This window comes from Cyanistes caeruleus, chromosome 4 (assembly GCF_971803275.1).
Source record: "Cyanistes caeruleus chromosome 4, bCyaCae1.hap1.1, whole genome shotgun sequence".
NCBI classification, from domain to species: Eukaryota; Metazoa; Chordata; class Aves; order Passeriformes; family Paridae; genus Cyanistes; species Cyanistes caeruleus.
The window spans coordinates 48057944-48130032 of NC_141704.1; the positions used below are offsets into that span (position 1 = coordinate 48057944).

General features: G+C 41.9%; 1 protein-coding gene and 2 long non-coding RNA genes across 5 annotated transcripts in view; all 3 read right to left on the bottom strand.

Annotated features, from left to right (window-relative positions):
- Positions 1–1230: 1230 nt before the first annotated feature.
- LOC147653624 (uncharacterized) lies at positions 1231–7471 on the bottom strand. Its single transcript, XR_015285539.1, has 3 exons — positions 7334–7471; positions 6179–6410; positions 1231–4930 (listed from the first exon to the last, which is right to left on the bottom strand). It is a non-coding gene; the product is annotated as an uncharacterized LOC147653624 (long non-coding RNA).
- Positions 7472–19566: 12095 nt separating this feature from the next.
- Positions 19567–31271, bottom strand: DYRK2 (dual specificity tyrosine phosphorylation regulated kinase 2). Of its 3 annotated transcripts, XM_086884469.1 has the most exons (4): positions 31165–31247; positions 30669–30728; positions 29763–29899; positions 19567–21466 (listed from the first exon to the last, which is right to left on the bottom strand). In XM_086884469.1, the coding sequence occupies exons 2-4, from the start codon at positions 30721–30723 to the stop codon at positions 19865–19867; spliced, it is 1794 nt and encodes a 597-aa protein (XP_086740595.1). In that variant the 5' UTR covers positions 30724–30728; positions 31165–31247; the 3' UTR covers positions 19567–19864. The 3 variants fall into 3 exon arrangements, with proteins under 3 accessions (XP_086740595.1, XP_086740594.1, XP_086740596.1); XM_086884468.1 differs by lacking the exon at positions 29763–29899 and having other exon boundaries at positions 31165–31271; XM_086884470.1 differs by lacking the exons at positions 29763–29899; positions 30669–30728 and having other exon boundaries at positions 31165–31242.
- Positions 31272–71397: 40126 nt separating this feature from the next.
- LOC147653625 (uncharacterized) overlaps positions 71398–72089 on the bottom strand; it is a 2338-nt gene continuing 1646 nt past the window's right edge. The window contains exon 2 of the long non-coding RNA XR_015285540.1: positions 71398–72089. This exon is cut by the window's right edge and continues 482 nt beyond it. This is a non-coding gene — a long non-coding RNA (uncharacterized LOC147653625).

Below are 72089 nucleotides of genomic sequence, written 5' to 3' on the forward strand. Positions count from 1 at the left end.
CTCATTGGGCATGAAGGGGATGGTTTTATCTGTCCTTTCAGCCCTTATCTTATTCATTCAGTCTGCTAGAAAAGTTGACAAGCAGTTCAAATGACCTTGGCAGCTCTGTGACATTATTGGACTGAGACTGACAGCTGATTTCAAGTGGTCCAAGTAGCTCTACAGTTAAAGAACTTCCAACTCCACCAGTACAAACCCAGCAGATGGAGCCTGGTGTCCCATTGCATGTAAAGTCTTACATCCAGCATGTTTGTCCAAACAGTGGACTGTGGACTTGATTTTCTCTGAGCCTGAGAGAATTACAGCCCGTCAGTGGCTGATCTGTTCCCAAGGGAAAGTTTCTTGGGGGATCTCTCACTCAAGGACAATATTTGTAAACCATTTTTCTTTCTCAAAACAGTTCTGTATAACTGCAGATAGTGTGTTTTTCTCTTGTGCCACCAATGGGACAAGAAGTGGTGTTCCCTTGACCAATCATGTTAAACCTGTAGTGTAAGAGCCTATAAAAGCTGAGAAGTTCAGAGAATAAAGGCCCCATAATCTAGCAACTCATTCTGGTGCATGCTGTGAATCCACACTTCTACATCGTGTCCAACAGCAACAGTGGACAGGAGTGGCAAAAAAAGAAATCCCAACTAGACATTAGGGGAGAAAAATCACCACAGGGTGAACATACACTACACTGGTATCCAGAGGGGCTGTAGAGCCTCCATCCTTGAAGATATTCAAAACCCAACCAAACAAATGAGCAATGTGTTCTAAGTTGGACGAGGTCTGAACAGGGGATCAGCACAGATAGCCTCCCAAGGTCCATCCAACATAAATTATTGTCATTCTTCCATAATTTCTTGAAGACTCATGATAAAATTACCTAGGCCTACAGTAGACAGCTTGGGGATATTGGGACTTTCCTACAGGAAAGCATCACTTGAGAGTCACAGCATTGGAGAGCACTTATCCAGTCCAAAGGCATGCCAAGAAGGTCCTAGAAAGCTATTTTCTCCTAGAAGGTTGAAAGATTATGTCAGATAGAGTGAAGTTTAGCACTTTTACATGGATCTTTTGCACAGACATGGCTGTTGTCAGAATCTATCCAGACAGGTTGCCCCCTTCTTGGTCTGTACAATGCAAGGGCAAATCACAGCCTGCAAGATGCACCACAAGTGATGCCAAACCAGCATGGCAAGTATTGTAACAACGCATATAAAATTATACACAGGGCTCACAGAATCACAGCTACTAAATGCTTTAATTACAAAACACAGCATGAACAGCCCCTAGATGACGAAATCCATTCCAGCAGATCTGTGCCAGAAGGCTGACTGGGACCTTGATCAGAGTTGTTAAAAGCAAATCACAACAGTGATTTATTGCTCACACCACCCTCAAAAGATCCAGATCAGTTGCTGAAATGATTGCAGTGCTCACAGGGTGAGAGAATTTTCTTTTCTTCTGCAATTAAGGAGTATAAAAATCAAAAGATACTGTGTGCAATTGTCTCATTACTACTGACATTGTGTTCATGTTGTATTGGTCTACAGTGTATCCACCTATAAGAAGGCCTAAGTTTGGTTAAAAAAACTTTGTCAGATATATTCTGGCATAAATTTCTATACTTCTATACATTTCAATAAATCAGAGAGGATTATTGTTTTGTTAGTGCTTGTTGTCTAGTATTTTAAAACATTTATTAAAAAATGTAAAGGCAGGTTGCAAAAGTGTAGTTATATAGACAGCACAAGTCATGGAAATAATTGTGCTGCATTTTACATGTGATAGCAATGAGCAACTAGATATCAGAATGATAGAAAGTTCCTCCAAATTGCTTCTTGCCATTAGAGAATTATGTTCCAAATGATCTTTTTGTACTAGCCTTACCATCACAGTATCTTCAAAAAGTGGTTAATATCTTCCACAATGTTGCTTTCCCTTTTCTTATCCTTGCCTAAGAGAGGATTGTATTCACTGCCTACTGCTATGTCCTAATGATCATTACTTCTGCTGTTGTTTTACACCTTACATTTACATTAGAGAAGCCAAAGTCACTTGAGTGACCTGCAACCAGGTCACCAGCTGGGTTTGGAAGGACTCAGGGAAGCTGAAGGGAAATGCTTGGGCTTGGAGGGGTGCAAGTGGAGCAAGTGGAGCCTGTCCAAGTTCCCGTGCTGTCTGTCACCCCGGGGCAGTGAACACTGTGACTCCAGTGCTGGTGGCAGTACTACAGAGATGAAGAAGCAGGTAAGACTAGTTGGATGTTATCTATTTAAAGCTTCATATGAAGCACTTTTGTTTCACATTGAAAACAAGCACATGCTGAGCATGATATCTGTGGAGGAGTCTGACTTAACAGATAAATGCTTACAAACTGTTCAGTATAAGACACAAGAGTAATGCTTTTATTACTCTGAAACACAGTCCAAACCCTAAACCCTAGGCATTGAATCCTTTGCAGAATGACATGCATAGTCTCTCAAGTACATATCAATGCAGCCTTGAAGGGAAGAAAAATGTAATGAAATGATGTTAGTGGGGGTGTGTGTATGCATGCCACACCAGCCAGTGTGCTAGCACTCTGCATGGCACTTGGAGAACCCAAATTCTTCAAAGCACTGTTGCAACACATTGCAATCTGGATTTTTATTTTAGCAGCCTTCAGGAACAGCAGAAGGTACTGAGAGAATCAGCAGTACAGTTAAAACTACTCAATATCTATTAGAGTACTTTATTAGGGCCTTCCTTAAGGGAATCTTCTGTTAAGCATTTGAAATATAATGCATTGTCTTAGATAAATATGTAATATGAATTGGGAGTTATTAATGCATCATCAAAAAATCTATTCCAGCAAGAGTTGTTACCTTATTAATTAGAAATAGCAATCCTGAAGATTCTGTTATTTATATGATTTTAATTTAGTTCCAATTCTAAACGAAAGTTTAATTATAGTTGCACCTAATTTGCCCAGAAAATGAAAGGGCCCATTTAACAAAGGACATTCTGCCTTCATTAAATGATTACAAAGGGAACTATGAATTGATGATATTTTACTATATTGTTCCAAATCACAGGGGACTTGCATCAGATATACTCCGTAACATTTAAGGAAATCCATTCTGGAACCCCAGTAAATGAATCCATAAATTACACTTTAATATCTCAAAGTGCTGCCCTCCTCAGATGGAATTTGTCACTCCCAGGATCAATATGGAGAGGACAAGGTTAGACAAGCTTTATGGAGAGCAATTAATGAGATTGCATCGTTGCACATATCAGCGTGTCACGTTGCCAATGTATTCATATCTAAGCGAGCAGAAATCCCATTCTTGGAGCAAAGTCTAGGTATAAAAATTTTCTACAGGTTAACCTTGTTTTACAGAGGAAATTAGGGAATTTTTTTTTAAAAAAAAAACTTGACAAGTGTGTGGAGAAAAGCCACACCCATAAAAATGATTGAAGCACTTAACACTGTAGATTGGGTGTTGTGGTCTCAGTGCAGAAAAATCAAAATGAGCACCCCTATTTAGCACCAACTTAGTGAACAAATATCTCTCTCTGGAGAATTAGACTAGCAAAATTACCCTCCAGTAATGTCCTGATAACATCAGCAAGTGAACAGCTTATTTAAACCACACAGAGGGAAAGGATTTGTGGCATCCCTTTGTTTTACTGCCCCAGCAGTGAGAGCAGAGCGCTGTGATGGATTTATTCGTCGGGAGTATCAGGTTTGTGATAGGAGCTCTCGTACTGGGACTCGGACTGAGGTGCCTCACTTCAAAGGTATTCTGTGTGGGTAATGCTAGAGCAGCTTTGATGAGGACACTGGGACCTGCTGCACTGACACCAAAAGTCAGAGAGCTGAGAGCAAGGGAGACCTGTATAGAAACATAAGAGTAATCCTATGCTGCAACTGGGACATGCCAGTACATATCCATGTGTCTGGCCCTGAAAAGGAAGACCAGCATTTTATTTTCCACCTACAAGTAAAGGAGAGAGTATGCAGGTATGGAGAGGAAAAAAGATAAAAATCCTTGTTTCCTCTATTGTAATTTTGTAGTGGAGTTCTCTCTGTTAGTGAGACCCATGGTACAGCAGTAACCTGTGGCTGCTGGGAATCCTTTGCTTGCACTACAAGCATCTGTGGATTTTTACTGTGGACTGGACATAGTCTGTGCCCTCCAGGATTCCCTGCACATGGGTTGGGGGGTCCTGGTTGGAGGACACCTGCCCCACACTGACCCTGTGGAGCATCTTTCTGCCTGCCATTTCTCACTCTAGAGGGTCTCACACCGAGGCCAGCCCATTTCCTCCTACAACTCACGCTCCTGGATTATTTCTGCTTGTTTTGGTTTGAGTTATTTGCAAGCAATGGTTCAGTGCCTGCTTGCCTGAGGGCTCCCTGGCCAAGCTGAGGAGCAGGACAGCAGTGTACAATGTGGTCAGTCCTACAGAATGACCCCTGCCCCCTCCAACACAGGATCCTGCCACCACCCTATGTTCCACCAGGATTGCACTAACCCTCATCCCTTGCTCTTCAAAGGGAGTGAGGTAATGGGACAGACAGCAACAGACACCACTGGGAATCACAGGAGATGGGCAAAAGCTGGCAATGTGCTCCCTCGTGGTATAAGGGCTGAAAGTTTCTATTCTTTGTCTGCATATACATCTGCAAAATTGTCAATCAATGCTGGGTTAATTGCACAAAAAGCCTTGAGAAAATCTCACTGGTAGGTTCCCAGCAAGCGACTTCGTGTACACACTCTGCTTCTCACACTCTGCTACTTGCTGGGTCAAGAAAACCTGCTCCTGTTCATCAGCAGCTGACATCCCTTGCACAGGCCTCAGCTGCTCCTTGCTTCCTGAAAAATGGTGCAGCAGCTTTTCCTCCTTCTTCCTTTTCTAGGCTATATTGCCAGGGAAGTGATGCTCACTTTACCTAGGGGATTAAATGGAATGATCTTGAAGAATTCAGAGTAACAAATGGTGGCTTGGTTGCTTTTGCTGTAGAAACAGCCTGGACACCAGCTTTTAGCCACAGGCTGGTCCTATTATGTACCACAGGCATTTATTTGTCATGTCATTGTTTCTCATCTGGCTCTGGCAATTGCATATAACTGACAGGAGAGGCAGGCTTTTTGTCTTAAAGAGGAAAAAATCCCTACAGAGTCCCTTGTGGTTTTCCAGCCTCTTTTAATGCTACCTGCACCCAGCACGAATCCAGTAATGAGACAGAGCGTTAATCCTGCCATCAGCACAATTCACCATAGTATTCTTCTGTTTATTTTTGGAAACTGGTACATTACCACATGCACATCCTTTTTCCCTAAATCTCTGCACATAAGACAGAGAACCACATTTTAATTTATCAGATCAGAAAAGAGAAATGTCTCCCTGTGAAAAGGTGCAAGCACACAAGAGGAAGAGACAGCAGCAAACTCCCTGCCTTTGACAAAGTTAGCATACAAAAAATGTAACATTTTAAGTGGTTTACTTTCTGATTCTCCTCCTCCACTTTGCTGAAAGGAGATTTTCTCAGAGTTACTCAGCTAAATAACTGAAGTAGTTAAAGTATCTCTCCTTTTACTCTCATAGTTGCAGTCAACATGTGATTATAAAGGAAAATAGAAGTATTTTGGGTTTTTTATTTTTTGGGTCTGGATAGGAGAGAAACCTTTCATGTAAGACAATATTAAAGTTTCCAGAAAAGAAAATTTCACAGATTTAGGGGACAAAAGAATTATAGTATGGAAAACATTTTATATGTTGCAGACAGCAGTTCTCAGACAACGAAAAAATATAAATCCAAAATAGCACAAAACATGGGCTGCAACGAAGCAGATTGGCCTGGAGAAGTTATTCTGGCTACTGTGAAGTATGCATGCTCAAACTTGGGGGCAGGCAAGAGCTCTGAAAGTCAGCCTCTGGGAGACTAAATTTGGATGCACAAAATTAGAGACCATTTTTGAAAATATAAGACTGGGTGGAAAATTTGGTACTGTACATAAGCAACATGCCATTTTCACAGTCTTATAACAACTCATTCCTAAGCCCATGTTTATTCAAATACCAAGTTTGGCCTGGATGAAATTATTTGACTAGTCAGAATTCACAAAGTAAAGCAAATATAAAACCCGAACACAAACAGTTGCAGAATTGTAGTCTGGTATGTGGAAAAAATAGTCACCTTGTGCTTCACCAAGAAACGCTTTTAAAAGCAGACCCAGAGAAACAGACATTAAATTTGGGGCACCACAGTTTTTCCTTCGGGAACTCTGGGCTGCATGGGGCATGATGGCTTTCCTCCTCCTGGAAAATCAGCCTCCAGGATGCAGCTGCAGAGTGGCACTGGGTGATGCAGGGTGAGGCTCATCCAGCAGGGAATGGTTTTAGTCATCTCGTGGTTTAGTTCCTGGCACCTGTGGGAGCCAGAATGATATCCCATATCAGCACTTCTGTCCTTCCTGCACAGACAGACATGTGTCCTCCACTCGGGCACATGAAATATTCTGGGGAGATGAATGGGCACTGTGGGCAAGTGACTGAGCTGATTACTAAGAAGACATTCTTCTGCTATGATTATATGATACATACATTGTACAACAGTATGGACCCGTGAGCACTCACTCTCCTTTACTGTTACCCAGTGTCTCTCTGGCACTGTTATCCAGCACCAGTTTCAGTCATTTTTTTAATTTCCTGTGTCTCTCTTAATTTGCTTCCAGGTATTGGGAACAATGTTGTATTCTCCATTTACATTTAATTTGCCTGTATTTCCCCCCTGCATAGTTTGTACAAAAACAATCTGTCAATTTCTCCCTCGGAGAGTTAACACCCAGGCTGTCTTCAATTTCTTTTGACCCCTACTATAAAATTCATTTTGATGAATTATTTATCTCTGGAACTCCCCAAAGAATTATCATTTGTGTCTTCTATAGTTTCTGCCTGCCACTGGCTATTACTGAATTACATCAGCTGGACAGCAGCTGTCAGTAACCAAACCATGTTCCTCCTCCACCCTGGCTTTTTGCGTCACCCAGTGCACACAAACCAGCCGGGCTCCTAGAGCAGCTTGCTTTACAAGCCTGGCCCTGGCCCATTTTGAAGGCTAAAGTCAAGTTGATTTTTTTTTTTTCCTAATAACCTTGGTATGAAAGGCAGCAAAAAAGAAAAAAAAAATAAATAAAAAAAATTTAAGTGGACAAATAATGCAAAAACCAAAATCTGTTTTAGCCTTGGACCAGAATTCAGTTGCACCTGGCTATGTTCATTGTCAAGTAGAAACACCTTTGTTCTCCTAAACTCATTTAATCTAAACAGTATCTTTGGGAAGCAAATGCACCTGCAAGCTCCCTAAGCCCTCCTTGAAAAATAAAGCAAACCCTTGGGTGTGAATATTGACTTATTCAGCAGTGGGCCTGGTTGTCATCTCCTGTGTCATTCATGAAGCCAGACCATAATATTGTCATGTTCTCCTGTCACCACACAAAGGGAATTCTTTTGGGCTTAAGGTCCTTATTGTGACATCTCAGAGCAATTAGAAGCTTTACAGAAGCCCTTTGAACATGATTTCTAATCCACCCTGGCAATAAGAAATGTTTATGTGCATTAAGCTAAACAAACAATAAAATCTTAGTAGGATTTGAGTTTTAGTCAGATAAAACCTCTCTGTACAGAAAATCCAAATGTAGATATGCTTCATTTGTTTAACTGATTTTTTTCCAGCAAATTTTCTCTGTGTCTGGAAATGAAAGCTCTATGCAAAAATTTTGCAGTGTTTTTAGTTTCATGTTTAAACTGACTTCCTCTGACTTCTTTCACTTTTAATCTGTTTTCGTCTTTCACTTTTAATCTGTTTTCTTCATCTTCCAGGCTCCTGTGGCAAAAAAAAAAAAAAACACCAAAAAACAAGTGCTGAAGAGGAATGAAAAAATTCTAAAGTGCAGGAATAAAATCAAAAGAAAACCTAAGATTCAAAAAATCCTGCTTTTGATAATGTTTCAAAATAAATATTCAAAATGTGCTTAATTTTTTTCCCCCAACTTTAGTTCCATCATCCATAATACTGTCTTGTGTTTCCATTCACTGCATTCTCTTAGTTTGTCCAGGAAACTTTGTATTGAAGGAAAGAACAGGAAAAAAATCCCAAGCAGAAGTCTTTCTTTGCAGGAAAACTCCATTCTTATTTTACTGTTAAACAGTGTAAAAAGGACAGGCAGTGAACACCTACACTGAAGCTTCTTCCTGGTCATCAAGGTGTCTTTGCTTGTTTTAGAGAAATCCCTACCTTTGGGATGAACACAGAACAGCACAGACAGCACTAAGGGTCCATACCATCTAAACATAACACCTGTGGAGACAAGCCTTCAAATCTTTTCTCAAACTGATTTGTGAATCCTTCTCAAGCCTGTAACTTGGCATATCCGGCCCTTCTCACCAGCTGCAACCCTTTCATGAGTGACACAGGAGTGGGAATTGGCAGAGGCAGGGCCAGCCCATGTGTGGTTTTCTCATGACCCATGATAGGAGCATGCATTGCAAAGTTCAGCCTCATTATCAGTTCCTCACAGGCACTAAACTCACCCCAGCAATTTTAAATATTTCCTGCTTTCCATGGCTGCTTTATTCTTACCATCTTTCTTCTTTGTCTCTTTTTAGAGTGGAAGAGTGTACTTGAGCCCTCAGCATAAGACATTTCAAGGCAAGATAACCAGGTATGGCTCAGCAAGCCCCACCGCTCTTGACTTGATGTCTCTCCATGAAGCAACTCTAAATTAAGTGTCTAGAAAACCAGAATTTTTGTATCAAATAATACTATTTCATATCCTCTGGTAGCACTGAAGACTCTAAATGCTCTGAAAACCTTAGCACTATTGCTACATGACCTGTAAATTCAGTAGTGTATGACTTATATCTGCTTTCTTTTTGTAACACCTCTTAAGTTGATTGGAATTGTTCTCTGGATTTGGGTTTTACAACATACTTCTTTCTGAAACTAGAAACTTATTTCAGTAAAAGTAAAAATAATTTAACTTGCAATAACAATTCTAGGAGAGAGGATTTGAGGAAAAACACCAGTTGAAGTCATGAGACTTGGCAACATAAGTTGTTTTTTGCTGGTGTAATGGCAACACCTTGATGCACCAATGTTGATTAGAGCCAACTGCATCACATCTGAAACGTAACTGAAAAATGAATGCTGAATATGATTATTTTTTCCTTACAGTCACATAATTTCTAATGTTTTAGTTCTGGCTGCTCCAATTACATGTACTCATGAGAATCACGAAGTTTCATTTCTCACAATAAGGCAATGGAATTCTAATTGAACAAAGCCAAGTGGGTGCATACCAGCCAAGAGAAATTTTACTGTAATGTGCATCTCATCATCTGTGCACAGCACAAAGAAGGAGAGGCAGGGGAGCAGCCAAATAACTGAAGAATGGCCTGAATGGAGCTTCTGGCATGACACAGAGAATCAAAATCCTGGGATGCTCTGGGTGAAGTATGGCAGTGGGCAGGGAGGGGTGTTTTTCATACTGCACATAGCCCTGGTGGGACTACTAGCAAGATGCCAACCAGCTCCAAGAAAGATGAACTGAAGCTAGAACAGGTGCAGACATCTAGTAGGACAAGCACGGGGAGTCAGTTTTACTGATGAGACAAATATAGCTTAATAGCACTGGCAAAGGAAAGGTTGAGGGGGGTATGATAGCACTTTATAAATATATGTCCAAATACCAGCATGGCAGAAGAATTATTCAAGCCATAAGACAATACTTGCACAAGAACAAATAGCATGAAAAAAAATCATCAACTATTTTAAGCTAAAAGCACATTTCTAACCATTGGAGAAGCAGTGTTTCATAGCAGTCTTTCAACAGAAGCAGTAGGTACTAGCAAGCTAACTACTTCTGTAGTAAACAGGACATTTAGATAAGTGATTTTATTAAATGATATATGCAGTGATAGTGAATGCCCTTGAGTGAATGCCCTATGCTCCCAGAAAAATTCTGCTTGTCTTGGCTAGAAGATAGAAAAGGAATTTACAAATATAAAACTCTGAAAGCTGAGATCCATGAGGGAAATGAAATAGTACTCCACAGGTAACTTCTATTTTTAATCTCCTGAGCTTATATGGCTTGTATCTGGGGGTTTTTTTTATACATAGGGCACTCATGGCTCAAGCAGGTGATTACGTTTTGATACTAAAGTCCAATGCAAGAGAGAGCTGGATAAAACCACCAAGAGGAAGAAGTGATCCCTTTTTTATTACTTATTGCACATTTTTACAACCACCACACTCCCTGTCTCTCCAACCTGCCCATCTACAGACAGGGTGGCTCACAAGGATTTCCTCAGCTTTGTCCAAAAGGGGAATTTTTCTGCCCAGCAGACACCTCCCAGATCCACCTCAGCCAAGGCCCACCTCAGCAGACACAGATCCACCTCAACCAAGGGAAAAGCCAAACACTGGGAACAGGAGTCCTACTCTGATCCTCTGCTGCAGCTGAGATGGATTGTGTGCCCAACACCTTCCTGGCCAGAATATTCCAGATGCCTGTTAATGCCATAATTTCACCAGAGGAGAAAAAAAACACCCCTATTTGTATCTCCTCGAAGGCACATAGCAGCCATTTTTTTCTGTTTCTAATCTTGCCCAAGTGAGCCCACTCCAGAACCACCTTTTTGGCAATCAGATCAAGTGTCTTCTACCAGGTGAAGAAAGGCTTCTGCTTTGCATCCTTCAAAGGGAGAGGCACGCTTGCCTTCAGCTTCTTTTCACACAGAGTTCATTCAGGGGCTCGAACAAGGCTGCCAGTACCAAACTCCCACGTAATAGACCATCAATAACTGCATGGGTAAGTATTCTGCTAATGGGCTTTGGAGCAAAAACCTGTGACTCCTGTAGTCATTGGCCATAATTTGTCTGAGTCACTATGAGGAAGAAGGAAATTTGGGATTGCAAGGTATTTGCTTCAAGAAGACACCAGTGTGCTTTTCTGTCAGCTCTGCTGGCATTGATTTGCTGCAGGCAATTCTCAATCAACATATGAAGAGCGCTGGCAGGAGCTACCTCCTAATTATAAATAGTTTAGTCAATCAAAACATAGCTCCTATGCTACGTAAAGATCTTATTTCTTCTCAAGAGCCTTATATGGGCAAAACATGGAAATGCTGTAGCAGGAGGAGGGAAAAAGCTTTATTTAAAAGTGACAAAAATGAAAGCTTCAGGATCCTGTTTGTGGTGTAACTTAAAGTAACTTAGGTACTTGTCAAAGCTAATTAAGACAGGCCATCTGCAAACGCTTGTGATTTGAAACATTCCCCCCTGTGCCAATGGAACAGTGTGTTACAGCTTCCTCACATCCCACCCTGACAGGTGCTAAGCTGCTCTGCCTGATGCTACCAGTCCCAGGGTAAGGACAACTTTCTTCCTCCTCCTGCAGCATGGGAACACTCACCTAAGCACCACACTTCGGCTGTGCTGTACACCAAAGGACAGGGAAAATGTCCCTGCCTCCACACACAGCTGGGGACAGGAGCAGCCCGGGGGGAGCAGGGCCAGTGCCACCCCTCCACAGGTGCACAGCTGGACACACCCTGCCGGGTGCCCTATGGCAGCAACTTCACCTGGGAAGCACCAGACCAGCTGTTCACTGCCCTTGGCAAGAAATTTGCAGACAGAGCTGTAGGCAGTGATGGGCTAGCTCAGGAGGAATGAGACCTGCTGCTCCACCCCAACAGGGCAGAGATGGGCGCTGGCAGGATGGGGAGGTGTCTGTGGAGGAGCAGGTCCAGTGGGAAAGAACAGCTGACAGGACTGACATCCAGGCAAGGAGCAGGGCAGTCTCCTGTGCAGTGTGCACAGCCCTTGAGACACAAATGTTTGCTTTGTCTTTAGCAATGCTTCTCAGTGGTTTTGTCCATGAAGTGTTCTTTGTACCTGAAGGAAGCCAGAAGTGCTGGAGGAGTGCCAGTCTCCCAGGGCAGCCAGAAGCAATGCCATCTGTGAGCAGCATACACAGGACCATCAGTCAAGGGTTGTCTTGGGCAAAGCACTCTCCCATGGTGACCTTTGGAAAAGCCTTTCAAATCTTAAAGGCCATTTTATGTGTCACAGTTGGATAAGACAAGTACTAGGATGCTTAGAAACCCATTTTTAATTCCAGCTGTGGACCTTACAAACTCTGACTCAGGATTTCTTTCTCAGCTGAAGTTTACCAACCCAAGTCTAAGCACATTTGACTCAGGCTTTAAAAACAAAGGAATTATTTCAGTTGCCAAGCAGGATAAGCTATAAAACAGCTCTCTCAATGATGAAGGTCCACTTAGGAAAAGGTGACAGGACCACCTGTCATGGGGGTGACACCTGACTGCTGCTCACTGAGCAGCCTCTGCCTCCAGCAGGAAAGCTGAGGTTCACCAAGGGCACCCCTTGGTGAAATGACAACAACAGTGAGAAATGGCTTTAATGTGTGTCTAATGCAAAAATGTTGGACTTACACTGAAACTTCAAAGAGGCAAAGGGAAAACAAAGCTACATCTCTTTTTTTTTTTTTTTTTTTTTTTTTTTGTAAAGCACTACAAAGAATTCCTGCAGAATTTTTGGGTTTGTTTTCAAAGAGTCATATATGTGTACACACATGCATATCTATACATATATATTGTGTACACACACATTCCTTAATTCTGGGTCCTGCTTGTCCATCAGGAGCTGATATTAGAGCAGATGCCTATACCTAGATGGTTTGAGGAAAGTGTATTTTGTAGCATCTGCAAGAACCCACAGTTGGTGGGAAAAATAATTAAATGAGGAACTTTTACTGCCACATGGAAGTTGAAATAAAAATATTATTATTATTATGTCTTTATTCAGACTACTTCTATTCAATTAAAGAGGTAGTCCTAAATTAATCAGTACAATATTTGAAACCTGCTCAAAAGTCTTTATAAAACAACTGTCAATTGCTTTTCTGCTTCAGGGACATTTCTCTCCCATACTATGTTCAATCACAGTTTAACAGTTCAAAGCAAGGCTTTGCATTTAGACAGTCTTAAATGGATTTTGGGTGCTATGACGTTGGGTCAGACGGTCTTGTCTCTGAATGAGAACCTTTGGATTTCCCAGTGCCCAAGTTAGTGATAAAATAATATTTCAACTGTTTGCAGCTGCTCCAGACAATATCTTTAGGTAACTAAGGTATGCATAGCTACGTGCAGCTTGCAGACAACTAAACCACAGGGAAGAAATGAAAACAGTCTGCAAAACAGAGGAACCAGTTCCCACTCTGTTAGCAGGGACACTGTATTTGCCACTTCCCAAGGTGTTATGCAGAGCCTTCCAGTACAAGAATTTCTCAACAAAACCTTCCCTAGCTCCATCTCTATCCCAGATTTTCTCAAAAAAGATGTAATGACCTTCAACAGTAGTATCATTTTCCCCCTCAAAGTGATGGACACAAGCCATTTCATCCTGCAGCACCTGGCATTTCCACCAAACTTCAAGCAGAAGTTAAACAACAAGGTTAACAGCTGGTGTGGACCCAGCAGCTGGAGGTAAATGTGCTTTTCCTGTCTTAGGAGTTTGGTACTGAGCTAGACTTTCTGTTTATTGTTGGGAAAAAGCTAAAGAAACATTTTTGCAGTATTCCCTACCCCAATGTGTTCGATAGCTGGCAGAGATCCAAGAGTCACCACAGCCAGAGGCTGGAAAGCACTTCTTAAAAACAAATGAACAAGCAAACAAACTGCAGACAAAATCAAAGAGGGAAAATGACAGAGAAACCCCAGTTCCAAGAGCGGCAGAGGATTTCTGCAAAGGAACAGAAACCAGTTCTACCAATGACACTTTTACTCTGATACAGCGTATCTGATGGCTGGGAGATGTCTAGTACCACGCACTAGAGAAAAAGACAAGGAATGCTCTTCCTCTCAGGAACTATAAAATATGAAACACAAGATTATGCTAGCAGCATAACAGCACTGTAAATCACATTTCGAATAGAAATGTATAATAATGCTTATAAAGCTCTGGCTACAGAAAAGATTCTTTAATGCTATCCTTTAATTATTAGCATAAAGTTTAAATGACAGTCTTCCAAAATACTGTTTTTCCACTGAATTAATAGTTTATCAATTGTTTAAGACACTGAGAAGCATTTAAGACTTTCACATTCTCAACCTGATACTGCTGAAATTCTTAAACATGCACTGAACCCTGAAAGATCATGCTCACCCAAAACTTGGCCCCATTTGTCTTACCGGTGCATTTTTTCCCTCTCTATACCAACTCCTGACCACAGACAGCCCTACACAGACACATTCCATGGTACCTTTTTTATCTCTTTTGAGCAAGATTCCTGCTGGATGTTTCAATAAGCAGATCTTAAAAAAGTGGGACAAAACAGCATTGTGAAGAGAAGCAACAGCACCTCTAAGTGAACAACACAGCTCCTGATGATCATTACACTTGTTGCCATTCTTTACTGGGTTTCTGTAAAAAACAAGAGATGCACAACCAATATCCAAAGGGAGACAGATATTTCACAAAAGGAAGCACTGTGGAGATAACAGCAATACAGATTGCCATTCAGGGTGGGATTCCAAGGGTCCCATTTTAGGGAGGGATCTGAGCTCCTGAAGACTAGGAAGGAAGTGCTGGCAGAGGGCAAAACAATTTCCCCACCAGCTACTGGTAGTCTCAGCAAATGGCACAGGCCAAAAGCCAACTTCCAGACAACTGAACTGAGATGGCCCTGACCCTTTTTCAGATGAAAAAGCAAAGGTGACAAAAGACTCCACAAGTTGGCAAGAGAATTAGCTGGAGTTAGTTAAACTTTTTTCCATAAAGAAGTTTAAAAGACCTTTGTCCTCAGAACACCATCACAAGTAGGCCTCAAAGATGTAATTTCTGACTCATTGCTTTTTGGGGCTGTAAACTGTATTTAGCTATATTTAATATTGATGGGGTTTGTGGTCTAAAATCTCCCAACTATGCTGAATAGGAAACACTAAGAAACTCCAATTAAACCCCTTGATTTCAGCCTGGGCTCACCCAAACCAGAAGCTTTTCAGAGAAACTGCTCCATGTGCACACGGACATTACCAAGTAGAGAATGTGGCAAATCACTTATAAGACAGTTTCTGGTGAAATTACTCTGGATGTATTTGTGAACAGAACGTAGCTCAGTCTAGCCTGTTCAGTATATTCTCATTATCCTGGGACTTTACAAAGTCTGACAAGCTCTGGAAACTCAGTCTGACACAAATATTCATGCAGAAATCTGGGTCTTTTAAAAGCAGATTTAATAAAGAGAACATATACTGTACCTGTCTCAATTGAGTCTCTTATAAAATCAGACCTACTGTTATTTAAAAAAATCTTTCAAAAGCAGCTAAAAAAAGTTAGAACAGCCATGTCCAAAAAATTCCTGCCAAAGATACTCTCTCTTGAATATGGGGCAAATAAAAATAAAAAACATATTACGTTCTATGTCCTGAGAAGAACTTTAGAAACTTCAGGGCAAAAGCAGCCTTTGGGCAATATTCAAGGCTGTCAAGACACATAAAGTAGTAGAAGAGTCATCCTCCAGCAATGGGTGATTGCTCTATACAGATACCAGCAAGAAGCTTGGGGACAAAGGCACTGCTGCCACTGACTGAGTAGGAGAAGGCCTTCCCCCATTTAAGAAGTGTCAGCTTTCCAAGGGCTCTCTTTATGACTACAAAAAAACCCAAAGTACAGTGGAGAGAATTAAAGTAGGACATAAAATTTTATTCTGAAATGATCTCTGGCCACAACAATAAAATGTAACAAATATTCACTAGAACAGTCTTAACTCCTGTCATCAGCTGTACAATACATACAGTATCATAAAACTGGCCACTAGGATTAAAACCCACTTCAACATCTTTAATGTTAAGTGGCAACAGCAGCATCTCACAGAAAATTATACATAAATATATACACAGTCCACATTCAATCATTTTTCACATGTTTTCAGTACACACAGTTGCAGCATATTACAGTCACGTGTCTAAGTCATTGCCCAATAAAAACCCAAGCTACTGCTTAGACGAAAATTGTAGCAGTTGAACTGAGTAATTACAATTTGTAGCAGAGATGTACAAGCCCCTAGAAACAATAATTCACAAATGTTATTTTATTTAAATGCTACCATAGTATTACACTGGGCAATATTCTAATCTTTGTTGACTGTAAAAAGAGTTTTTTTCGTATTTATCACAAATATTACTGATGGAAAAAAAAAATTAACAAATGGAGAGCATTAAATAATGCACACCCTTTCTTAAAGATTTTAATATTGCCCGATGCTACTTATGTCTTTTAAGTGTTTTCAACATTCCCATGAAGTCATTTATAACTCCAAACCACCCACCAAGTTAAAAGTGGCTTAAGTGCCTTGCACCCAAATTGTAAAAATCCCTGGTCACTTTTATAAGAGCCAGGCACATATAAAAGGAATGCACTTTGGTTCATACCAAATGCCCTGGGATTAAATCACACTATAAAACTGAAGAGTTTGAGGTAAATTTTTACAAATACAGTTGATTTCTGTCTAGTGTCACTACAAGAAAAAATTATTTAAAAAAAAAAATCAATTTGATGTTAAGGTACAACCAATGAGGAAGGGCCATCTTTAACCCCTTAATGAGACGGTACTACAAGAACAGAGTGTCCTCACCACCCTAACAGTGTGATTGCCTTATTGTTTCTATTAAGGCCTCGATCATCTACAGGATGTTTTAAGACAGGTATAGCACTTAAAAATAGATTTCATCCCTACTAAGCAGTATTCCAAGGGTTAAAGAGGCCAAGATGCATTTATAACAAAAGGCACATTGTTAACACCAAGGGCACAATCCATCCTCTATCCTTAATCTACACATCTTGCATCTCTCTCTTGTTCCAACACTTAAGTGGTAATGAACACACCAGTGGTGCAAGAAACTGAGCCAAGTGAGACTGCAACCAAAGACAACACTGTGCTGTTACTAAATCTGAAAATAGCTCAGACATCTCCAGACAATGGTAACATGTGAGACTAAGCACTGTTTCCAAGCCAACTTCTATCAGCCTAACTATCAGAGCCCTTAGAATAAAATCACATCAAAGCAAGAGGCAACGTCCTTCCCCCCTCCCCCCGTTTTTTTTCTACAGGGATAAATAAACTACAATAAAATGCAGCTACATCACTTAAAAACCTTGATGTAGCTGCTCCTTTAGTATAGAGGAAGTTCCACTGTATCTGGGTTAAAAAAATAGCTCTTCACACTATATTTTGGCCTTTAAGTTTCCGGTAGCATTTATGAAGAAGGTGGGTCATAAATGCGTTATTGGCATTAAGAACTGGTTACATGAAAAAGAAAATTTAGTGGTTGTAGCCCGTTAATGACCCATGAACATCATGAATGTTTTCACCTTAAGTTGCTGCAAAAGGCAGGAACATGTATCAATGTCCACTTTTAAAAATATCAAGGGAGATGATTCTTCTTTCACCGTTAACATCAGCATCCCTATTTCCTGACTTTTGCAGGAAGAGTTAGGTAGAAAGGAGTGGTAAAGCCAAGTAGGTGGTGGCGGAAGTAAAGATTCCGTTACTGCAGAAAAACACATAGTAATGTATTCCTACAGTCATGAAAGTTAGTTAATTTTACATTAAAGTTAATATATCTCTTTTCCAGACTTAGAATTACTGACCATAATTTACTGGATATTCATATTCTAAACTCCACTTTTCTTAGAAGTATTATTATATTTCATTTTTCACATGATTTCATACATGTTTACATATTGCACTTACACATATTGTATAAAGTTGTGAACAGTTAACACTAAATAATTTAATTTGACTAGAGGCAGGAAATTATTTTTTTATTTTAAAACGTAAGAAAAATGGTTGATTGACAGTCTAACTTTTACATTTATCAATCAACAAATAACATCTTCTACTCAGAAATAATTTTGGAGCTTCTTCAGGTGTTGACTTTTTGGCAAGAAGTTCAGCGATATGTTTCCTGAGAATTCTGTCATTTTTTTCTTTATATCCCTCCCCCAGTCATACATTAATTAAAACAAACCAACAAACAAAAATTAAGCTGTAAGTGGTAAATTAACGAATATGAAGGAGAACTTAACCGGAAACTTTCTTGGCCTCTCAGGGGACCATGCTTTAAGTAAATTTCATAATTCGAACAAGAAACTCAGTAAAATCTGTGCATATAAATGTTGTTTATAAGTAAAATTACTGAGGTTTAATGCAATCTATTCTAGTGTGTCTTGTTCTAACCCTTCTGGATTATTCTACTTTGTTTAAAATTCCCTTTATGTTTTATACATCCAATGTAGACCACAGCCACTGTACACATTACAGTAGTGATCTCAGATTTCAAACTGTTCCTGTTGAAAACATGCTACAACATGTGAATACCTCTCTCATAGGTCTAGATACTATTTTTTAGTAGACCATTTTTCTTCCATGAATGCAGTTATAAGTAAAAAAACCCCAAGCATTAGCACACACACATGAACAAATCTACACATCTCTAACTCTTCTTTCAAAGTTAATTTTCATCTACAAATGCCAAAGATTAAATCAAATTCCAAGCACCTAGCTTTCCTTTGATGATTTTCCCTTATTAGAAACTATCTAGGATGGTGTCTTCCAACTGAAAAGCTCTCCACTGAGGATCTTTCCTTTTACAGTTAAGCTGTCTAAGGTGAAGTACTCCTCTACAGGAAGCAATGTTGTAACGTCGTGTTTGCCCCTACATGCAGATTTGATCTGAAGTGTAAATGTACCACAGAAGTCACAGTCGCTCAAACACTGTCAGAGGAAATAAAAGCAACCTTGAAATCCATGTAGTTTAACAGTCTGGAAGTTACAGTATAAAAGTGACAGAATGAGCACTTCTGCCTAGGTGATTTTGGGAGATCAAGCTGCACGTTAGAAAAAACACAAGAGAAGAGATGGGGGGGAAAAAACAAAAAAGGAGAACCTGTGTGAATGCTCAATGTTACAGACCTTAAACAAAGTTCAGAACATTTTGCTTTACCAACCAATCAGCCACTTTCAAATTCAGAGAAACAGATATATTGCCATTTTCATGCTTTCCAAGACTACCTGTTCCTCTCACTCTACCACATGGCATGCAAGGCAAGAGTCATTTTAGCCCCGGTGTTATTTTTTGCATTATGTTTAAATGATCATTTTAATCAAAGCCCATTATTTTTAAATAGAGAAAGTATTCCATAGGAGGTGACAGTATTCTTAGTGATTCCATGACTTTCTCTGGGCTACCACATAAAAAATGACAATAGAACACGCTATGGCTCCACTTTAAATTACAGGTTTACAAGTGCTTAACTGAATTCTTTGAGTATTCTTTCTGGAGTCCAGTCAGTCATAGATGTGAGTGTGCACAGAAGACAGACGAAACCCAATAAATCCAAAAGGTAGTCTTTCAAATTTACCCCAGGTTAAAACTAATATGAACCATGGAAGAGAAAGGTTAATACCTTTGATACCACGCTGCAATGAATGACAGTCATGTTGTAACCAGTGGCCTGCCACTGATGTTTATTACTGTGTCACACTAGTTACAGTAAGGCTAATTGTACTGTAGAAGACAAACATTTTAAAAAATAAGTAGAAAAACTTAAAGCATTGTCCCCGTATTTTTATAAAAACAAAATTAACATTTTAAATTACATTTAAAATGAGTGCTGAAAGATACAAATGAATAGATTTATTGAGCAAATAAAAATGCATATCTGAGCTAATTTTTCATACAAATAAGGCTCAGCCACATTGTATCTCTCATATTAACAGCATTGGGTTTTTCAAACTCAGCTAACAAGTTTTGGCAACACTGTTCTTTGCTGAATATTCCCATTGGCATCCGTCATCTGTGCCAAATTAGTCCTCAGTTTTGAAGCTGAGCTTGAAGTTGGAGGTAACTTGGAAATTGAAGTTATAGCACCAGTACTCTCTGTAATTCTCTTTGCTGAGGCCTTTTCCCCAGAAGGGGGTTTTGGCAATCGTCTCCTTAGCCAGGGATGCCGCAAAGCCTGGCTGGGTGTCATACGGACAGCAGGATCCCATTCTAAACACTGTTTTAAGAAGTCAAGGAAGAGGGGATCATCACATCCCTTCAATGCGTTACCCCACTCTCTGCTCTCTGGCGGGCCACGCAGTTTTCCCCTCCGAGAGCGTCCACCATTAAGTATTACAGAGCCATCAGACAAGGTTGTGATGCTGCAATAGCGGGGATAACCCTTAGAGCTCACAAAGTTTTTTGCTCGCTTGGATGCATCTAAGAGTTTTGGAGAAGGCATGCCCAATAGCTCAATCATACAAGCCAGCTGGTCTCCTTCATCTTCTCCAGGTAAAAGTGGATAACCAGTCAGAAGCTCTGCTAGGATACAGCCCAAGCTCCACATATCTATGGGCATCCCATAACGAGCACCAAGGATGACTTCGGGTGCACGATAAAACCGTGACTGAATGTAAGTGTAGACACGCTGATGCTCGTAACAACTTGAGCCAAAATCAATCACTTTAATACCACTTCTACCCTGTTGTTTCAACAGAATGTTCTCAGGTTTAAGGTCACAGTGAATGATTCTGTTTTTGTGCAAAGCATCCAAGCACTGCAAAATTGAGTGGGCAAACTTCCGAACCAAAGGTAGGCTAAAGCCCTGAAACTTGTTTTTCTTTATTAATTCATAGAGGTTCATGCTCAGCAACTCAAATGTCATGCAGATATGGCTCCGGAATGTGAAGTTTTCCAACATGTGAATAACATTCATGTTGTTATCCTTATCTTGTTTCCGGAGATGTTCCAGGATCTTAATTTCTTCCGCAGCTTGGCGGTGGAAACGTTTTTCATTTCTCACCATTTTTAGTGCCACATGCTGATGCATCTTGTGATCGTAGGCCTTCACCACCTGCCCAAAGCTTCCTTTCCCTATAACTTTCAGCACTTCATACCTGTATGCAATGTGATCGTGGGGTACTTGTATGTAAGACCCCTGATCATCATCATACCCACAGTTGTTTGAACCACCAATCACGCCTTGCCGCTTCTTTGCATTTGGACCCAAGAAGTATATTTCAGGGTAGCTAAAAATCTCATGATGCTCAAAAGCTGTTAATTTTTGCATGTATTGCTTCATTGCTTGCTCTGGTGTGGAAACAGAGGATTTCGCCTTCCCTGTTCCATCTGTAGATTTTAAAGAGCTGGAGCTCCCTTGTCGCCTGTGGGCACTCTCTGACTGTCTGTCCTGAACCACTGGCAATCCAGATTTGCCTAGCGTTGTAAGTCCATTTGGCTGAGTTGTCAGAACCGTCCTCTTGTTACTATTATCTTCAAAGAGTTGCTGAACCTGGTTTTGTCCATGGCTACCAACATGTAGGTGCTCATTCATTGTGTGCTTACTGCCTCCAACCTAAAATTGAAAATAAATACATACCCAGTTAACAAGAAAGACATGAACTCCATGCTTCTACATTCACTCTCCAACCCTCCATTCTCCCTAATAACCTCAAAACAAAGTGTCTTCTTAGATGTCAATTGTTTACAGAGAAGCTAAAAAATACAGCACGTATACTGTGATAGTGCTGGATGCTATTAAATTTCCTGATTCTCGTTTCTCAAGTGCTATTTTCACGACTCTCCAAAATGTCTGCAACAAGGCAACCACAAATGTGCTACCATGAGAAGTTAACAATATCTCCAAGGAACCTTTAAGGCAGCAGACCTGTAACATCAAGATGCATGCTAGAGGGACAGCAGACTTTATAAAAAATAGTAGCTGTTTTATAGATGCTGATGATAACATACAATGCCTGCCAGAACTTACATGGCTTATGCTCTCATCACCTGTTCTCAGAAATCAAGTTTTTAACTTGTTCCTAAATTTGCTGTATACTGAAAGTTCCAGATACGTTTTAAAGCAATAATTAATGTGCTTTGACATGCACAAAGAGGAAAAGAACCCACACATTTCTCAAGTTCAAGAATGAAACTTACTACTTGCAATTGAGACAGACACAATTCAGCAAAACATTCTGATCAATGAAGAATAAGCACACCTTTAGCACTTTCCCAAACCAGTCTAACAGTAACTTTTAACACATACGATATTTGGGGCCTTATGCAGACTTGAGTAGAGAGCAAATCTTTGCCTTGAGGAGCATACAATAACTTTATTTTAAAGGAATGGAAAAATAGCATTAATAGATTTGAGAAATTAGACTTGCTCTTGACAGCGCGTACACGGGAATAAACAGTAGCATTCAGCATTTTCAAGCAAACAAACAGCAAAGTACTGGGGTGTGAAAGCAACTATTTCTTCAAACCTGCTATTTTTAAGAAGAAACAAGAAATCTACAAGCATACCTGCCACTAAAATAGCTGTCTTTGAATTCCTCATTTGCTCTCTAGTAGAGGATAATTAGTTTGTCTTCTGCCTGGTCTTACACAAATGTGGGAAGAATTCCCCTGCTGTCTCTCCAGCTGATTCACCAGTCTTAATATTTATGTCAAATTACTAACGAAAAGTTCACTGATACTGTCAGACAGATGATCAAGCTGGGGTTGAGAGCAGTTTTCATCTGAACCGTATTTTTTTATAGGCAGCTAAGGATAACACATTCCCTGTTCACTTAGGGTTGCTGAAATGAAATCAGAAAATGACAGTTGTGTGCTGTGATATGAGGCAATGAAATCTGTGCTGCAACACAGAAGCGCTTCCTAATGAGAAAACCCAGACATGCGAGGCAGACTCAAGCATACTTTGTGCTTCTGTTAAGGCATCAATCTGATATGGCAGAAGCATATTTTTGTATATTCAGTAACTTGTTCCCAAAGACTTGCCAGCTGGACACCAGCTTCACCTTTGGACAGTATTTTGAAATTTGCAGCTCTGAAACTCACATAATGTAAGAACAAGGGCTTTCAGGGACTGCTTCTGCCAAGCTGACTGCTCTTCTGATTCCACTTTGACTGATGTCGAATAACTGGTTCATTCATCATTGCAGTTGGACTGTGTATGCTTGTTTGCAGAGAAATTTAGGCTCACGCTACCAAATTTGATCAGTCCCATAGGAAGCACTACCACACAATCACGGTTCAGAGCAAAGATATTTGTATCACTTAAGCACTGAAGATATACAGGAAATCAACAAAAACTCCCTTCCTAGTCTGATGTCTCAAAAGCACCAAAAATTAAATCATTAAGAGGACTTAATCATGCCTACAGGCAATTCCTTCAGGTCAAGTTTGAGGCGCACTGCAGTAGCAGTTTCCTGAAGGCTGCCCTGATCCTCTATATAAACAGCAGTTACTGCAAAGAAAAAAAACTAAAATTGCCCCAAGAGCTGCTAAATCACCCATTTCAGAAGAACCAGATCTAGTTAGTAAGATGTGTCATAGGTTCAGCACATGCAGCACTGCAGAACTCTGCAAGAAAGGCATAATGAAGAAGCAGAGTAAACATACAATTCCAAAGACTCAAGCTAGGAAATTCTAGGTACAAAAATTTATTTTCCAACACTAATTGAACAAAAGCAGAACATATCCTGACAAACAGGGAATAAGCAATACTAATGTAGGCAATGAGGAAGAAAGAGTAGCACTGCAAAAGTAATCTTTAAGAACTTTTTAACCCAAGTACTCATTGACACAGCTCACATCTTGAATTTCTTTTTCCTCAAGTCACCTGTTTTCACAGTTAACTATTTTCCATCATTCCTAAGCACTGCTTACATCAGTATATGTACTAAGAAGTTCTTCAGGTCTTGGAAAAAGCCTGATATATTTATTCCTTCTCAACAGGGACTAAAAAGTTCTTTTTTCTGAAAGTGTGTTTGTGAACACATTCTAAAGTGTAAACCATGTCGCTCTGCTTCTGGCATTTTCAGGCAGATTCATGGTTTCTCTTGATGCTAATAGGTTGGCACTTTTTTTCCAAGCAGCAGAATGAAATCACCAGCATTATTCCAACTTCAACCCAAATCCTAAATTACTGGTTTTGCCAGTTTCAGTCAGCTGCTGCTTGGGAATGCAAATGCAGATGCAGACAGTCGCACTAGTTTTCTTTGTAGAAAACACCACATTATCAAAGGCTCTATTCCAAAAGCTGAGCAGGAGAAGAGAGCCCATTCTTCTTTCAAAAAAGTCCAACAGGAGTTTTAGAGCTATCAGACACAACACAACCACAAAGTCCATGTGAAAAGCGGACTTTCCTCATCTACTTCCAACCTGGACTTGCACCAGTCCTTTGCTCTGCCTATCTACTTCTGGCTACTTGGGTGTCTGAGATTGCTGTCAAGCTCAGGCTTGCACTGCTCACAAGCTCCACAGGCTTCAGCAGCAACACCTGAAGTTCCTGAACCACAACTAATGGGCTTGGCAAGCTACAAAAACTACAGCCTTCTCAGCCCAGTACCAAACTGTTCTTGGTATGCAGAAGCTCCATCAGCCTTTCAACCAAAACCACAAGCCTGAGAGGTTTTTAACATGTCTCCATTTTGCTTCTGCAGAAGGACCTGCAAATTCCAGAACCAACAACCTACACAACTGATTATCTGCATTCACTTATGAAGCTTGCCAATTATATATTGTATTGTCTGTGCTCAAACCTATCCACACCTGCTAAGATCTACGTATTTGTGTAGCACACATAATCAAAAACCTACTGTTCTAAGTCTATAAATAATAACTAAAAAACTATAATTAAAAAAATAACTGATGAGCTTGAACTCATCTTCCTGAATTTTCTGACACCATCAATTACATAATAGCAAATGTTACGGCATTCCTTTTATTTCTTAGCAGATTCTCATAACTTCAAAATCACCATTAAGATTTTACTTTTACTTTGGTATGTTCATTTACAGAAGCTGATGACTATGTCAGAAACATTCACCCAATCTTTGAAGGAGATACACCAAGCAAAACAAAACAAACTACACCCTAAACTATGATAAATACATAAAAAAAACCCCAACAAAACTTTAATTTGAGGGTGGTGTTATTTGGGTTTGTTTTGCCTTCACAAATGGATTTAGGAACAGAAGTAGAACAGTAACTTACTATACTTCAGCTACAGACCTATAACATGGAAGTAGCATAAAAATGAATCCAGCCAGCTAACAAGGTGGCAAACCCATTTACAATTCCTTTCCAGTGCATTCACCCAATGCATTAATCTGTTTCAAGATCTTTTACAACACTACTTACAGGACTGAACTGCACAGAAACACATACCTCTTCTCAACTTTATCCTCCAAATGCATCAAGATATTATGTAATTGTATCATATTTCATCTTTGTAACAGTCATTTTGTGTGATTATTAGTACCCTATAAAACTATCCAAGACAGACACATGATTCAGCTATATATTATCATTTTATTTTGAGCAAAACCACACAAAAAAGATTTTGCTGTCAATCAAAATCTAAAAAGGTTTGTAAAATGAATCTTAATAATAGAGCAATCATGATGGCCTGCTGAAATACTGCACAGGAATAAGATGTCATTATCAGCTATTACTTAGCAGGGATGAGGACAAAGGGAGAAACAGTGTTCTAAAGTAGTAACTTAATTAAAGAATAATTGTTACACTATATACCCCTTTCTTCACAGCATTTCTGCAATGAAATGAAAGCATTTCTGAGCGTGCCAGTTTCAGCCCAAAAACAAATACACAAGAGGCATATGGTATCAGGTGTAGAATGCTTCACTGCCTATTTTGTTGACTACAAAACAAAAGCTTGAGCAAATGTACAACAGGCCTTCTTTTTCCTTGATAAACTAATTCAGCAACATTCCTCTGTTCAGAACTAAAAATACTTGCTAATTAGAACAATGATAATAATATTGTATTATCCCTAATGGTTTTATCATGAGTATGGGTTTCATACACAAAAAAAGACTAAGCCTTTGCTGAGCCTGTGGCTCAACAAGAGTGGTAGAAGGAACACAACACTTGGATTTTTGCTGTTGCTGTATCTGGTCCATATAAGCTCATGTTTTGAAAAGTTTACCTTAACTTCATATAGCAAATACTTTCACAGACTGAACTATGCCTCAAGAGTGATATGGATTCTTAATTTTTTTTCATTCTGTTAGGGGTGCAGTGAGTTTGAACACTTCTGGGACACCCTGCATTTATTACACATGATGAAACTCAAAAGGACAGTTAATGCACACTAAATTGAGCCCCTTGGGTTAGGTGAACTATACAAATATGAGAGATGTGCCCAAAAGTACTGCAGTCCTCACAGCATCACAGTCACCATCTGCTGGAATCCAAATTTCACAGGCGATCCCCACAGCCCTTGAAAGTTAAGACAGCTTCATATTCCTCCTAGATACAATTTGTAAATAGAGGAAGAAACATCCCAAGAAAACTACATATAGTAAAATCCAGGTCATGACTGCATAGTTATTTCCACTCTGAAATGTGTGACAGCATTTCTGTAGCAATTTAATACAAGAAAACACCACAATAAGAAGGTATTTTCTTTGGTTTTACCTGCTTTAAAGCAGATGACAACAGCAAAAATTGGCAGCATGTGATCTACCAGATCTTTGTATGGATGGAGTCCAGGAACCTCTGTTCCATTATAATGCAAGTCAATTAAAAAAAATTAAATTTAAAAAAAATTAAGATTAATACAATTACTGATGCAAAAGTATATGGGTAAACACTCAACACTAGTGGCAAAAGAAAATAGGCTTGCTGTATAGAAATTTTAGAAAGGGCTTGAAGGAGGGAGGGCATTGAATCATGCATTGTAAATGGTTTGTTCTACAGTACTAGACAGGAGGATAAAAACATTAATACTGCTCAAGAGAAACAGGAACAGTGCAGAATGCAGGAATATATGCCAAGTAAAGAATGGAGATAGAGCTAGGCAGAAGACAGAGACGAGTCTGGAAGAGGGACTCCCAGGTCGGGATTTACACAAGCAGAGCAGCAGGCAAGCAAGATAATCTCTCCTGCAGCATGTCAACTGGATGTAAGAACAACATCATGAAATAGGAGAGAGTGAATGGAAAAAGGTTCCAATCATCAAGGCAAGAACTTAAGGCTTCCAAAGAGAAAGCAATTACTTTGGCTGGAAAGGAAAATGAAGAGGACAAGGAGTTGGAAACAGGTTCATGTTTTCCACCATGAGGCTAAAAAGACAGCCAGGGATGGAAGAGTACACAAATAAGCCTAGGATGAAGGCACATTTAAAAAAAAATAAACAAAACCTTTCCCTAATACAACACACAACCCTGCCTGCTTAGCAACAAAGGCTGCTGTGCTTGCAAAGCCTACCACCAAAACCTCTGTCCCATTTTTTGAAGCTTCTGTAAAACATCATCTTCTCCCCCTCTACCCATGCTATTTACAATCTACCAAAAAATGAAATTTCACTTGACAGTAGGAGACCACGGTTTCAGCAGAGGCTGGATCACACAAGCAAGAAATATGACAGGTAGTTGATTTCTTCCCTGTCTGCATTAAAGGAAAAACCCTCTATCTTAAACAAAACATAAGTTCAACCTCAGCTTCTCTCACAACTAGTATATATACTATGCACACATATATAAACACCAGCAGTTCACCCACTTACGCACACTATACCTTCTGAAAGTTTGAAACACAATCAGAAATACTGTTTTTAGCTATTAAAGAAGCCAATAGATACAAAGATACAACAGAGATGGAAACAGGATAAACAAATGAACTCAGAGAAGGAAAATAATTTAAGAAAACTGAAAGGACCTATTTTAAACAGGTCTGATTGGAGGAAGTGTTGGGATGCAAACCCAATGGTTTCAATCTGTCAGTGCCAGCTGAGGTCAGGAGGCCTCAGTTTACAGAACAGATACTGCCCCCCTTTTTTTTCAGGTTAAAATCCAGTATTCTGGTGTCATATCTGATCCTCACCTCAAAAAGTTATGTTAGCCAACCACAAAATAACCACCTACAAAGACAGCATGAGGCATTTCTGTAACAGCACCCAAGGCTAAATAAACACTGTAGAGTAGGCCCTTCTTTATCACAAAGGAAAGACAGACTTTGAACAGTCAGAATTTAGAGGGACACAGATTCTGATGCATAGCCATATAATGCTTGATCAATCCTGGATGCTTCCATAGTATGCATATATATGCTACATATAAACATATGCACACACACACACACACACACAATCATATACTTGTAAAGATACCTGAAACACAGAAATGTAGCACTGAAACACCCCTTGAATGCTTTTATAAAGACTGCATCTTTACACATGTATATATACATGCACAGATAGTATATATAATACACTAACACAAAATCTTTGTATAAAAATACCAAAATTCTGTGCTTTCAGAATTAATAAGCAGTCACAGATAAAGCTGGATCACCATGCTTTCACAAATCCTAAATTATGTCTGGGCTCTGTTACAAGTGAGCCCCTGATACTGTGGGCCCTACTGTAAATGCACTTGCATGACTGGTGCCCAGGCTGTCTGCACTATGTTCCTTCCTTCATGATTTTACTAAAAACAGCCCCATAGCTGTTGCCCCAACTCTAAATCAAGCAGCACTTAAGTGGTATAGAAATGTGAAAAAAAATTGGCCTTTTATACTAGTGAAATTCAGACATATACCCTAGCTACATAAATACACAATGAAGCTGATCTCAAGTATGCAGCTCCACCTTGAATTTGCAGAATACTCTTCACTCCTTTTGGGAATACCCTGTATAAATACTAACTTTTTATTTTTTAACACAATTCTTGCTCTAAATGGATTCGAGTAAGATGTTTTACCCCTGAAGTTATATGGAAAGTCACTGAAATGCTAGTATCTAAATGCACAGTTTCACCTTCCGCTACTAGCTCACAATCACATTACCATTTAAAGCTCTGCCATATGTTTACAAAGACAGTATGTGAGCATCCACGAAGAATTCATTAATTCTAGGAAAAGTATGCCATCAATGCCTTTCGGGGTCAGTATGAAATCTTTCAGAATTTAAAAGGAAATGTATGCAATAAAAATTTCAGACATTTAGTGTTAACATGATAGTATATAGACCCCTCTCTCTACTCTGTCCTGCCTTCAGGACAGAGATACCTCCTCTTATCCATATATAGTGGCATACTTGGGAAGCTTCATTCCTAGTAGATTAACTAGGAGTGGGAGATAACGTGAGATATCACAGAACCGGAAAATAACGTCCTTTTCACGCCATCAGCGGTTCTTTATAGGTAAACTACTGCAGCAATAAAGGCAGATTCATCCAATCATTGTCCCTGAGCACAGCGATTACTATTTCTAGGGAAGACTGCGATCGGCCTGAGCTGATCAGACACGTAAAGGGGAGAGCAGCCTTCATTTTTCACCACAGTTCATACGACACTTTAATCATAGCGACTAAACTCATCTCAAAAAATGCATCCACCAGAACATCTCCTCTACGCGAGTGTGAAAAATCGAATTTGTCACTGAAAACGAGACACAAAACCAGACTGAAGGGCGGGGGGCGAGCTGGGGAGGGAGAAAGCAATGTGTGCAGTTCCAGGGTCCCAGCCTCCCAAGCAGCATGCACATTTCAGCGGAGCCTGCAGAAACCAGACGCGCGTTACTCCAGCACCGTGCGCTTCGGGGGGCCCATGCGCGCTCGGTCCCGGGGCAGACGCCCCTTCCCCGCACCCCGTCCACACCCCCCTGCCCGGGCTCACCGTGTGGGAAGCGTTGTTGGCCCTGAGCGGCGGCAATGCGAGGGGCGACGGCGGGCCTGTCCCAGCTCCTGCCCGGGAGACCCCGGCTCCGGTGCCCGGGGAAGACGGCAGCGGACGGCCGCTGTCCCCTGCCCTGCCTGCGGAGAGCAGAGGGGTGAGCAGAGCGGCGGGCGGCAGCGGCGGCCCCTCGGGCAGCGAGCCCGTCGGGGCGGCGGCGCCGGCCCCAGCGCTCGGCCGGCACCGCCGCCCGTCTTGCTTCGGGCAGAAGCCATTAAAAGCTAATCACTGCCGCGGCGCACACACGCACCGATCCGGCTAATAGCGCGGGCGGGCCGCGCTCGCCCGGCTAAACCCTTCATCCGAGATTAACCCGCCACCGGCAGGCGCCTAACCGGGAGAACGAGCCGGCTCTGCTCCGCGCACGCCTCGGGGCTGGACGGCTGCCCGCGCCCCCCGCCTCCCCCCGAGCCGTCTGGCCCGGCGAAATCCCGGCGCCGCCGGGGACCCGCCAGGAGTTCACAAGTCTGCCGCGGGAAGCGGCGGCCAGCACCGCTGCCCCTTGTCAAACGCAGCCGCTCCGGCGCTCGCGGCGATCCCCACTTCTCCTCGGGTCGTTTCCCCAGGCGATTTCTCTCGGGCCCCCGCTCACCCCGCCCCGCTCCCCCGAGGCGAACTCGCCATCCCGCACAACAGCGGCTCGCCGGAGCCCAGCGCGCAGCCCCCGACGGCCCCCCGGGCTCGGCTGCCGCGGGGGGAGGGCGGATCATTGTTCGACACGCACGGCACCTCTGCGGCGGCGGCAGCCGCGGGGCCCCCGAGCGCCCCCCGCCTCCGTCCCCCTCCGCCGGGCCTCCGCAGCCCGGCCCAGCGGTGGCGATCGCGGCGGCCCTCGCTCGCTCTCCTTACCGGCTGGGTAGGCAGCACCAGCGGCGGCGCTAGCCGAGGGTTTTCTGGTTAACATGGCCGCTGGAGAGGAGGGAGAGGAAAAGGCATGTCAGGGTGGCTCTTCTCCGCTGCTCCTCGGCCTCTACGGGCGGCGACTGCCTCTCTTCTCCGATCAGCTACACCCAGACCCAGACACGTCCTGCGCTGCATCCCCCTGGCCCCGGGCCGGCCGGACAGATCCTCCAACGGCCCGCCGTCGCCTCCCGCCGCAGCCGCAGCAGCAGCAGCAGCCACGCCGCCGCCGCAGCCCCCGGCCCAAGCTCATCACCTCCCCCGCCCCCGCCCCGGTCGCCCCGGTCCCCTCGCACGGAGGAGGGGGCAGCAGCAGGCGGCCGGACAGGACACTCCTCCTCGCGCGGCGGAGCGGGGACAAACAGCGCACAGGATCGGCAGTCCCCGCCCCGTCGGCCGCGTGCCCTCCTTCCGTCCCTCCCCGCCGCTCCCTCCCGTTCCCTACCGCTCCGCCGCCGCGGAGGCGGCGCGGCCCGCGGCTCCCCCCGGGCGCCGCACGTTTGCCCGCACAACGGCCGCGCCGGCCGCGCGCCCCGCCCGCGCAACGGCCCCGCCGCGCGGGCCGCGGGGCCAGGGCGCGCGCGGCCGTTGGGCAGCGCGGCCGCGCAGCCATGTTGGCCCCGGCGGGCGGGACGGGCTGGGCCCGGGCAGCGCCCGTGGCGCCAGGGGAGATCGGCGTGTGTGGGAACCGCGTGTGGCGGCGGAGGAGCCGCGGCACGGCCGGCTCGTCAGGCGGCGGGGCCGCTCCGTCAGACCCGAAAGACAAAGGTGGCCCCGTGGGACGAAGGATAGATAACTTGAAAGGCGTAGTGTTTAAGTGAAAACTTAAAAAAAAAAGGGAAAAGAAGCTTTTGGGAGTGCCCTGGAGGTGTAAGTGCTTCAGCCTAGAATGGGAGTGCGAGGGGCGTTATTGGCCTTGTTTCCAAACTGCACGACGTGCTTTGTGGACTACAGTGCTTTGAATTCCTGGTTTGTCAGCTCCAACGTCATTACTGCCAAAAATAGAAGACTAAACATTTGCCCCGCTTGGAACAGCGTTGAAGTGAACTGCCCTACCCGTGATCAGCCCTTTTTGAAGTCCTTACAGACCTCGCAGGTTTTTCTTTTTGAAAGAGCTGGTGGATGTATATATAGACCTCCCTTCATCCCCTTCCGCAGAAAAGACAAAAATTAATCTCCTCTTTCCCTATGTCTAAGAAAAAAAATTAAATTAAATGAATCCATACCTTTGCCTCTTCCAGTGCCACAGATACATGCATAAGCAAAGACGTTTCCTGTACTGGCACAAAGAAATAAACAATTTCCCTAACCCCTCCTGTCACGCAGAGAAAACAACCATACTTTCTCCTGTCCACACCCACCTAATCTCTTCACTGTAGCTGAAAGAAAGCTTTGTCTTCCTCAATATCACTCCAGATGTCCACGGGCACTCCCAATGTGCCTTCCCATTGGCTGCCAGGTGTATAAACGGTGTTTTTTGATTACTTTCTGTATTTTCTCATCATTTTCACAAGCAGTGCATGCACAACAAAGGTATCTGCACATCAAACACTCTGATAACATTAGTCTTCTGAGATACCTTAAATGTTTCAGGAATGGCAGACAGAAAAAAATGAAAGATACTTTTCTAGTTATTCAGGGATGGGAAGGGAGGAGGGGAAGCTTGTTCATGCTCAGGCTGGATAAAAAAACTGGAATTGACACCAATTATCTTTTCGTAGGGCTTGCAGGAGTTCTTAATCTTGAATGATGTGTCTTTTTTGACTGTCAGTGTCACAGATGGATTCATGCCTGTTCAGAGGTTACTTGCACCTAAACACTGAGATGAGACAAAGCCTGCTAAGTGCCCTGTTTCAACCCTTTTCCAGTCGAGTACACCATCCACAGTGTGCTTTCCACAGTTTATTCAAACACTCTTGGACTGCTATGAAGACTATGTAAAAAATGGAGCTAGTCTATCACATAGTAAACAGTATTTAAATTAACTCAGTGGGAGTGTATTACATTGGTACCTGTCCAGCTATCCTCTTTCTAAGACTTGCATGCGCTGTAAGCATTAATCTTGAATCCTGTGAGTGGTTTTGGGCCTGCTTGGATGCCTTTCTTTCTCTGTCTCTTTCTTCATCTGCAACCCATCCTGACATTTGCTGTCAATGGGTAGTACCTGATGGAGTCTGAATTGCAGCTCAAGATCAGGTCAAGCCCACCTTGATTCCTTCTGAATGCAGTGCAAGAAACTTCAGTTTAAAAGCTCCTTTAATGCAGAATTTAGATTGATAAAGAGGAGGAGCATGCTAATATAATCGCAAAATACCTTGGCTTCAAATAGCAACGCCTTTAACAGCCCTCTTTAAAATCATAGAGGCAGATATACAAGGAATAAGAAGAAAGCAAAACCTAAATACTCAAAGACGAAGCAAAGGTCAGTTCTTTCATGCCAAGTCTTACACTAAGAAATCTGAACTATTTCCTGTTGAGTGTCCACAAAACTTTCTTCTTTGTGATACTGGCCATACTGAGCGTATCGGCACTTTCCAGACCAGTGCTGCATAGGAGGAGATCAACAGGATTCAGCTCCCAGGACAGAAATAACTGTTAGGCACCTGACAGGAGAAAGTGTACGGTGCTCAAAATTAGAGAGTAAAATGAGTCAGGATTTTATTGATCCTTTTTCATGCTCACTCAGCTTTTATTACCCAAAGGTGTGAACTAACCTGTAATGATAGAAGATTAGTCTTCCCTTTCTTGCAAACAAATCCACTGAGTATTCTTGAATGACAGACTACTGAGAATCTTAGAATAGTTTAGGTTGGAAAGGACTTTTAAAAGCAGCTAGTCTAACCCTCTGCAATGAGCACAGACAGTTTCAACTAGATCAGGTTGCTCAGAGCCCCATCCAACCTGACCTTGAATGTTTTCAGGGATGAAGCATCCTCACCTCTCTAGGGGCACCAACTGTGACAGTGTTTCATCACCCTTGTAAAAGATTTCTTCCTCATATCTAGAATGTTCTTCTAGTTCTTCTCATATCAATAAATCTACCTCCTTTGAGTATAAAAACTGAACCCCTTGTCCTGTCGCAACAGGTCCTACCAAAAGGTTTTTCCCATCACTCTTATAAGTCCCGTTTAAATGTCAAAAGGCCAGAATAAGGCTTTCCTGGAGCTTTTTCTTCTCCAGGCTGAACAACCCTGCCTGTCTCAGCCTGTCTTCATAGTGGAGGTGCTCCATTCCTCTGGTTTTTAATGTGGCCTTCCTCTGGACCCACTCCAACAAGCCCAACTGGTACTTGCAAGGGACTTGTAAGGTAATGACATCAAAGCAGTTGTTTTTAAGAGAAGTGTCTGAAAACTTTCTTTCCAGACAGGTATCCAAAGAGGCCTGTTGACTGGGAAGTTCCAGCTCAGTGGGACAAAGGTGGTAACTAGTTCTGTACTACAGCAGGCACCTAAGGAGGAAGGTGAAGGGGCAGTTGGAAGTGCTGGAAACAATTAGAAGGCTCCTTGCCACAGCTGTCTTGAAGAGGCTTAGGTTGGTCTCTTACAGATATCATCCTCCCATGATAAACTGCACCAAGTGTCCTGATACAAAAAATAACAAATATTTGGTAAAAATAAAGTGGCAAAATCACAACCATTAAATGACAAAATTAAAATTAATTTAAAAAAAAAGCCCAACAGAACCAGAACATTCTAGAATAAACTCTGCTATCTGTAGAACCTTGTCTAAAAGTGTTCCTGCCCACATAGTACATTAAAATGCATTATTGAAGATATTATTCTAGTAGAGTCTGTAGAGACACAGAACATGCTGTGTTTCTTGAGCCATTCAGTCAGGGCCCTTGTGACCAAGACAGACATTAATTCTAAGCAGACTGTGAGGGGTTGCTGAGGTCTGATCTGTCAGGCTGCCTGGGGACCCAGTTCATATCTAGTTGCCCTGTTAGAGCACGGTACCTCCTTGGCAATCCTGTGAAATCTCCTGTGCCAGTCCACTTACCTCTCCAAAGTGGATGGGTTAGGGTTTAATTAAATGGGGCTTTGGTATGTAGTTGTAGGGCAAGCAAGGCTGGCTGGTCAGTCACAAAGCATCTCTGCCACTGTGGTATTAGCAAATGCTTATGTGGTCAGGCACCAGGGAATTCCTGAGAAGCCATGCGTGTCCAAAGCTGGGGTGATGACACTGTGGGGCTCCCACAGGGACAGGTGCTACGATTGCTCAGCACCTTGCTATGCTTTGTCCATTCTCACCAGGCACAGCAAACTGTTTTGGCTGTAGATAAGTCACCACTAGGTAAAGCAAATACAAGGCAATCAGGGGGTTTAAGGACATGGCACTTAGTGACATGGCTTAGTGATAGACTTGGTAGTGTTAGGTTAGCTTTTGGATTTGATTAAGTAAAGGGCCTTTTCCGACCTAAATGATTCTGGGATTCTATGAAAAGTAGAGATCAGACAAGCCTGGAACACAGCAAGTAAAAATGTGGTTTTCTGCCACCTTTAAATCATCCCCTCCTACTAATCAGCATTTGCGTGAAGGAGGATCTTTACTAATTCTCAGCATCTTTTAAAATGTTCTTGTGAAGCAGACCTTGTATGCAGAGCTGGAGACATTAAAACACTTAGAATATGTCTCACCATTAATTAAACATGGGTCCAAGCCTTTTGTCTCAGCCAGTAATATGTATTTTAAAAGTAAACCCTTCAGCCCAGTAAGTGGTTGCTTCAGGATGGCCTGAACACAATCAGCACCAGATTCTCATTAATTTGTTGTGTATAATTTAGGCATGAGCAGGGCTGTGTATACTACAGTGTTGACTTTCAGCAGATCATTCTGAGAGCAGTGTAGGCACTTTAAAATACAGCAGCCTACAAATACTAGCACTGCAGATGGAAAGCACACCAGTCAGGACTCGACTAGCTCTCAAACATGCGCTTTGCTGTGTGGTACACATGTAAGGTTTGCAACTCCACGCTCTTTCTGCTGTTCCCAGAAACTAAAAATTCCCAGCAGAGCATCTGCAACGAAAAATAAAATTGTATTTCAATGCAATTGTAAAAGGTAAACTTACGTATTCAGAGCAAGAGTGCAGAGAGCTATTGCCACAAATCAACTTACTAGTACATATTCATACTGACGTGAGAGTATATGAAGCTAAACTGGCTTGCCAGGTTCAGATGTTTGTTGGCCTTCATTCCAGTGTGTGTTCTGTTGAGGTTAAACTTCATTCTGTGTTCAGGGGTTTAAGAACTGCTGTTTAAGAATACATAATTCACAATTTCTATTACACTGTTAAGACACAAGAAAAGATGTTTTAGTGGTCAGTGAGTAACCCTGAAAAGAAACTCTGAGATCTTGTAAGTTTGCAAGCATACAAATAATTTTTGTTCTTCTGCTATTACAGCTATTTTGTGGGAGGCTATCTCACAATATATTTGTATTTTAGTAGTGTCAAATTGCATATTAAGTAAAATGCTTTTCCTTTTCACCAGACTATGCCAATGTTTCTAAATTTCTGTATTATATATTTCCTATATAACTTCTGGATTCTTATAGAATTAATATTATTGGAATATTAGACTTAATTCCTTTGTGTATACTCCCAGCATGTCTAATGGGAGAAGAAATATTCCTGTTTTCCTGTCTCACACAGCAGAAGCAATTTTGATGGAGTCATTGGAATAGCATTAATATAAAACTAATCTCAGGGAAAAAGCCTAATGCTGGTTGAATCTTTTCAGCTGATGCACAGCCTTTTTTGTGTTCTCAGCAGAAAAGTGAAGCTCTGGAAAAAGAAGGAAATTATGTATGTGTCTTTGGCTCTTCCTCTTCTGTGAAACCTTCCCACCACGTTGCGAAGCTCCTCTGTTCCCCCAGCTACACAGATAAGGAAGATGTGATAATTGGAGAAACATAATTAAAACTACTGGCTCTCCTCTCACTTGAATGTTAGTCTTCGCTAAGAAGGTCCTATAAAGCAAATGTTACTGCAAGTTTAGTCTGCAGATGATACGTAGGATTTCTACCAAACTGTTTCAGAGAGAAACCACAAACTTGTTAAACCTTATGTCATTTCTGAATTCAAGTTTCCTATTTATAACCACCTTGAAAACGAATACAGAAGCTCAGTGTAATCTTTCTTGCACTCATTGTGTGGGCTACTCTGTTTCAAAACCAGCTGTTCACACCTGGGGTTAGTCCCAGCTGTTGAAGCACTGGTAACCTTTGCTTGTCCAATTCCACATGTGAAATTAAACAGATTTAACTTTAAAGGGTTTGTGGGACTCAGCTACACTTCACAGCAGTGTTTCATAGAAGCTGGGATTTAATTCTGTCAGGTGCTGAGAAGTTTCAGCTCCCCTGAGTCAGGGAGCCAAATATCTCATAGGGTGTACTGAAATTGAGAAATTACGTATCTCACTCACTTGTAATAAAGCTCATTAAAATTATTAAAATCACTGCCCTATGAAAGCACAAAACTGAGGCATAATTAAAAGATAATGGGTCAGAGGAACTCAGAGTCCAGAAGGAACTTCGACCAAGTTATTTTCCTCACCCAGGCTCTCTCTGGGCAGAATTTATTTATAATAAAGGGAAAATGAGTCATTAAGTCCCAGGGTCTGAGTGTTATGTTATTAATGAGTATAATCTACCGTCAGGATTTACGTGGTGACTTTTGAGATAAACCATGAGCCACCTGCTGAAAAGCAAAATTAAGGCTACATGCTGGGAAAGCACTTTCTCATTAAAATATAATCAAGGTTTGTTAGGGCAACAAAAAAGAACCAACCTGATATGCTGAATTAAACTGAATATAAGAACTGAAGGTGTCAGACAGCTGTGTGAAGAGTTCTTCGGCTCCCTCTTTTGCAGGGTGTAAACCCTACATGGGCTAACCATGGGAAACACAGACTGCATCTCTTGAATGTACATAAAAGAAGCCCCTGGCCATGTTTCCTAAGAATATTATGTGCAACACATATGCTACTTTTTCTTCTGTAATGAGCCTCCTTACCCTTCTCCATTGATCACAGAAGTGAGCGTGGTCAGGCTGATATTTGAGTAACAAGAAGGGATGTGCAGGCATGTATTTATAGTGTGGAGGGAAAGCTAAGAGGGATCTTCTCGGTGTTCCCTTCAGTACCATACTACTGTTTCTTTGGTATGGAGGTACCCTAAGCTGTCCAGCCTCTCATTTGCACTGCTGTGTGAATCCTTGGAGGATGTGTGTATTCAGGTGTGAAGGGTGGGAAAAGAAGGACAGAAAATACGTGATGCGAAAATGAAAGAGAGGCTTTAATTTACTATCATCGTTTGTAATCTCCTTCCAAAGGAAAAAATGTGCATATTAACACACAAACAGTTCACAATAAATTCAGAAAATTGACACTTAAAATCATTGTATAATTTGGAAAATTAAGTAAACAAAGGAAAATTCCTGCAGGCATTCTACAGATAGAGAAAAAGAGAAAAGAGGCCCAAGGGGACACTTCAGTATGTGTGCTATTTTATTCATAAAATGAATCCCAGTGATTTAAAAAAGACCATTCATACACAATTCCACCTTTAATTAGGATCCTAGCTATCAATTATAGAACACATTTTTTGCTTAGCTGAGATACTAATTTTAATTTGCAGAAAGGCAGATGTTGCTAACTACAGGTAAATCCCTATCAACAGATTTAGCTGTGTATGAAATGGGCAACACTAACATGTAGGGCTAGGCCTAATAAGTAGGTGGCTCATAAAAGGAAATCACATGTGGCAGAAACAATAGGTGCTAATGCCCATGCTAGTGCCTGGCAAAGTGTGCTGGGGTGTCAAAGCAGAGACAGAAACCATAGGTGACACAAATACCCAGGAGATTACCCCCTGCATGAGCTGGCCAATTCAAGAACATCTGAAGATTCTTTAGAGAAAAAGAGTCACTGTTGTCACAGATTCCTCTTCTGTGCAGTAAAATAATGTCAAAAGCACTCATTTGGCAAAGTTCTGTGCATTGGACCTTCTGGAGCCTCTGGAGGTGTGCAGCAAACTACAAGCTGCTGAATCTGGAAGCAGGAATTCATGACTCACTGGGTCATAGAAAGAAAGTGTTTCAAACAGAAATTAAGGATGAGAAAGACTATTGCTGTGAGGTTAGACTTTAGAAGTATGTTTTTAATGTTGCATAAAGCACAGTAATATTCTGTCTCCCCAGTCCAGTCATGCAATATGCAAAGTTTTGATGAGTATTTTGAATCAGGTGGGTATTTTCAAATAGTGTTTAACTTCAGTTTGTAAAGGGTAATGGTCTATTCCTGTAAACAAAACACACTGAAAAACACGCAGTAAAAAGCCAAGAGGCAAGAAAGGAAGAAAACAAGGGTAGGAAAGATAACATGAAAAAGATTATGAAAAGCCACATATAAAAAGAAAGAGGATGAAGCAAAGCAGCAAAACACAGTCATTTTTATTTTCTGACATTAACTTCCTGGTAGTATGACCTTTGTCTTTTTCTGTCTCTCCATTCAGTGCTGTTTTCACTTGTGCTCTCCTCTTTTAATTCAACGTTTAGTCTCCTTCTGGTCTTTGTTTGCTCTTCTAGTATTGTCTTTCTGTCAGCGAGTAGGCTGCAGATGGGCCACAGCTGTCTGTCTCCCAACAAGTGATACCATTACAGGGCTGTTCTAGGAATTAGTGGATGGAGATCGGAGTCCTGCTCTTTGCAGGGCATCAGCTAAGGAAAAGGAGAGCTGAAACTGTGAGAGAATGATGAGAGTGTCAGTGGTCTTAAGGCTGCTGAGCAAAGTTTCAGGGGGCTTTTCCTGAATGAAAATAACCTGCCTCTTCAGTTTATTTCCTGAGGGCTTTGCTAATCCTACCCCTTGAACTGCAGAATTTGTGTCTGGGGCATTTACCCATGAGAGTTGCTGCAGCACAAGGAAACACAAGGGAGCAGGAACCCAGCTAGTGACAGCCTGTTGGCAAGGGAATTGGGGCCCTGACAGATAAATTTTTTTTTTAAAAAAAGTAATTTTAAATTTTCTAATTAACTGATTTCCTGAATGCTCTTCAAGTCAGTCAATTTTTTGCTAAATCCGTGGTTTTTTTGTTTTATTGTCCATTTTTTTTCTGGGTCCTTCCTTCCCTCTCACCCAGCTTAACAGATTTATCCAGTTTGCAATTGTAGGGTTGAGTTCTTCCCACATGCTCAAGTCCCCTGCTTCCACTGCTATGCTTTCTGTTGGCATGAAGTACTATAAAAATGAATGTTACCCTGGCAGCTGGGTGTTCACTGTTGCAGTGACATCTTCCCAGTTACCCTTCTGGACCAGATTTTCACCTTGCATTTCAATTGCTCTGCTCACTAAGGCACACCAAGCTGCTTGTCACTGTGAGATAGGTGGGATATCATGAAGGACTCCACATTCCCAAGAAACACTTGTTGCAAATAGACAACAATTCAGAGCTTCTAAACCTGATGATACCTCAAAATGGCACAGTCAAAGATATTAATTCCTGAACCACTGTACACATAAAGATTCATTCAGACAGCAAAAAGGTATCTTCTCCTTCTGGAAGTTTTAATGAGATGTTAGACTGGTAACTTTACCTAACTGCAGTTTCAAGAATATGTTCTAAATGGTCTGAGATGTAACACAGGCCATGTGAGGTACAGCACACGTCTAACTAGGACATCTTCAGTGCCACTGAATGGAGAGGTAATATATATATATTCTGCCCAAGTGAAAGTGAAAACATTTTTTTTCATAGCAAGTGCTCTCTTTCTGGCCTTTTAATGAAGTAATTCAGTATTGATATGTGTCACTAACTTTTTCTTTCTTCTTTTCATTTTAGAGATGGAAGTCTCTATTGGCAAACTGCCAGAACCACAGGAAGCAAACCGGAGGACCAGAGGCACAAGAGCTGATAGAAGGGGAACACAAATCCCCCAAGGACAGATGATTATTTTTATGATGTATTTTTAAAAATCATTTTCCTGCTTTGGCTTTTAGCTAAAGTTGTGTTTGCTGCCTCCAAGACATAAAATAGAAACTCCACACTGCTCCACACATTTTCCCAACTCCTGTAAGAATGCAAAATTTGTGCATTTCCTAGGGTTTTCCCATGGCATTCATTTCAGAAGAGCTTTCTCTTTTCAGACTGAAAGTTGAAGTACAAATGCAAACTGCTTCATATATGTGCATACTTATTTTTTTTTAAATTGGAAGATAAGTGATCAAAATGCATTGGTCCCTTGAGAAATAAGGTTTCTGAGTAAATATTCAACTGTCATACCAATAGATGTGCTGAAACAATACCAGTTGAATGTAACGAGCCTCCCTGTTCATTTTGAGGGAGTTAATAGCAGTGGAGAGGAACTTTTTTGACAAGAAGGCTATTCATTGTGGCCATCAATATCAGGCAGGACATCTGACTGCTTCATTGTCTTTACAGAGAAAGACATGAATGTTTAGAAGTTTTACTATGCAGATTAGTATGGACAGAAGAAACTTCCTTTATTTATTTTCAACTGTCCTGAAAATTTGAACCTTTTGCCACTGTGGAGCAAAATCCTCCGTGATCTACAGGAGAGGGTAACTGAGGATCAACAGAATATCTCAGCCATGAAACATGACATCCTTTGAACACATCCCCAGGAAACATTTGCTTGGGAAAAAAAACCAACAAAAAAACCCAACAAATAACCTCAAGGAAGCAGATCTCACAGAAGGAGGCATTTTCATTTCCCATGTTCCCCAAGCACTGTGATGGGAAGTCTTTGAAATGACAGTAGCTGCAAAAGACAGGAGCCCAGGCTGAGAACATGCCCTAGGGACGTGTTGTGGTTCCAGCAGCTGTGAGGAAGATATCAGCTTAGAAAACAGCACCCAACACAGCACCTCTGCCACAAGCAGCCAATGGAAGAAGGCAAACCTTATTCACAAACAGCCAAGCCATCTGCAATCAATGCACTTAATAGTAACTTGTGGAAGGAAGTCTATTAGTTGTAAAAATGCTGTTCATACAATTCCCTGACTAAAACAAAATCGGTTTGACCACTCATATTAAAGCTTAAGGCATCGGGACATCAGGTGCCTCACTGAACTCTGGACTTCACATGTTTGTTCTCAAACATTGCCCTTTCTTCTGAGTATTATATATATTTTATCCGGAAAAATATCAGAGGTCCAGTTTTATTTAAGACCAGATTTAGAATATGACAACTTCTGCTTTTGAAAGTAAATTTCTTTAGACACCTCTGGGTCTTGTTCTAAATATAAATCACCCATGCAATATGCTTGTCAGCTTGGACCAGACATGTTATACAAAGGTTGGTTGCATTTGGGATTTTTTTCTATTTTTCACCTAGATATAAGCAAACCTTAATGCTGAAACTTGAACAACAACCAGGCTACTGTCATCTTCAGCTGCGAGAAAGAAACAGAAGCACTCTGCCTGAATCCTTCTTTCCCACGTGGCTCATAGTAAGTTAAAACTGCCATTTTCTTCTCCTGAAGTTATTTTGCAGGTAATTTCTATTTTGATACAGATACTGGAGGAACAGATAGAACATCCTGGCATTGCTTTTTTTCATAGCAGAAGAATGACCTGTATACTGTCATATATACCAGACATCATGGCAAAGATGGAATTCTCTGTGCCCTGAATGGGAATGTTCAATTCCAGCATGGTTCTGGTAGAGCTTTAGATAAATGTACTCTCCATCCAGGTCTAGTTAGGAAACACGGCTTTGCTGTGCTGTCCCCAGTGATACTGGACCAGATCAACAGAACTACATTTCTACAGTCTGCATCTTTAAAACCTGTTTCAAAACAGTGGTTTGATGCTTCTTAATCATTGGTTCATAGCACATATAGTCAGTGCTTGCAAAAAATTTAGCTTTGTGTCTTTAAGGGTTGCATGTTTCCTTTGAGACTGACACTAATTTTAGCAGAGCCTTGGGCAAGAATAACATGAATGCTGCAAGCCTGCTTTGGGCTCTCTCCTCAACAGTGCTGTGGAGGGAGGATGTTTGCACATCCATGGCAAGCCCTAACCTTTCCTCCCACTCTCAGCTGAATGTGACTTTGCCCCCTCAGGCTATGATTGCCCCATCTTTCCATTTTTGAGGCTTTGCAGACTTTGATGATGTAGCTGACAGCGTGGAAAGCCAGGAGCAGGGGAAGGATGTGGTAAGGAAGAACAATGTGTTGAGATTGAGAGGGAAAACAGGGAATTCAGTATTTGACATGGCCTGTCAGTATCAAGTGGGTGCACAGCATGGAAAAGGAGGTGTGGACTGAAGGAATAGGTGGAAATACTTGTGGAGCAGGGCTCTGGGAAGATGGATCTCTCCATGAATAAATAGACTGCACACCACAGTTAAGGTTTCCTATTCCATTTAGTACTAATACCAAGGAATCCTTGTCAGCTCCTGAAGACTTTTTCACAACATATTGGGTACCCTTTACATATGCAATATGAAAGAATCTGGCAGGCACATACAAGTTTGTCAGAAAGAAATTACAACTTTGTGGAAGAATGGATTGACACCCTAAACACAATGAGCTGTGAGAATGGGTCAGTAAGACTCATTCTCACTTTTGGTGTGAAGGAAATTGCCTTGGGTTGCAATGCAAGATGTAACCAAAAGTATGTATTCTATTACCATCTGTCTAAACCAGGTGTGGCAGTGTTCTTTATCTCTTCCATGACCCATCCCTCATAACTCCAGGGGGATATCTTCTGTTAATAGGCTAGCTGTTAAAACCAGGTGTGGCAGTGTTCTTTATCTCTTCCAGGACCCATCCTCCCTCCAGGATGATACCTTCTGCTAATGGGCCATTGAATCTCACTGCATGGCTGATAAAATTACATCATCCCGTTGTGAGATGCTCCACCCAGGGGGAGGAGCCAAGCATTCCTACCTGGATATAATCTGAGACTTGGAACATCACAGACAGCCTTTTTCCACTGTATTCCCAGAGGAAAACCAGACTGCTTTACATCACCACTGGACCTTCAGAGGAAAACTACACCCTTCTACAGGACCATTGCTTCAGCAGAACCACATCTGTCACTGCAGGAGGACTGCAGCCACCATGTAATTGGACTGTTACCAACACCCTGGCCAACAGGGTGTCATGTGGTATTCTGAATGTCAGTGTTGGGGGTTTTTTTGGTACTACTGCATTTTTATTTTCATTTTCCTAGTAAAGAACTGTTATTCCTATCCACATACCTTTGCCTGAGAGCCTTGATTTCAGGATTATAATTTAGAGGAGGAATTTATTTTAGTTACATTTTTACATTATGTTAGTAACATAGGAGTTACATTTTTCCCTTTCAAGGGAGGTTTCTGCCTTCCATAGCAGACACCTGTCTTTTTCAAACCAAGACAGAAACAAACTACTTGGATCTCCAGGAATCTCCAGTCACACACAAGTGACACAAAAAGTTGACAGTTCTGTTTGGTAATTTAGATCCTCCTGTAGGTTTTGTCTTTCTAGCCCATCTGTCACATCTCACAAGATGGTGAAGTGGGAGCAGTTAAAGCTATAGACAAGAATTAGTCAAATCCATGCTACCTGGTGACTTTGATCTCCTGTTACCTGTTCTTTCACTTACCAAGCTTTTCTAATCAATGCTCTTTTATCAGTCTTGTCCTTGTTCTGTGCTTGAAAAATCAACTGAGATATCCTTTGTGTAACCAATCTGTCAGCCAGATCTAGATCAACCATTCTATTTTCAGCCCACAGGTATTCTTCTTGTTAGACAGCTCCTGCATCTAGACTGTCTCTTCAAAGTTCACCTTGTACAACAGCATCTGAATGGCTAGCAAGAGAAAAGGATATAAGAAAATGTAGCTATTGTCAGAAATGGAGACAACTGCAAAAGTGGGTCAAGAGAGTATTCTCCAGCAGGAGCTCTAAATCTATGAAATGGGTCAAAATGTAAATTAACCCAGAACTCTCAGCATCTACCTGGGACAAGTGCCCATCAGCACATGGATTTTAAAGCTGTTTCAAGATGCAGTTTTATAGATTTTGAGTTCAGATGGCTCTATGATGATCGCCTGGTCCTGCATAATACCCTAGGACTCACCTAAGAAAAATCCTTCTTTAGACCCCACAGTCAGTACTGTAAATACAGGAACTACTGAACAAACAGTCAATCATATTCCCAGTGATAGAGAATTCTTCATAAGCCCCATGTGTTGAACTTCAGTGACTATCCCCATTGTTACAATACTTTGTTTCTGATCTGAATTTGTCTAGCTTCAACTTCCAGCAATTGGTTCTTATTCTGATTTAGGTGCCCTGTATTACCAAAATTCAGCTCTCCACCTAGATTATCAAAGGCTTCTCTTTCATTTGTATTGCATACCATTTTTGTGAGATAAGTAGACAAAGTAAGATTTATTATGTGTACATTCAACAAAAATACTAAGTATTTGAAGATCAAATAATAAAATATTACAGGATATATTTTTTTTTTTTTTCAGAATGAGCATTAACAGTCCTCACTCTGCTGCACAGGTCAGATTTTGCTTGTTGACAGTAATTTGTGTTCTGACTGCTACTCTGTATAGCAACCTAACATCTATTCTATTGGTTGCAAAAATCAGATTGTTTAATTCTTGAGAAAAATTGCTTAAGCTAAGAATGCAAAAAACACAAGTCAAAAAACTCTTATATTTGTCTGACTACTAGATTATATTTCACCATCTAATGCAAAAAATAAATATATAACTCGGAAGGTAACAAGTGACAGAAATCTTGCCTCAAAGAGCTATTAGATATTTAGTTGTGAGCATAACCTCATTCATTTTTGTAACCCTTAATTTGATTTCAAAAGAAATGTATGATGCTGTAGCTAATTTCATCCTGATACCAAAGCTAATTTATTTTGCCTTTACATGCAGCACCACATAGCTGGAAAGATTACTTTATTTGGATATGGAGTTATGGCAAAAGTGCTCGTTTTATTCTGCATGTGTACAGGGTGTTTCCCCTGCAGCTTAGAACCAGTTGATTCCATTCTGTGCCTCCCTTTTTTTCAGGTCTGATCCTATTGCATTCTATTCTGTCTACTGACAGCAACATTGGAGGCTTTAGGCACTACATTAAAAAACTCTCAAGCAAGGGAAATAAAATCCTTGTTTGTAAAAAATATAGTTATTTGTTTGGTAGCTATTTTATATTTCATATACCACAGCCAGACCAAAAAGATGTTGAGAGTAAAGGTGTAAAATATGTGATATACAAGATATAATTATGTAATTAGATAATATACATTCAAAAAATTCCAGCCAATTATAGGGAATTTAATCTTTCCAAAGAATGCATAAACAACACAAACATCTTTCTCACACATAAATCAAGAACAGCCTTTAAGAACTATGTTAAGTATTATATTTTTGTTTTCCATTGCTTCTATAAAATCTTTATGTAATACTGAGGTAGTTTTAGGTAAACAGAAGTTAATTTCTAAGTAAGGAAAAGTACCAGAATACAAGAAAAATATTTTCTGCAGGTACTCACAAACTAAGAGCAATCAAAAGCAGCAGCAGCAGTAGCAGCAACAATAATAGAGAATGTCTATTCTCTATTTATTCTCCATACTTCCAGAAGCTTTTTTACTGAAGAATGAAAGAAGGATAAAATTCTAAGCTAAGTGCTTAACAGGTGAAAAATATATTAATACACCATGATTGCTTGCCAGTGTTTGTGGACATGAATGGGACCAGACAAAGTACACTGAGACCACTTTGTGTGACTTCACACAACCATGGCAGTGAGAAAGAACTCACAGAGACTATAATTGTTATTTATTACCTTATTGAGACCTATCTTCACAGTCAGGGGAGAGATTAACATCAATGAGAGTTAGGCTTGCAAGTGTCCAGAAGTACACCGGGAAATACGAATTGAAATAAGATATGTGAAGGAGAGGCATAAATGTGTGTATTACAAAGCATTTCAGATCAAACAGTTACAAATTAAAAATGTGGTATTGGCTATTCAGGCATTTACTGGGAAATAAAGAGAAACCCCATTGTCCTGATTGCTCAGGCCTCTCCTCTTCCTGTCAGTAAGCCAGGCATCAGCAAACCCCCAGATCCAGAAAGGCACTGTCGTCTGTTTGGCTTCCCGGCAGAACTTTTCACACTTTGAGGAAAGGCTGAGAGCAGGGATGGTGCAGAATGCATTCTAACACACCAAGAGGACACTTGTTGCAGGAGAAAAAGATCCAGAGGTCTCCTGAGGGAGTCTCACACTTTCTTAAAGGGTCTGAGTGTTTCTGATGGAGCTTGGCAGGGTCACAGAGCAGGGCTGTTGAGCCCTGAGGAGGCCTGGAAGCAGTCTGTCAGATGGACACGGAATTCAGGTGGTCTCGGGCTCCGAGGGCTGATATTCAAAAACTTGTTCTGTCCTTCTATTCTGTCCTTCTATTGACATTAATCAATCATTTTGTCTGTTGGGGATGGGTAGGAAGGAAGACTTCTGCTGATCATCAAGTTAGTCTTTGGGGCCCAGCACACATGTAAATAATCAGTGGAAGAGTTAGATGAAGTGTGGTCCTAAGATTAGAGAATCATAGGCTAGACATCAGAGTATTATGCTTCTAAATGAAGAGGATCATTAGGGTACACTACTGATAGCACTGACTACCAAGGAGATCCCTTCCATTCTATGTGTTATTAAATTTGTTTCATATCTGGAAGCTAGTTTTAGGAAAATAAAATCTGCCTGATTAAGCTCTCGCAGGTACATATACAGCAATTCAGGTTCAGCTTCAGTCTGTGTCTAACAAATCTCAAGTTTTTTTCTCCAAGTGTTGACTATGGAATTTCTTTTTCCTTGGATCTTCTGGTGCCAAAGTCTGTCAAGGTCAAGCTGCACAAAGTGGCACTGCTTGTAGAGCCAGCATCACACAAAGCAGTAGTGTGTGTGTCACTTGTTGAGTAATAATTGAAACTAGTTATATAGAGCAAAAATGATTGGCAATATTTAGTATAAAAAGTTTGGTATAGGCAAAATTCAGCTCTGTGGCTTTATTCAGCCACTTTCTGGGAATGTCACAGTTGCAGGCTGTTGTGAGCACCATGTTTTGAAAACCATGTTTTCTCCAGATTCTTCTTCAGGAAGTAATTTTACTTTGATTATTTCTGTTTTCTTGTTTCTGAGCAAGTGTAAGCTTTTGCATGGAATATATCCTGTATCTTCCTGATACAGGGATGGGAGACCTGGAGTTTGTCTGCCAATGTTAGCCAGTTTGGTTCCCAGTTTAAATTGAACTTTTTTTTCCTTCACTTATCAAGAAAGAGATACAGACACAGCTAGAGGAGCTCACCAGTACCTATGTTTTTTGCAAGTAATTAGTCAGGAAATTCCAAACAGCAGTTTCAAGGAAAAGGTTGGTTTAATCTTTTTTAGGAAAGGAGTGTCTTCTTCTTGAGCTTCATGGGTGACCATATAAGATAGAGTCTGCAAATCAAAAATAGCTATATTTCCAAATATAGCTCTGCTCTTGGCTTGGAGGGAGGTTGTAACACTAGAAAATGACACTGCTTCTATTACTATATGGATGACATAGAGAAATTATTCTTACTAAAAGTCTTACTTAAAGGTAACAGTTTCTCAAACAATTAAATATCAAAGATTAAAACTAATTCAGCAATTCATTTTGTAGCATAAAGCAGTTCTTAGCATACAGATAAAATAATACATTTTTTAAACTAATGATAGGTTTTCAGGAGGCTGGCTGGGGAGTTTCATACCACAATATATATTTTTAGCTGGATGCATTTTCTTCAGTAAGGCTGCCAGTTTGTAAATTAGACCTATGTTCGTGAAACAGCAATCATTTGTTTAAACTTTAACTTTCTATTTTTGCACATGAAGTTTCTGACAAAGTTTTTGAAATCTGTTTTCTTTCTCATCTGTGTTTTTCAGGCTAGGCATATTGCATCTAAAGTCTGAAGCAGGTTTTCTGGGACAAGCTATCTGGGACATTTAATTTTATTTAAAATTACTCTTCCGGTCCTATTGTCTTAGAGCAGTAAATGCTTGATAATTGTTCTGTATGCATATGCAAGAAAATATCAGCCATTTCCCCAGTACAATATCAATTCTGTGAATTTTTTTTTGTGAAAGCTGTACAATTCTCTTGACTGTTTAGCCTGGGATCAGTATTTAAATGTACTCCAATTGTGGACTGCTATACACATTCATCGCTTCTGTGCACTGCTTCCACACATGAGCTGTTACTGCTTCAGAGCAGCTGGTCATGCATGATTATAAGCAGATCTAGCTCTACTTTCATCCTGTCTAAAATCTTGACGTAGCTGTCCTCTGCTGAAAACGAGTGACACAGCTCCATGACAATTCAAGTGTCATCATGCTGTGTTAACAAGGCCTTCATATCAGCATCAGGAGGAAACGTGTTGACACCTTGTTTACAACCATTCTCTGTGGACAACCAGAACCTACTCGCCTTTCACTCACATCTATTTTACACTGGCACAGTTCCACTGGGTTTACAGGTACTTTTCTTGAGAGCCATCTGAGAAGAGAGTCAGATTCTTAATTCTCTGGTTTTGCTCATTCTGGAGTTCAGTGTCAGTTTAAGATCTCAGACTTGCAAAATGCTTTGAATGACTTTGTGTGAAGTTGTTTTAATCATAAAAGTGTAAATATAATAGCGTAGTTTTAAATTTAAAAAAGAATGTTTAAACGTGAGACTGTAAACATAATTAGGCATAAGCCTGATAACCATGTAAACCATATTTTTTGTTATCCTAGAATGCTGAAGGTTAGCAGTTTGATCCAGCCTTCTCATATGGACTAATTATTTCAATATTAAGTCCCTGACATTTAATAAGATTAGGACTAAAGAGAAATTCCAGGTTTTTTTCTCAGTGATTAAAATCTGTTCTATTTTTAAAGTTTCATGATGTGGTAAATCTAGAAATAAATACAGATTCCTCTGTGTCTCTGATGCCACTGCTATCATAATATCTAGCTTCAGAAGCTTCAGCACTCATCAAGACATCCCCACTACCTGTTAACCATCTGCTTATTGTGTTTTACTTTCCAGTAGATCCCAGACAGACCAGTAATATTCACTTAAGTGCCTTAATACCATTCTTGCTACAGCTTTTGGGGTTTCTTTCTTCTTTCAGACATTGTGTTTGCCAGTCACAGGGATCTATAATTCCACTGCTTCAAGTATCCTTCTCTTTCTCTCATGTTGCCTTTCCACATTCCCTCTGCTCTTCTGACACCTTCATTCTTCATTCATAAGGTCTGTTCTTTTGTGCATTTTTTCATCCCTCTCTTTTTTTCTCTTTTCGTTTATTACAACCATCTGTATTATGGTTAATAATACAACCAGCAGTATGGCTTTGGACCCATTCCTTCTCTCCTCTGTATAGGATCATCTTGATTCTTTGGATAAAAGAAATCAGGGAGGAGGGAGAAATGGGCACCTGAACTACATTCTCCACTAGCATGCATTCATTGTCCTCATCTTTTCTGCATTGGAATACCTCTGTTATTCTCTTCTGACTCATATAAACCATGCCTGGTAATATAATCTTCCTTCTGCATCTTGCCAACCCCATCATCCCCTCAGTCTGACCCTCGCTGTGAGTTTCCATGTTCTTGCATTCCAGCAGAGAAAAGCTCTTTGCCCACACTCCATTTTGCTTCTTCTCTCATTGCTATAGTGGCATAGTCAAGAAGAAATCAAGTCCAGCAGTTTCTACTTTGGGCAAAAAAAAAAGTGTTTTTCCATTTCTCCCTGCCCAGACAGGAATGCAAGTGAGGAATTTGCACAGCTCTGGCTGCAGCCTCCTACTCCTGTCCCCAGCAGCTGCTGCTGCCCCTTTGCCAGCTCCTTCTCCAGCAGCCAGCTTTGCCAGGCTCCTCCTGCCTTTCAGACTCACCGCTGCCTTCAGGTGTCGCAGCCAATATTCACTTACAGCTCAGGCGACTGAAAATATCTGCTTACCTATAAATATGTACACAGGCACACGCTTACACATATAAATGTGTGCATATTCTTTTTTCCTGTGTGTTCATACGCTTATATACATGTCTACATTCTCACATGGAAGCAAGTGACGTCCTCTCATTTCTCTCCATAGGGCATGTAAGCAGGTTTTTTTGAAGTGCAGGCATGGCACACCAGTTTTATCTCCTGTTTTCAAATCTATTTCAGTGAAAAATTACACCTTTGCATGTGAGTATGTATGTTTTGCATCATATGGACTTGGCTGGAGCAAATTTTTCCAAATACTTTTCATGTCCTGTATTTCCCTCAGTCTTTGCATTTTTTGAGGCAGGGCTTGGCTTTTCATACCTGTGGGCAGACCAAAGAGGCTCCAAACCCTACTTGTGCTGGCAAAGTATGTTTTAAAAATAAATTATTTCTAAAAATATAACTTTCAAGAATAATTAATGCAGCTAGCTTCTGAGGTCCCAGGCTTTTCAGAACCCTCACTACTAGGTAGGGAAAAAAACCTCAGCTGAATACATTACAAGTGTGTTAAATGCAGCTTCAAAATTGTTGTGCTGTGTCCAACATGCTGTAATTTTTCACAGGCATTGCTGTGCTGTGGGAAAGAAGGAGGAACACATTTCTTTGTGCAGGAGGCTGGGTGTTTCTCAGCAGCTCTATCCTCTAGGCTGTTCCCTCACAAGCTTGACTCTTTGCCTGAGGCTGGCAAGAGGCAAGTCTCCTTCTCTTGTGTTCCTTGCTTTCTCTACAAAATCCACCGAGGAGCTCCACCCCTGCATTCTCACGCTTCTTAATGTGGCTATAAACAGCACCTTATTTGCTGCCAGATCAAGTTATCTGCATAGGTTATTTCAACCTAACTTTTGTGCCAATCCCTTTTTAATTCAGCCAGAATACTGGCAACAAGCTTTTCCTTTCCTTGGATTGCAGGAATGCTGCCAAATAAATTATCTACTATTTCAGAAACAAGAAATGGCTTAATGTTAGAAGCCTGATCTCAAAAGGGATGACTACACTGAGGGGAAAAAAAAAAAAAGAACCAAGCTTGTGCTTTTCTCAACTGTACAGTCTTGAGGCTCCTGTCTACAGGATCTTAATCCACTAATATCAGGGTTTCTGTGTAAAATCCCCTGTGTAGAAACAATTGATATCATCATCAGTATCTCTTTTTGTTGGCCAAAATCCCAAGGCAGACTAGGACTTGCCCAGAACAGTTTATTAGAAGCCTATGTACCAGGAGTCCTTAGCTAACTAAGCCAGAAGAAGCAGCAAATATGTATTTAAAAAAAAAAAACAAACGTTTTCAGCTCTCCTGGGTATAGCCTAGAGGCTGCAGATAGGACCACATCACAACTGATGGTTTCATGCACCTTCAAAAAAAATCCCAGTGAATAAACTGACTCATTCCTGTTACCTCCAAAGCAGCCCTGTCATCAGCAGAGACACTCCCTTTTGGCAGTGAGAGTCTGCAAGATTGCAGCTTCTCAACTGGGACATAGTTCTGCCCTCTTAAAACAGAACAAGAAGGGGACCCCAGGGTAAGAGGCAACTGTATAGTTGATTTCCAAAGCAGCTCATGCTGGGGACAGAAAGTTGTGTGTCTGACCACTTGCAGCCCAGGCTTAGACTAAATAGTGCACCTTGAGCACACCATTGGGATGTTCCACAGTTGTACTCCTCTCTCCATACCTACTCTTGTTCATCAGCATGTTTTGCCTCATACATGTGTCATCTCTATTATAAATGGGCTGCAAGCCATGAGAGCTCTTTTGTCTGACTTTCCCTGGTAAAGGCCTCTGTGGCTTTGTATAGCCATCACACCAAGAGCCCAAACCAGAAGGCTGCTAGTCTCTCTTTTTTATATCCAATCCATTGTTGCAAATAATTAAAGAGAATATTGATAATGAGAATCAGGGTTAGTTCAGGTGACATTTCTGTCAATGTGGTTAAGGTTTTAAAACAATTAGGAGCCACATTTAATACCTGCAGTTAACTCATACAATCAGTTCTCCTGTCTCATTTCTCGACCAGCTCCACCTTTCTTTCATGCTCCCCTGCTTCAAGTTCATTTAAAAGCCCTGAGGGAGGGAGAAAAATACATATTCTCACAGGTGTTTTTGGCACTTGATGGAAGGAGGGGATCCTGTTCATGAACAAGGCTTGTGCTCTTATAATGCCAGTCAGTCAGATAAAGCAGTACTAATGATAATAAAGAACACCGTAACTGAGAGTGACAGTGGTGATGTCTGGGCGCTGTTCTGGATTCACCTCCTTGCAGGTTTGAGCAATCTGAAAATCCAAACATTTGCAAGGTAATAATGTAAGGTCATGAGGGAAAATTGCGGTAAGAACTCTTGAAACAATCTTTCCAGGAATCTTTATGGCCTGAAGAATTCTAGGGGCAAAGACAACCCACAGCCAGCAGGCAGGAGGTGCAGGCATGCCTTGTACTGTGGACAGAAAAACAATGCGTGTCTTCTGCTGGAAGCCTTTGCCCTGGGGAAGATCAGCAGAAGCAGTGCACACAGATTGTCAGTGAAGAAGCAAAGGGATTAGTTATGATAGCTGTACATTTGGATTTTCTTAGGGCTTAAATACGGCAAAGCTTAGGTGGGCATAATTGTTGGACCCTGACAAGCTGCTTCAGATAGAAGCTGCCAGTATGACCTCCTCTGAACTTTCCACCATTGCTCTCTGTGAGGTCTTGAAGTCTTTCATAGATATGCAATAAGTCAAGGAACCTCAGGTGTTAAGTTTAACTTCAGGAGCCCTGTCTGAGGCTCATAGTTCAAATGACTGATGCCTGATTATATTTCGGGTCTCAGCAACAAACAACTTGACTATTGTTCACATTAGAGGCCTGGGTGTTAGTGGGATTACACTGCTGATGTTTTGGCAGTATGCTGAAGATGACAAAATTTAAGTAAAATTAAAGCAAAAGCTTGTTTAACTGACTGACACAGTGGACACCAATAGGGGTGGGAAAAAGCAACAGCAGGTCAAATTGGAACAGGAAAATGACAAGTTAGAAAGTAATTGGATAAACTACATGTGTCCAGTTTGTCTTTGCCTGGTGAGTTCTGCCCCAAGATAGGGAAGGAGTTGGCTGAGACAGCCTTAAAGCTGCTTTCAGTTGTTCCAATAGAACTGTGGCAGAGCAGTGAGCATCCACGAGACTGAAAGGGGGCTAGGCTAACACCTACTCAAAGGGGAAAGCAAGCCACTGAATTGTCAGGCTGGGAAAACTGAACAATCCCAGTCTTTGTGACCATCTCAAACAACACAAAGTGGTGAGTAACAGCCGAGATGGATCAGAGCAAATCTGATCTAATCCGGTCCAAACAACCTAATTTCACATGATGAAAAGTGGTCAGCTTACTGTCACTTCTCAGGCTGCTGTCAGCTGAGGCAGGCAACATATGCTTGACTCACCCCATTTGCAAAGCAGAGCTCTGTCTACAAATAAATATATTAATTGATATATTTTTCTTCACAATTTGTGGGAGGTAAAAAGGCACACAGAAAACATCTGTTCAGAATTTTAAATTTTTATATTTAGAGAACAGAAGATTTTCCCATTAGTCGTGGCAAAGAGAAAAAGAATATTCTGATCTCCATATGTGCAATTCAAAAGAAAAGAATTGACAAAGAAATATACCTAATGTGCAAAAGGAAGAAATCACATTATATAGACCAAAACTCTCTGATCTTAAGGATCAATTAGTGTTGGATTACATAATGCAAATGCCATCATTTGTTCTTCTTAAGAACTGATGAGACAAACACCTGCCAAGAATCACATGGTTATTCCTCATACTTCCAGTTTTATTTTCTCTGGTTTTCCATGATTTAGAAATATTTGTGATCTCTCCTAGTGCTGATTACACAAACCAAACTTCCTCTGTCCAAGGAGTAAGGTGCCTTGCACTTTGGGGGAAACTCTAACTACCAAAACAGATACCCAAGGTAGTATTCCGTGACCCTCTTTCCTAGATTCAGTTCCCAGTTACAGCCAGTTCAACTTCTCTGGCTTTTTTTGATTTCACTTTTGCAATGTCTAAATCTGCAGTAGCAGGCAGCCCCATGCCATGCAGAACACTGTGTTTAGGGCAGCTTTCTGGTGTTTGTGTTGTGATGAATAAGGTAGAGGGATTCAGTGTACTGTAACACCTGGAGAAGGGAATGCATTCTCATATAAGTGCTGATCTTTTTTGGATGTACAAGAATGCTAGATGGATGCTCAGCAAACACTGCTTTATAAAGCACCCCCTGCCTGCTATGCAAGTGTTTCTGGCTGGACAGGGCAGCTCCAGTCAGGCAGGGAGCCCTGGGCAGAAGCTCTGTGTTCTCACCATGTACCTTTAGCATCAGCTTCTGTTTTTAGGTCTTTCTAAGACAGGCCCAGAGAGCTAATGAACAACAGTTGGGTCTTGTGAAGAAGAGAGCCAAGACAGCTGCAGGGGCTTGATTCAGCAATTTCTTTAGTCTGATACCTATTTACCTCCCCCCTTATGGACTACTTTGCCCCCCCATCCCCAACTTCAGGGCATCTTTTTTTAAGGAACAACATGTTCAGTTGGAGGCTGGAACTCTGGGCAAAAAAGTAACCAAGAAACATGTATGGCAAAACCTTGCCCTTTGGCATTTATCCTTCATTTTGCTGGACAAATATTTGTAAAATCAAATATACTCCACAGGATTAGCTAGAAACACTCTCTAGAGATGAAGTGGTTGTGTTTCCTGCAGAAAATTCCAGCCGAGAGAGCCATGTAACTTCTATTCTTCTAATTTCAGCTGGAAATCAGATTGTAAAACAAGTAATCAGTTTAAAATTAGTCTTCACATATTTGTTTTCCAGCAGAAAATAACAGAAGAAAGAGTAATCCACAGAGACCAGCAAAGATTCCTCTGCAGCCCAGTGGAATTCCCATTAAAGGATGACAACTGTCCTGAGTTAGCAGTTGCTGTCTTTGGCAGGGAGAAGCTAATTTTACTGGTACGGCCCTGTCAATTGCCAAAGAGATCATTCAAAAAAAGGGGTTAGTAACTGGCATTTAGGTGAGAAGTAGTGCTGAGGAAGCTGAATAGAAGTGCTTTACAGAGGGGAAATTGAAAACATGGAACAGGTTGTGCCAAAGAAAAAACCTGAAACAGACTGTTCTGATCAGCAGCAGGCAGAAATAATGGCTTGTAGAGGTAGGAGATGCCAAGGAGCACATTAATTTTCCATTGCTGGGAGTGTACCTGCCAAAGACCAGCCTCAGTAACTCCTTCTGGCCCTTACATGTTCCCAGGTAACAATAAACTTTCATGTCTGAACTTGTTCTTTGTCTTAGAGTTCATCATCTTCTCTCCTTCTGCCTTTTAAATTGTATTTGAAAGGTTTCTCTGAAGGGTGCTCAACTTATCAGTGTCATTTATATTATCTACAGGGAAAACCAGAGTGTGAACAGCTGCTTCTACTTGTGATACACTCCTCTCTTTCGGCCTTCTGCTGGTGACCTCTACATACATGTGTTGAAATCTAAAACATTTATCCATTGGAACGACACTGTTCTTCTAATTAGTGCAAATGATGTTGCATGTCTTTCATAGCATCTCCTCTGAGACAGCATATGTGATCAGCTGTGGCAATAAATTTGTTCTCTTTCTTCTCTTCATTCTCTTTCCTCCTGCCATGCTTGAATCTGTTTTTATTCTTGGCTGAAATCCCTTAAGTTTAGCACTGTCACACTTACTGGGTATCTCAGATTAAAACTTGATCATGTTCTCTCCAGAGAAGCAAGTAAATGTCTCTATAATAAGAGCATGGCTAAAGCATGAGGAATAGTACAGAACCCTCAACCTCTTTAAGGTTGAAGCCATGCTTTTGAATTTGTCTGGGATGCCAGATCTCGGGTGCTGTTCCTCCAAGTGATCTTACACAACAGCGAGCAGGTGGGTTGGAAGCAAAAGCAGCGTAAGCGATTGCGCTAGGACTTGTGCTCTGGAAGGAGCTCAAAGCCCTGCACAGGTTTGGCATTTTGTGAGCTGGAGCTTGATCTTTCTCTCTGGCTGTGACTCAGAACTTGTCTGAACTCTGTAATTCCAGAGGGCCTGGAGCCCTGTTCTACCTTGGGTTCACATAAGCTCTGTGATCAACCTTGAAAAAAAACAGAATTGGCTCAACACTACCAGGTGTCATGGGTAATACTAAATTGTTTTAGTTTACTCTCCAGAAGGCTAAGAGAGAAAATAAGCAGACCTGAAATAGATGCCATTCCAGCTGCTCGCTGGAAAGTGTTGTGTAACACTTTCCTCAACACTGTGTAAATACGAAATCCTTCTGCCAGTAACCGTGAGAGGAAACTAAGCATTCTTACACTCAGATGAGTAAATTGAGGCACAGAGGAGTGAGATGTCTGGAGCAGGGCAGTGCTGGAGGAGGAATCAGCAGCCTTCCTCCATTTACATGTTCTGAGCTCTCCATGTATGTGCTCTACCTGCGGGGCCTCTATTGAAGCACAGTTTTTGATTGGGCTGGATTTAAAGCAGCTTGATCATCTTTTCCCTGTGGCACAGCTTAGGGCAGCTCTGTCTCTATTCCTCTGCAGCTTTCCCCTGCCATGGATGGCCATGCTGGTGCCCAGGGTCAGGACAATGGGCCAGCATGGTACAGCAGTGAGAAGCCAGGCTTTGCTGCTCCAGTTCAGCATTATCACAGCACAGAAGGTGCTGCTTCCTCCTTCTAGACCTTCCGTTCTGCTCTGGCAGAAGCATATGGGTGATTTGGATCTTGATTTATAGGGCAGACTTCAGCAAAGTCCATTTTAAAGTCTGTAGTTGAACTGACTTATTTAAGCCAGCCAGAATTTTGTGAATTTTCTCATTCCTACACTGTCTCAGTTGAAAATTTATCAGCAAATTCAGTCAACCTTTTTGTTCCTGTATTAGAATGTACTGATTGTGCTTTCATAAATTGCAGCATGTGCTGCTTCACCAAAGTGAAAGTGTAGCAATGTTCTTTTTCAGGACTAATGCTTGGGTAATAATAATTTGTCACTAGGCAATATTAAAGTTTTCCTACAATCCTCTGTCTGCCTTATCTTTCTAATAAAGGGTTCTTTTGCCAATGCTTTTTTCTGCTTTTCCCCTACCGCTTCACACAGGTACCTTTCAGCATCTGCATTTGGCCAGGCTGAGATGTGGGTGAGGGGACCGAGCCCTGGAGCACCCCACTGCCTGGCCATGCCAGGATGCCTTGGGTGGCACCAGACAGGGCGAGATGTCAGGGTCTGGCGGGGTGGATGGTGGCACAGGGCTGTCTGCTGGGCCCATCCAGGCTGACACAGCTAATCCCTTTGCTGTCAGGGACAGCTGTCAGACCCTGCCGGCTCTTTGGTCACTGCCAGCCCAGGCCAGATTTAAGCTGGTGTCCTGGGAACGGCCTTGGATTGTTCCTGTGAGGGACTTTCCCTTTGTTTTTTAAATTGGAGTTTATCCTGCAGGGTAGGCAGTGCTATAGGTGGCGGCTGTAACTAGGTTGCTTGAACCTGGAGAGATGGGAGGCTGAGCCAAGCAGCTCAACATATTTTAATCTTCAGGCTTTAATCAGAGCCCAGGGTCTGCACCAATGCCTGTAAAATACAAACAAAAGGGTGTGTCCAGCAGTCACTCCAAACCACATCCCTGCTTATTGTAGTTCTGGCTGCAAAGGTCAGAAGCACTCAGATGAAGGCTCCTTCTAATTATTATCCCATTTGCAAAAAAAACCAAAACAAAACCCACAGTGCAGTCATCCATGAAGAAGTGAAGGGAGAAAAATATGTCTTATATAAGCAGCACCTTTGGGGATTTGTTTGATTTTGTGTGTGCATATGTGTGTGTAACATTTGGTGAAAAACGCTCTTTCTGTTGGAATGGGTATTATTCATGAATATGGTTCCAGTTAAGCTAATTGCTCTTGACTTTAAAAAAAGAAGGGAAATTTCTAGTAAGCTGAAATACCTTACTTAGACATCCTTGAAATGAAACATTTCAAAGTGTCATTTTAAAAGAAAAAATTTGCATGATCATCAACCTGTTTCATTTTTTAAGAAAAAGGATTTGAGGTGAGGTAGAAAAAACTAAAAAAAAACTAAAAAAAAAAAAAAAAAAAAAAAAAGGAAGCAGCTGACCTAAAAGTAAATTTGTCAGATATTCTCAGATATTCTAAATTTGGCCATCTGACTGAATGAATCTCTCTTTCACAAAGCCCCTTCTCAGAAGAAGTGAATTGCGATCTAGCCGTTCAGGGTGAGCCTTTCACTCAAAAGCTGCTTGATGGAGAAGCCTCTGCATACCACAGGGAGGAAAGTAGGCCAATCTTTGTCCTTTAGAGAGGCACCTGAAGCTGTGTAATCATTGAGGATTAAAATCTTCTGGGACTCTCGCCTCCAAGATGGACAGATGGCAACTTCATGAAACAATAAAGGCATCCTTGCAAAATAAATGAAAGACAATTAGTCACTTCATACATATCAGAAGACCCTATTGCAGACAGGAAGTGTTGGGGATTTGAAAGGAATCAAACAACCTCTTAAGCTATATTTTTTTTGAGGCATATGGAGGGTAGAATTTAGGGCTGTGCAAATAATAGGACTGTTGGGGTTTTTGTTCTACAACTGAATGAAAAAAAACAGAATAGGAAATTACAAATTGGACTGAATGCTGGTTTTTCACCAAAACAAGACTTAAAAAAATAATTACATGTTCCAACAGATCCCATATATTTCATCTTCCTGTCAGCCATTTAAAAAGCCACACCAAGTAATGGTCCCATTAAGAAAACACTACACTGTTAATACCTCTGTTTATTGTGATGTTAGTGATTACAGTGCTGGCTCAGGATGAGGAATAGCAACACTGACTATCCCACTCTACTGAAGAGTCTTTCTGTGCACTTTTCCTGGACAGGGCTCATAGCCATGTGTGTGCCCTGGAGCTTGCTCTGCTGACATTATTCTATTTATTTTTATTTTCAAGCAGACGCTAGATTTTGAACAGCACTCCACAGCCCCAGCAGGAGTGCAGTCCTGGGGTGATAAGGATGAGTGCTGGTCCCTCCTGGTGAAGGTAAGTCATGGATGCCAGGGGTAGTGACAGCTCTGAGAGCAGGATGGAGACCTCATCTGCATGACACTGCAGCCAAGCACCTTCAAGCTCCACTTGAGCTCTGAACTGAAGCCTTCCTAGGACATTAGGAAATGCTATCAGAAGTGTAGAGGTTTCTCCACAGGTATGCATGTATTTGCTTTCCTTCTGGCTTTCAGAGTCAACATTATCATGCCCAGAACTTGCCTGAAAACTCAGCCTCTCACTCCATCAAGTGCCACTACCTCATTCCTCTGTAACATTCCCCTTCACCCTTCTCCAGGGCAGCCCAAAGTGCTGGTACCAAAACTGCTTTTGTTCCACATTGCTCTGATCACACCAGACCTGTGAATTCCTTTACGCACCCAGGGGTGTGTGCATCAGGTTCTGAGTCCTTGTGTTTTCTGTAAACAGTTTCACTCCACTGTCACACCTGGTTCTCACAGCACTAGTTCAGCCCCAGAACCCTTCCTCACTCTGGCCTTTGTGTTACTTCATACTGCTCACCAGGCCCTGCTCATGCCACATCTCCTGCTCACATCCATCTCATTCTCTTCCACAGTATCTGGCCACATTGTCTCCAGTGCCATCTCTTAGCGTGGTTAAGGAGGCTTCTTACACTGCTTTTGCCCCAGGAAGCCTTAAACAAGTCACTTCCCAGAGGACAGGTCCTTCCTGGGATTTGCCAGGTGCATGGCAGGGCTGGCAGAAAAATTTTGATATGTATTTCTTTCAAACCTCCACCCCTTCTGCTGCACTCATCAGTGCAGTGTTTCACTGACTTCCCACTCAAAAGCAGTGAGGGAGCAACTTCTCTCTGCATTTTTTCCCTTCTCTGCTCCTGATTGTTCAGCCTACAAACTGGCTGGGACTGGTGTTGTTTCCCATCACTTCCTAGCAGTCTCTGGCAGAAAGGGACTCTGGTCTCCACAGATCTAAGCCCTGCTGTATCAATAGCTAATTAAAGTTTCTTCTGTATTTAGGACCCTAATCATCCCTTTACTGACAGCTCTGTGAAATGGCAACGACTGGAAATCAGACTCAATGATATGAAAAAGTAACCGACCAGACTGAACACATCAAACGTTTTCTGACCTGTTTCACTTTGTCTCCCTTATCTGAACCACTTGGGTGGAATTTAGCGCCTCTATTTTTAAACCTTTAACTTAGGCATTGACCTCTTTACTGCAGTCACCCTACGTTCCCTTTGCAGTCAAAGAAGAGAGAGGCACTTCTGGGGTGCAGTTTGCATGCCCTACTTTTGGGGTCTACTCCAGGGCAAGATGAAAGGGACCCCAGAAATGCCTGCTTCTTCTATTCACTGGCTGTGAACAAAGTCTTGGTAGTCATGCCACATGCTTACAGTGTCAATCAAAAGTGAATCAAAATGCTCTGAGCTTCCCTTTATACACCATTGTGCACAGTTAGCTCAAAATAAAAGGATTATTTAGAACATGCAGAGTTTTGTATGTTGCTCATATTATGTATTTATATGCATATAATACCAAATCCATGCATTTATCTATTACTGGGAAGCTAATCAAACAGCTCCAGTTATCACTGTCACACTTTTCTTACAGTTTATAGGATGAGAACTGCATCTTGCAGCAATTCAAACCAGTGTTGATACTAGAGGAGAGTGTGTGGGGTACAGACTTGCAGGGTCCATGCCCTTGGTGATTCTTTGCCTTTCTGACAATGTCATTCCAGTGCCAGCCACAAAGTCAGAGGCACTCTCTGAGGAGTCTGGCTGGGGGTATTTCTTTATGTCCCTTCAGGACTGCATGGCAGCTTGCTGGGGAGTTTAGCTGGAACTGGTACTACTGAGTAATAGTAGCATACCCCATGAAGCAATTCCTTACCTGGGCACTCCTGCCAGTGAAGCTTTTGGGAACAAGGGCTTGATGTGTCAGTGTGAGAAGCCAGGCTGTTCCCATTTTTTTTGCTGCAGCTGACCAAAATTAGGTCTGGAATTTTAAATTTACATTTGAATCTACATGTGGGTCACTTGATGCTGAGACTCACCATATACAAAATTAATAGCACATCAGCGCCACTGGATCTGCCTGATGAATGTTGTTAGCCACTCACTACATTGCAGCCTTCGAAAAATGGAAACAGGTACTTAGAGAAAACAATGTTTTAAAAGCACTCAAAATGCTATAGCCTCTGAATTAACTTTGCTGCTACATTTAATGCAGAAGATGAGAGGATTTTGGGGGAGGCAGGCTACATATACCTTCTTATAGATGCCTAAACAATAGCTCTGAAGAAAGTTTTCATTTTCCTGTTCAGATCACTCTGGGAGGAAGTAATTGTTTGACTTATTTTTTCCCCAGTATGAACCTGGGAACTGGTATCAGTCACAGCAGGATCGATGCACAGATGAGGGCATACATGCTACCATACATATAAATTACATGCATGTCCTAGGACCATGTTCTGACATCACTAATTTGTTTAAACTGCCTACAAGATAATATAAAAAAAATGGAAGGAAATAAGCTGCTGATATCACTTTTCAGCAACAGCAAGTCATTTGGTCTTGAGCACAAATATTACAATAAAACCTCTTGATACAAACACTGTTTTGTGACAGACAATTCCATTTATTTCCTTGAGTTGGAATGCCAATTAAATCTGTCACTCGTTCTTCTGCCAAAGTTCTGCTCCTACATCTGTGGGCAAAACTATATTTAAATACCCTTAAAGTCAGTAGTATTTCAGTGATTTGATTTATGAAGGGAGCATAACCAGGGAAAATGTATTCTGTTATCTTCTCACCTAGGAAAACAATCTGATAAGCAGATCCTTAAGTGGAGACATCTTTTGGTAATGGGTTTAACTCTTTGTATGGCAAATGAAAGTATTATGAATAATACCTTATAGTTTCAGTGTTTCTCTTTACAGTGATAAACTGCACTAAAAATCCATAGCAAAATATATTCCCTTTCTTCCTAAGAGGCATTGTAGCTGTTTTCTTTTATGCTCAGTGGAGCCTGCAGAAGTTATCCTTTGTGTGCAGCAATCCTGGCACTCTCATATACCTTTAAAAGAAAATTGGCCAGCTGTACTGCATTTCTTATGGAAAGCCCCAGAGACCAGTATTCTCCTTCTAGCGCAAAAGAAGCCCAGACCATCAATCAATATCCCACTGCATTTAGGAAGTGGGTTTCCCTGAAGGAGGAGGACTTGATAGGCTTATTTGCATTTCCCCTTCCTATGATGTGGCTTTATGCAAAGTCTCTGAAAGATGAATAGCAGGTACTTGTACCTCAATCATGCTGCAATAGTGAACTGCAGCAATGCCTGTGCTCAGGCAGCTCCTAGACAGGGCATTCCCAGCCTTTCCACGGGGACCAAAACTGTGGACCAGGTCCCACCTTCTCCCTGTGGCAATACACTGTGACATGAAGCATTTTACAGGGTGGCAAGGGACTGGGTAACTTTTTCTGGACAAGCAAAGTGGCGTGGGGAATGACATCTGTTCTGTGAATAGAACAGCTGCAGCGGCAAGGTTCTCATGAAGGTGGATCTTGGAGGTCCCAGACATTCTGTCTCTGTTGGTGTTGTCAGGACCCCAACATGTCCAAGAAGGTGCTTGTTCTATCACTATTGCACTAAACTGTTCATGGGGCTAAGCTTGCAGGTTCTCACTGGGCTCCTTGTTTATAGAAAGGATATATGTATATATTTACTCCCATCCTGGGGGCTTATCTGGTGTTACAGGGGCTTTCTAGCTTGTGCATGCACTTTGTAGCTTACAACTGCAAGCAAAGTATGTGCAGCTGGACCCTGAGGCTGGCCAAGGCCCTGATGTCTCTCCTGTTATTTAGGACCTTCAGAATTCCGTGGCATTCTGTTAGACCAATACAACCCAGATGTCCCCAGTGCAGCCCAAGTGTCTGGCACACTGTGACTGCTCCTCAGACCTTTCCTCCTGACCCAGGCCCCCATGAGAAGCCCCTTCCTGCAAGAGGGCAGTGGGGATCCCAGGGCCACCATGGGTCCCTCTGCAGCTTCCAGTGCAGCATGAGTGGCTGTGGGTGGTGTGGGCAGAGCTGAGGGGAGACACACAAGCAGAAGCAGCAAACACAGCAGTACTTTGCTATATTATTTCATACTTGGAAGCAGTATTTCACCATTATAGCAGCACACATGATTCCATGTGAGCCCAGAACAGTTGCTTTCCACGGCAGTGGGGAGGAGCAGTGCAGTGGTGGCAGCTGGCTGGTGCCAGCAGCCTGCCATAAGAGCTTGGGATACAGATGCAAGGCCCTCATTGCAGCTTAAAATATTCCTGATGTGTAAATTGAAAAGGTTTAATTTTCAACGGACAATGAAAGCACACATGTCAGGTCACGTAATTTGGGATTTGCATGGAGCAACAGCAGCACTACAGTGGATATAAAGAGCTCTTCAGCCTCTCTAACTGATGCTCAGCTTCCTCCTCACCCCAGCTACCAAAGCATGGAGAGGCTCAGCTGCATTAGGTAAAATCTTTATGCTGAAAACCTATAGCAGATATCTGAAGGCAACTCCAGAGATTTCACACCGCTCAGAGATCCCAGCATCTTCCAGCATTAAGTCAGAATTATGGACCTTTAATGACCTTAGGACAGGGTCCTCAGAGCAAAGGTCTGCCTTGCTGGCAAGTGTGATTATTGTCCTTAGATGTCCATCAGCAATGCAGACAATGGATCTGTGTGTCTGGCTAGCAGCTGTTATCATGTAAGGGATCAATACTGCCTGCTGTGGCCCAATATTTTAAGAAGGACAAGAGAAGTGCAGAAGGTTGCATGCAATGTCTCCTCTCCCTATACCATTCTTGGTCATAGGTCACTGGGTTATTTTAGCATCTGATATATGTAGGCTAATCCACTGGAAATCAATCAGATCAGCTGGGAATGGGCATCCAGTGATGACAGACTGAATTAATGCTCTTTATCGCTGATTCAGTGACAAGGGACTAATCCTGGTATTCCTGCCATGACATGCAGAACACAGCACCCGTGGGAAAGCACAGACAAGGTAAGTGCAAACATGCTTTTAACTTCTCAAAGAGATGTACATATGAGTGGGATTCCAGCTGATGCTGGAATGAATAACTTACCCTGTATTTTTAGTAGAAAGTCAGGTCCAAGCAACATGTTTATATCTTCCCTCACGCCCCACTGATAGCATTACTGAATGATATGTACCTATTTCCTCATCTAGATACACACATTTTAATTATAGAGATGTTCCAGTTTCAGTCTTGGCTCCAAATATATCAAGGCTTTTAATGTTATCACACCTATCTAAATACTTTGTATGTCATACCTAAGTGCTGTCATGGTCTGAGTTTTGTGTTATTTTATGTTGTCTTAATTTAAATACCACTTAAACTAGATTTTTTTGTTTTTCTTCAGCATTACCATCTTTCTGAAAGTGATGCAGCAGAGAAATGTAGTCTGTGTTTTCTCTGTATTTTCCCAAGGTCTGTTCCCCAAAGATCAAGAGGTAATTTTTTGAGTAACAATTGAGAATATCTTGAATTTTGACTTTTCAAGGGAAGTTAAAAGAAGTACCCAAAACCAGACAGTCAAAGTCACCAGTCATCTTTTAAAGACTTCAGCATGTCCACGCAGCTTTATCTGTAATTTATCATCACAGCTATCATTTGTCTAAAAAATAGGCTTATACACATGAATATAAGAAGTATCAGTGAGACTGCTGATACAGGAAAGGTCAGCAGGATCAGACCTTAGTATTTTACATGTAATCCTGTGAATATTAGGTCCCATATGCCCTGCTAATTCCAGCTTTATCTCTAATACATGGCTTATTTCTTAGGATTAGATTTAGAAAAGCAATTGGCTGTTCAACAAACAGTGCACCAAAGCACCCATCTTGCATTTACAATTGGCTTCTTCTGCTGGGATTGTGAAAAATAATTCTCCAGCTCAATATCCAAGCAATTGAATCTCTCTGTGATGAAATCTGTGCCTTCTAATGGCCCGTATGTATGTGCAGAAGAATTCCCTGATCTGCTGGCAATAATTATTTTGCAGCCATGGAGAAATCTGCGATGGCAACCGTTGTCTGAAAGCAATATCCAAGCCATCTATTACACTTGCCAAAATATTTCTGCCTCGGTGTGGCTGTTGGGCTGGGGTTCGCTGTGTGCTGCAAGCCCCTCTTTGCCTTTCACCATTGCTCCCTGTCAGGACAGGCCACAGCAGCGTGCCACAATGCTGCACGGGCTGACAGCTTGGGTGGGAGCAGATGGTGTTTTGAGCTGGATGAGCAGGGAAAAAGTGAGCACATGAGGCTGGGAATGGTGCTGGAGGGTAGCCTGGGCATGGGGGACAGCGGCTGGGCTGTGGAGACAAGGGTGCCTGTGCCTCCCACTGCAGAGCCTGTGCTGCCTTCTGTCAGAGGCTGTTGCTATGTCCAGATTTCAGGGTTCTTGCTTCAGTGCCTGGGACCAGACCCCTGCAGTGACCTCTCCAGGCTCCACATCACATCCTCACCCACACAGCAATCCAGCTCCCAGCTCCTTTTCTGGACACCTTGTAAAGGCCCATCCTAAAAATAAGCTTCTTGACTCATGGACATAGTGAGAAAGAGTGAGAAAACAGCAGTTAAACAAACACAGGCAAGGCACGAGAGCACACAAAGTATTAGTCTACTTTCACATCATCCAGTTAGTCAGTTTTGTCCTCTGTCGTTTGCATCATATGCCCAGACAGTTATTTAAATGTTGGAGTTTTTCCTTCACCTTTTTGGCTTCCAGGGTAATATTCCCTTCTGTTGCTTGGTTGGACTCAGTGTCTCTTTTCCAAGGTCAGGATAGCTGGTGACAGTGGTGTCACCCCCAGGTAGGGTCCTCAGGCTGCAGGCTCATCTCCACTGGCTTGGGACTGGAGGTGCTGCAGAGCTTCACAAACAGCAGTTTTTGAGGCACAGACGGAACAAAAGAAAAATAAAGAAATTTTGTATTCATCTCAACTTGAGCCAAAAAAAAGAAGTGTTGGGGCTTTCTTAATTATTCTTGTGGAAAAAATGCAGTGATTTATTTCTTTAGGTCCCAAATAGGCAAATCTCTTGAGGGTGTAAAATGGATACAGTCCCAGCCCAAGCAGAAGGCTCCATGCCTTTCCATACCTCTTGGAAAAAGAGGCTGCCCCCTGAAAGAGAAACTTCTTCCCAGATACTGAAACCCCTCAGGACACAAGTAACTACATAACCTCCACCCTGTCCCTTTGTCCACCTCTCACAGCTGTTTGGCCACCGCTGCAAGGCTGCAGGCAGTGGCACAGGACAGCAGGCAGTGTTGGATTCATCAGCACTGCTCTGGATGGGGCTCCCATCCGGGTGAGATGCCCATGGTGTTCCAGCCCACAGAAGGCATGGGCTCAGCCACTGCCTGCACAGCTCTGGCCAGACCCCCAGGTAGGGTCCTCAGGTTGTTGTTCTGCTTGTTCAGCGTGTGTGGGTGCTGCATGGTGAAGGCACGAGCTGTTTCTCACTTCTTCTGCTCTTTTTTCCCCAATTTTAAGCAGTTTGCTTCCCAGAGCAGCCAACTTGTTGAGGAAAGGCTCCTGTCTGTCCCCACTGGCACGTGGCGTCTCCCCAGTGCAAGTGAGATGCAGGTATGTGTAAACAGCACCAGCCTCCACAGCTGGTGGTCAGCTGCCATGCAGGAATCATCTATCATCTTCCCAGCTTCCTGACTCTGCTGCCATGCAGGTCTGCTTCAAGCATCTCTCTGAGCGTGCAGGTCCCTTGAGAACAAGAGGCCACGAGCAGGCTGCTTACTGAGCACCCAGCCCATGGAAAGCCTCTTCAGTCCCAGCTGAATGGGATGGGACTGAACTGATGATTACTGTGCTTGTCAAAATGCCTGAGTATTTATGCTCTGTGACCCCATCACATAAGAGCACACATAGCCTATTTAGGCTGATGGGCTACATCTTTTTGTATTAAGCATAAATGAAAAATTTTTGCATTACTATTGGAAAAATAGGATTATGGACTTGCTGGGGTTTAATACTAGAAGGTAGAGGTTTAACATTATTTTGCTTCCTAGACTAATATTTTATGCAGGAGAGCAAGCTATGGCCTTGACACACAATGTTGCTGTTACCTGAGATTCACAAAATCCCAAGGACTATCTCAGTGCAAACATAAATATGTATGTTGCATCAGCAGCAAGTGCCAATATTTTGATAGGACATACAGGCTAAGGACTTTGCTGTGGATTCATCTGACTAAAATTAGGATGTGGCAGACAGTGTCTGAGCCCTTAGCTCCAAGCCCCTTCAAAATCAGTGGGGAGAAGTAGGCACCTCTATGATACAATTCACCTGATGTGGATTAGACCTGCCTTAGAATAACAGGAGCTCCACAGATATCTGTGTGCCTGCTCTAACCACAAATGAGTCCAACTGAATAATTAGTCTGGTGTAAGTGTGTGACTTTGGTTATGTGAGCCCCATACCAGGTGAAAATGTAATCCCATAACAGGTGTCCTTATAGCAGAAAACTAGGAGAAGAATGGAAGGTAGGAGGCAATTGTTAACAATCCTCTAAGCTCTCTTGCTGTTGGTTTTCTCCTCTCAGCTTGGGTCAAGCACAAGACCCCTGCAGTGCCCTAGAAAGGAGGTATTGTCCAGTGGAAGGGAGAAAGAATAACACATGCCAAAAAGCCCCTGTCCCTTTTGCTGTCAACCCAAAATCCATTCAGCCTAGGTAGTTCTAGTGAGATTTTAAGCACAGGCAGGAAGGGTGGGTCATGAACCTGGGGAGGTGTTTGCAGACACACTCATGCCTTACTTCAGTGGCTGCTGTTCAAGCTCTTCCCACAGCTGGCTCCAGCACAATCAGTGGCCTTGGCTTTCTATATCTCTGGCACATCTCAAGCAATGATTTTTTTTTCCCCCTTAGACCCAGAAGCCTCTTTTCCTTAAAGAGTTTTTTAAAAATAAATCCTTCTCTCAGCATAACTGCTCCATCCCAGCAGCTGTGAGCAGGTCTTGACCCCCGATCTCACAGTCTGAGGACAGATTCCCCCCTGCAGAATACCTGTAATTCAAGCATTTGATTTTTCCCAGCAGGGAACCGTTTCTGCAAATGAAGTCTATTTGTGTAATGAAACATCAAGTAGTTCACACAGGGATACAGAACAGTCACATAGGGAAAGAGCTCTCAAATGAAATGCCGTGCCAGGAAAGATTTAATTGTAGTAACCAGACAATAATAAAAGAAAAGAGAGGGGGGGAAAAAAAACCAAACAAGGCTGCAGGAACAGGCTGTTTTCATTTCCCAGCAATTGCACAGCAGCAAGGCCGTCTCAGCGCTCAATAAGCTCCTGTTGGCACTAATTGGCACCCTTGGTGGTGGGTCTGTGTGGATGAGCTGAGGTCTGAATGGCTGGTGGGGGCAGAGCTGCTCCCACACCTCTGCAGGCGGGTGGGCTGCAGAGGGGCAAGGTGCAGCAGCAGCTCCTGCTTGCGCTTGGCACCAGCCCCAGCCCTGGCAGCTCTCAAGACTTCTGCAAAAGAATGTCCTCAGATGTGAAGAAAGCAAGTGCTTGCACAGCCATGCTGGTATCAGATGGGGGACTCCTGCCAAGATTTTAAGTATAATTAGCAACTTTGAGGTGTGCAGGGACACCTACTCCTTGGGTATAGCAAGCGTGTAGATACCTGTATAGCTCAGAACATATGCTTCAGTGCTTTCTTCCATGAGGACCTCAAGAAGCCCAGAGTTCTTCCCTATCTTATTTACTAATAGCAACCAAGGTGATCACAAGCTAATATTTGCAGTGTTGTTTTTCACATTTATTATTTTCTGTGAACCTCCCCTTCTCTCTTTACAAGTTGCCACTGCATTTCCTACCCTTGTCCCTGACAGGGTCCAGAGTTTTTCATGTGGAGGGGAAGTTTATTACTGATTCTCAAGTGAATCTTCAGCTCAGGTAACCCAGGCTCTTCTTTTGTCCAGAGACCAAACCAGTCCCTTCTCTATGGTGTTTATGTACCAAATGGCAGCCTGTCCCAGGGAGAGAGGGTAGTAAGATAGCTCATGCATAAAGGAGTCAATGCTAAGTCTGTCTGTAAACTTTGAGTCAGGGTTGCCTTTGAACAGCAGCTTGGGACTTTTGGAAAAAACTTTACTATGAACACAGAAGCACTCTGTCAAAAATTTCAAACTTACCAAATATTTTTCCAAATCTAGGTTTGTTTTTTCGTTTGCTTGTTGGTTTGTTTTCTTGTTTTTTTCACAAGAAAAAAGAAGAAAGAAATGTTCCCATGGCTTAAAATTATCTCTTCAATAGCTCTGTGTAATTGCTGGAAATGCACATTCATATATGAAAGATATCTTGCTATGCACAATAAGTAACTCTGTGAATGCATCAGCAATAAAAATGCCTGAGTTGTAACATAAATTTCTTGCAATGAGGTGGAGAAGAGGAAAGTCTGATTGCCCACCAGTAAGCAATTTATTTTGTATGAAAATAAGCATTTCCATTCCTAATGACTGTGTAAGCAGAAGTGCTTATGACAGCTACTTTATTTCTACAATAACTGACTTCATGGAACTGGACAGCTGGTAGAATAAGGAAACTGCATGCACTGGTATTTGTCTGCGTGTATTTTAGGTGGTTAAGAGGGAAGAGCCCTTATAAAGATGTCCCCAGTACCACAGTAGAATCATAGAATCACAGAATATGCTGAGTAGGAAGAGACCTGTCAGGATTAAGTCCAACTCCTGACCCTGCACAGGACACCCCAAGAGTGGCACCATGTGTGTGAGAGCCTTGTCCGAATGCTTCTTGAGCTCTGACAGGCTTGGTGCTGTGACCACTGCCCTGGGGAGCCAGTTCCAGTGCTCAACCACCTTCTGGGTGGAGAACCTTTTCCTGATACCAAATCTGAAACCTGCCCTTATACAGCTTCATGATGTTGCCTCAAGTCCAATCACTGGTCAGGAGGGTGAAGAGATTTGTACCTGGGGGATGCTGAAGACCACAATGAGGCCTCTCCTCAGTCTCCTCTAGGCTGAACAAATCAAGCGTCCTCAAATGCTCCTCACAAGGCTTCCCCTCCAGACCCTTCACCCTTGCAATTCCATAGAATTCCATACAATCTGTGCTTCCTTTCAGGTCTGTGCTTGCTCCTGGCCTTGGATGGGATGGGAGGGAGCAGGGTTGGGTATCCCTGGCCAAGTCTGTCTGGTGGGGTCTAGTACTGGGGCTTGCTACCAGGTCTCTCCCCTGCTCTGCTACCTCATCCAGCTCCTCTGCTCCCATCCCTGCTCTGCAGTGGGGTTTCTGCCAAGTCCCCTCCTGAGCCTCAGAAACAGCTGGCAGTCCCCTGTCAGGTATCTGTGTCTCCACACTGGATTCTGGCTCAAAGAAAATGGAGCCTCACTAATGCTGTAGCCAAGGCCAAAAATTAAGCACTTCTGGAAAGGGTTAAGATCTTACCTTCACATCTCTGATTTTGAATCCCCATGCTTTAATTCAGCTGTGGTATGTGAAAAATATATTAATGATCAATAATTGTTTTGTAGGTGAAATAACCATGCTGCAAATCACATTTTTATTTTAAAATTGATAATAAACACATACCATAAATAAAGGTAATAATACATTACATGTCCACAGCAGTAGAGGATACCAAGCTTATTAAAACAGTATCAATCAGGCACTGAAAATGGTTTATATTTAGCACATCTCATTTTAGATTAAACAGACTCTGCTCCCAATTACGCAGCAATTACCTAGAGGCATGAAGGCATGTACACAAAGCTACAGCAAAGCGACTCTGAGCACTGGCTTACTTTGCTGTTGGTAAACTTCGTTTTGTCAGGATTAATTGGAGAGAAGGCTGGTGATGAACACATGACAAGCACAACACTCAATAATGCTTTAATAAAGTGATGGAAGCAAATGTTTTCCATCAAACCTCTTCAGCACGGGAAATGTGATTAATTAGGCACATTCATCTAATTACGGTGTGAATTCTCAGGAGGTAAATGTATACTCCAAGGCAAATGCACTGAGTTGGATTCCAGAGGCTACATTCACTCTTTCTTTATGTGGTGTTTTTATGCAAACATTAAATAAGGGCTTTTTTAAGGAGAGATCTTCATGGTGATTAGTTTCCAGCACTGGATCAAAGCCGATCTATTCACCAGTGTTCTTCAGAGCTAATAGCTGGTCTTCCTTCAGAGTAACTCTCTGGCTTTTTTATT

Excerpts from the sequence above, each read along its gene's own strand:
- DYRK2 (XM_086884469.1), bottom strand. The coding sequence starts at position 30,723 with ATGTTAACCAGAAAACCCTCGGCTAGCGCCGCCGCTGGTGCTGCCTAC. Across the intron at positions 29,900-30,668 it reads TGGTGCTGCCTACCCAGCCG|GCAGGGCAGGGGACAGCGGC; the intron begins GTAAGGAGAGCG and ends TGCTCTCCGCAG. Across the intron at positions 21,467-29,762 it reads CCAACAACGCTTCCCACACG|GTTGGAGGCAGTAAGCACAC; the intron begins GTGAGCCCGGGC and ends TTTCAATTTTAG.